The 72,089-nt window shown below is 41.9% G+C and overlaps 1 protein-coding gene, 1 long non-coding RNA gene and 1 pseudogene across 2 annotated transcripts in view; 2 read left to right on the top strand and 1 right to left on the bottom strand.

Annotated features, from left to right (window-relative positions):
* LOC129638828 (uncharacterized) overlaps nt 1–3,949 on the top strand; it is a 12,997-nt gene extending 9,048 nt beyond the window's left edge. Inside the window, exons 2-4 of the long non-coding RNA XR_008708045.1 lie at nt 1,324–1,511; nt 2,261–2,392; nt 3,634–3,949. This is a non-coding gene — a long non-coding RNA (uncharacterized LOC129638828). The remainder of the gene's footprint in view (nt 1–1,323; nt 1,512–2,260; nt 2,393–3,633) is intronic.
* A 26,400-nt stretch (nt 3,950–30,349) lies between these two features.
* On the bottom strand, nt 30,350–58,224 carry LOC129640241 (PI-PLC X domain-containing protein 1-like; annotated as a pseudogene).
* A 6,963-nt stretch (nt 58,225–65,187) lies between these two features.
* LOC129639732 (ARL14 effector protein-like) lies at nt 65,188–65,900 on the top strand. Its single transcript, XM_055564938.1, has one exon. The coding sequence runs from the start codon at nt 65,188–65,190 to the stop codon at nt 65,641–65,643; it is 456 nt and encodes a 151-aa protein (XP_055420913.1). The 3' UTR covers nt 65,644–65,900.
* Nucleotides 65,901–72,089: the final 6,189 nt, after the last annotated feature.

Raw genomic sequence — 72,089 nt, 5'->3', positions numbered from 1 at the left:
TTACTATGTGGAGGTAGCTTCCTTCTACGCCCATTTTTTGAAGAGTTTTCATCATAAATGGGTGCTGAATTCTGTCAAAGGCTTTTTCTGCATCTACTGAGATGATCATATGGTTTTTATCTTTCCATTGGTTAATATGGTGTACCACATTGATTGATTTGCATATATTGAAGAATCCTTGCATCCCTGGAATAAACCCAACTTGATTATGGTGTATAACCTTTTTCATGTGTTTTTGAATTCTGTTTACTAAAGGTTTGTTGAGGATTTTTGCATCTATGTTCATCAGTGATACTGGCCTCTAGTTTTCTTTTTTGGTGTTGTCTTGGTCTGGTTTTGGTATCAGGGTGATAGTGGCCTCTTAGAATGAGTTTGGAAGTATTCCTTCCTCTGCAATTTTTTGAAGGAGTTTTAGAGGCTAGGCATTAGCTCATCTCTAAATGTTTGATAGAATTAACCTGTGAAGTTATCTGCTCCTGGGCTTTTGTCTTTTGGGAGATTTTTGATCACAGCTTTGATTTAGAGCTTGTAGTTGGGTTGTTCGTAACTTCTATTTCTTCCTGGTTCAGTCTTGGAAGATTGAGCTTTTCTAAGAATCTGTCCATTTATTCCAGGTTATCCATTTTATTGCCATAGAGTTGTTCATAATAGTGTCTTATAATCCTATGTTTGCAACTTAGCATGCATGCATGCATTAGAGAAGGAAATGGCAACCCACTCCAGTGTTCTTGCCTGGAGAATCCCAGGGACAGGGGGGCCTGGTGGGCTGCCGTCTATGGGGTTGCACAGAGTTGGGCATGACTGACGCGACTTAGCAGCTGCAGCAACAGCTGTTGTAACCTCTCCTTTTTCATTTCTAATTTTGTTGGTTTGATTCTTCTTTTTATCTTTATGACACTAAAGGTTTGACAATTTTGCTTTTCTTCTCAAAGAACCAGCTTTTAGTTTTATTAATCTTTACTCATTTCTTTTTCTTTTACTTCTCCTCAGATCTTTAAGATTTCTTTCCTTCTACTAATTCTGGAGTATTTTGTTGTTGTTGTTGTTGTTTTCCAGTTGTTTTAGGTATAAAGTTAGGTTGTCTATTTGATGTTTTTCTTGTTTTCTGAGGTAGTATTGTATTACTATAAACTTCCCTCTTAGAAATGCTTTTGCTGCTTCCTATAGGTTTTGAGTTGTATTTTCATTGTCATTTGTTTCTAGAAAATTGTTTATTTCCCTTTTGATTTCTTCAGTAACCTGTTGATTATTTAGAAATGTGTTGTTTAATCTCCATGTGTTTGTGTTTCTTACAGTTTTTTTTTTCTTGTAATTGATATCTAGTCTCATGGTGTTTTGGTTGGAGAAGATGCCTGATACGATTTCAATTTTTAATTTTACTGAGGTTTGATTTGTGACCCAAGATGTGGTCTATCCTGGAGACTGTTCCATGTGCAATTGAGAAGAATATGTATTCTTCTGCATTTGGATGGCATGTTCTGAAGATATCAATGAGATCCATCTCATCTAAGGTATCATTTAAGACATGTTTCCTTATTAATTTTGTTTTGATGATCTGTCTGTTGGTGTGAGTGGGGTGTGAAAGTCTCCTACTATGATTGTGTTACTGTCAATTTCTCTTTTTATGTATCTTAGTGTTTGTTTTAGGTATTCAGGTGTTCCTACGTTGGGTGAAGATATTTACAATTTTTATGTCTTCCTCTTAGATTGATCCCTTGATCACTATGTAGTGTCCTTCTTTATCTCTTGCATTATTCTTATTTTTAAGGTCTATATTGTCTGATATGAGGATTGCAACTCCAGGTTTGTTTTTTCATCTTTTTCATCTCAATTTTTTGACTATTAGAAATAAGACTGCTATGAAAATTCAAGTTCAAGTCCTTGGGTAAACTTTTTTTTTCATTCTTCTTGGTATAAACCTAGGAGTGGGATTGCTGGGTCATGTGGTAACCCAATGTTTAACTTTTTAAGCAACTTCCAAAGTGGTTTCCACCGAGACTGTCCCATTTTGTATTGCTATAAGCAGTGCATGAAAGTTCAAACTTTTTCACATACTCATCCCATTTGTTATTCTCTGTTCTTTCATTAGAGCCATCATTTTGGTGTACTGTGTGTGCTTAGTTGCCCTCGGTATATATTTATTTGGTGAATTTCCTGTACAAATCCTTTGTCCATTCTTTATCTGCATTGTTGCCTTTCATATATTTTGTCAGATTCTTATGTTTTTCATAAGCCCAAAACTCATTCCCCTTTCCTCCAGAGCCAACCACCTCAATGAGAGACCTTGGGAACTAGATGGACAGGACATGATTACTCAGTGTTTCCTCCAAGAACATGGAAGCTTGTGGTAGCTATTCATGGAAATGAATTCCACCATGGTCTCGACTGTGAGGTAAGCTCCAATGGAGGTGCCAGCAGGGGAACAAGATGAGAAAAGGAATTTGTGAGGGCACGTGTTGAGAAGACCTTCGCACATGAGACTTACACACATCTGAGCAAGCTCCACCCCTTCCTGGGAATACTAATCAGTCACAGGTGGTCATTTCCTTCTTGGGATCACCCAGCACAACCTGAAGCATGCATTTATATGCCTCACCCCAAACTGTTAAAAAAGCAAGCCTCGGTAGTACACCAAGTGAGGTGACCATGAGTCCTAGACGTGAAACCAGACAGCTCCAAGTGGACCAAGGGCAAGTGTATTCAGTGCAGTCTCACAGAATGAAGACAGGGGGTTCAGACTGGAAACTAGAAAACTGAGGAGAGCTACGTGAACACTGAAAAAAGGAGGTGGGATGGAAAAGGTTTCTGGTAGGTGGCCCAGAATTAAATGGTTTTCAATTTGCTTTAAGGCCACCTTGTAGGAGGAAAGTGGATAATTCACATTTCCACAAAAACTTCAACATAGGCTAATTATCATGGAGGGATTTTAGGCAAGATATTAAAAATTACATAATTGTAAAAGATGAGAGATAACAGAATTAAAGTCTGAATAGTGTGGCTGTGAGGTAAGGTTTGGAGGAGACACACTCTCCCTGCCAAGTGACCCGTCAGAGTTGACGTAGAGAGATGACGATGGCAGGTGAGTTTGTAGGCTCTTAAGGGACATTACAAATGCCTTATTTCTCCCACCAAATCATCTGAATTGCTCCCCATCCTCCACTAGAGGTGTCAGGCTGGGGCTTTGTGATGTCAAGGCTCACCCAGGGCCACCATTGGCTGGGGAAGAGACTTGCTGACCTCATAAAGCATGAGGGTGTGTCTCCCTGGGGAGGGGTATATATAGCGGTGCTCAGGGGCTCTGAAGCAGACCACTGGGAGGCCTCAAAATGACTAAGGTGACTGGGAAGCCACAAGGCTCCAGAGTAGTCATGAAACACCTGCGTCCTGTTAGCCAGGACAAAAGGATGAAGACCTCCTTGCAATTGAGGTCCAAAACAAATGTCAAGGTGAGCTGAACCCACCCAAACTCCTCTTGCCCATTGACCCCACCCAATAAGACCCCCCTCCCCTGTCCTTGCCTGGCACATAACCCTTCTCTGCCCACACCCCTTCTCCTGAAGCTGTCGTTCCCGGCCACCTTCACCCTCTTCCCCAAACCAATGCCATTCTCTACCCCTCTCTTGTTTTCTCCAGGTAGCCAAGGTAAGTGTGAGAGTGAATAATCACCTTCAGGCAAAGCTGACCAAGAAAACTTCTCAGAAACTTCCCACCACAAGGAAACTTAAGCAAATCAGAGGCTCAAAGCTCTGTAGCCAGTGTTCCAAGGTGAATGAAGAGCTGAATCAGAATGGACCAGAGGAGGTCCCAGAGAGTGTGGAGACCCCTGTCATTCCAGTGGGGCCGATGGGTAGCCAGTGACTTCAGAGCGTGGCTTGAGACCTCAGAAATCTTCGGGGGTCTTGCTGCTGAGTACCGGCCAACAGTACAGACGTTGACTATTATACCAACTGCATACATCGAGAATGAAAATAAAATCAACCTGATGTGAAATTATGTTTGTCTCTGAGTTCTCCGAGAGTGGGAGGTAGAGAGGACAGGACAGGGATAAATGTATGAAGAGGGAGAGAGATGGGTCCTGTGGGGTTGGAGATGGGACCAGAAGGTCCAGTTTGCCAGAAAATGGTGGAGGGAAGAACTGGTTCCAGACTCAGCTTCAAAGATATACTTCCCATGGGAGAAGAGAAAGAGGACTTGGTGTTTCTCTGTGTGAGTCCAGAGATGGAAACTTAGCTGGGGAGCCATGTCATGTGTGCGGTGGCAGTGCCATTTGCTTAAAAGGCATAGAAAGAAGTTGCCCCATAAAAAGAATGGAATATTGACATTTGCAGCAACATGGAAGATATACTATTAAGTAAAATAACTCAGACAGAGATAGACAAATACTGTATGATATCACTTATAGAATCTAAAAACACCACAAAGTAGACAATATAACAAAAATGGAGGCTCACAGATAAACAGAACAATCTACTGGTTACCAGTGGGGAGGGGAAGAGGGAGGGGCAATACAGAGGTGGCAGAGTGGGAGGCACACCATGTTAGGTGTAAGATGAGCTCAAGGATGTATTGTACAACATGGCGAATAGAGCCAGTACTCTAATAACTATAAATGGGAAGCAAATTTTCACAATTGTATGGTAAGAAGAAAAGGAAAGAAAGAGGGGGGAAGAAGGAGGGAAGAAAAGGAAGGAAAATAATGGTGTTTTTGGAGGTCACAAAGCCAACATTGGTTAGGCCCTTTTTAGCAAAGGAATTTAGTTTATTTTTTTTATTTATTTTAATTGGAGGCTAATTAGTTTACAATGCTGTAGTGGTTTTTGCCATACTTGACATGAATCCACCATGGGTGTACATGTGTTCCCCATCCTGACCCCCCCTCCCACCTCCCTCCCCATCCCATCCCTCTAGGTCATCCCATTGCACTAGCCCTGAGTACTCTGTCCCATGCATTGAACATGGACTGGCGATCTGTTTCACATATGATAATCACATATGATATCACATATGATAATATACATATTTAAATGCTATTCTCTCAGATCATCCCACCCTCGCCTTCTCCCACAGAGTCCAAAAGACTGATCTGTACATCTGTGTCTCTTTTGTATCTCGCATACAGGGTTATCGTTACCATCTTTCTAAATTCCATATATATGCATTAGTATACTGTATTGGTGTTTTTCTTTCTGGCTTACTTCACTCTGTATAATAGGCTCCAGTTTCATCCACCTCATTAGAACTGCTTCAAATGCATTCTTTTTAATGGCTGGGTAATATTCCATTGTGTATATGTACCACTGCTTTCTTATCCATTCGTCTGCTGATGAATATCTAGGTTGCTTCCATGTCCCTGCTATTGTAAACAGTGCTGTGATGAACACAGGGGTACACGTGTCTCTTTCAGTTCTGGTTTCCTCAGTGTGTATGCCCAGCATTGGGATTGCTGGGTCGTATGGCAGTTCTATCTCCAGGTTTTTAAGGAATCTCCACACTGTTCTCCATAGTGGCTGTACTAGTTTGCATTCCCACCAACAGTCTAAGAGGGTTCCCTTTTCTCCACACCCTCTCCAGCATTTATTGTTTGTAGACTTTTGGATAGCAGCCATGCTGACCAGCGTGAGATAGTACCTCATTGTGGTTTTGATTTGCATTTCTCTGATAATGAGTGACATTGAGCATCTTTTCTTTTGATTGGGTAGTTTACCTTTCTGGTGTTGAGCTGCTTGTATATTTTTGAGATTCACTCTTTGTCAGTTGCTTCTTTTGCTATTATTTTCTCCAATTATGATGGCTGTCTTTCACCTTCCTTACTGTTTCCTTCGTTGTGCAGAAGCTTTTAAGTCTAATTAAGTCCCATTGGTTTATTTTTGTTTTTATTTCCATGACTCTGGGAGGTGGGTCATAGAGGGTCCTGCTGTGATTTATGTAAGAGAATGTTCTGCCTGTATTTTCCTCTAGAAGTTTTATAGTTTCTGGTCTTTCATTTAGAGCTTTAACCCATCTTGGAGATGGGACCAGAAGGTCCAGTTAGCCAGAAAGTTGGGGGGAGAACTGGGTCCAGCCTGAGCTGCAAAGATACACTTCTCACAGGAGAAGAGGAAAAGGACTTTGTGTTTCTGCGTGTGAGTGCAGAGGTGGGAATGTAGCTAGGGAGCCGTGTCCTGTGTGGGGTGTTAGTGCCATTTGCTAAAAAGGCATACAAGCTAGTTGCCCGTAGGGCACCTACTTCATAGTAGTGTTTATTACACCTCAAGATATGCTGTCAACAACTAAAAACCTCAGAGCTCAATCTTGCTTTCTAGACGGTAGTCCTTAGGAGTAAAATAGTGGTGGTTTTCAGTATGAAAATTTCTCAGAAAACTAAAAATGTAACAACACATGACCTAGCAATGCCATTCTTGGATATGTATTTTAAAAAGACTCATAATGTTAATTAAAGACGCACATATACCTCAATGTTCCTTGAGGTACACCATTCACCAAGACATGGAAGCAATGTAAATGTCCATTAGATGATAGACAGATGAATGGATAAAGATGTGGTATATATGTACTGTGGGACACTTGTTGTTCAGTCACTAAGTCGTGTCCCAGTCTTTGGAACCCATGGACTCTACCCCTCCAGACTCCTATGCTCATGGAAATTTCCAGGCAAGAATACTCCAGTGGGTTGCCATTTCCTTTTCCAAGGTATCTTCCTTACCTAGGGATTGAACCCACATTTCCTGATTGCCAGGCAGATTCTTTGCCACTGAGCCACCCAGAAGACCTGTGGAATACTACTCAGCCATGAAAAAAGAATGAAATATTGCCCTTGCAACAAAGAGGAAGGTATAGTACTAAGTAAAATAACTCAGAGATAGACAAATACTGTATGATATCATGTATAGAATCTAAAAATACCACAAAGTAGAGAATATAACAAAATGGAGGCTCACAGATATAGAAAACAATCTACTGGTTACCAGCGGGGAGGGGAAGAGAGAGGGGCAATACAGAGGTGGGGGAGTGGGAGGCACACCGTGTTAGGTGTAAGATGAGCTCAAGGATGTATTGTACAACATGGGGAATAGAGCCAGTACTCTGTAATAACTATAAATGGAAAGCAAACTGTCACAATTGTATAATAAGAAAGAAAAGGAAAGAAAGAGGGGGGAGGAAGGAGGGAAGAAAGGAAGGAAAATAATGGTGTTTTTGCAGGTCACAAAGCCAACATTGATTAGGCCCTTGTTAACGAAGGAATTTAGAATGGAGCAGTGGCCTCCCACAGGTGGGGCAGGAGTGGCCCACATCCCATGCAGGCAATACTGGGGGCCATTGCCCACAAAGAGTTTCATTACAAGAATAAAACCAAGTAAAAGTAGGTTCTCCTTTTATTACCATCTCCATACTCCAGTATTCTAAAATAAAGTCCCTAATTAAGCACTTTTCCTCTCCAAAACCAAATTTTGTTGGTTTAATTTTTAAAAGTTTCTTGTCATTAATGTCAGGTTTTAATATTTTATATATAATTTACAAGGTACAGAGTTTTAAAATATATATATACATACACACATATGTGTATATATGTGTATACATATATACATACAGTTTCATAGGGCCGCAGTTTTAGTACTTATCTTTAAAAATTCATGATCTTCTATGAGGGAGTTAATTAAGATAAGCCCCTAATAAACAGTTGGCACCAACACAGCCTGCAATGGTTACCACTGTTCCATTAAACAGAGCATACTTCATGGTTTGGAAGGCCTTGGTACCTCTTCCTGCACAGCCTGCAGTCCCTGAGGGAATGTATTAATACACACCCCACATTCAAACAGTTGATTCTAAATACACAGTGGTACCACAAAGATTGTTAAGGTAAAGACACGATGTGGTTAAATGTCTAAGTCAGTCAAACAAAATATTCATGCAAGGTACAGTCTTTTTTTAGCTTGAAAAGTACAAAATCTTCTTGTCTTGCAACATAAAATATCTTGCTGAATTTGAAAAATGTTTTAAAGTGAAATTCTTTCTTAATTGTCAGTTATTTTTAAAGTATGGACCAAAGAAAATTGCCTTAATTGAGGCAGCTTAAACTGTATCTTTTGCAGATGTTTTTTCTTAAAAATTCCCTTACACTTTTACAGTCATAATTAGATATAAATGAACAATAGATTTTATTCTGTTTATTTTCTGCACATTATTGTTTCCTTTAATTTATGAATGTAACTAGAAATTTGTTCTGGTGAGTGAGTATTAAAAATTACTCCTCTCTCCTGTGTTGAACACACTGTTTACACTACTGTTGAGAGACTCTTTATTGCCTAAAACCTTTTATAATTCAGCTCTACGGTCTAGGTTTTTTACAATTCAGCTCTACTGTCTAGGCTTTTTGTTTCGCTTTGTTTAGGCTCAGGATTTTCTCATCTATTTGTAGTATCTTCAGAGTTTCTCTTGGGAATGTGTGTCTGTTGTTGTTTAGTTGCTCAGTCGTGTCCAACTCGTTGCCACCCCATGGACTGTAAGCCCACCAGGCTCCTCTGTCTATGGGGATTCTCCAGGCAAGAATACTGGAGTGGGTTGCCAAGTTCTCCTCCAGGGGATCTTCCTGACCCAGAGATGGAACTCGCATCTGTTACGGCTCCTGCATTGCAGGCAGATACTTTACCGCTGACACCGAAATATATCTTATGTACAAGAAACCCACTTTAATTATGAAGGTTCATAATCAGTGAAAAGTAAAGATGGAGAAGCACAAACAGCATTTATCTTTTACCAATTAATAATGAGAAAAAACCTTCATTTTATTTGGCCTTCATTTATTTATGACACTCTTTCTTAACTCATAATTTGTCTTTAATATCATCTTATTTTGTGTAAATAACTACTTTTAACATTTCTTACAGACCAGATATCTGCTGAGAATGAATTCACCAATGTTTTGTTCATATGGGAATATCTACTACTCCTTTATACTTGAAGGATGATTTTCCTGGACATAGAAGTTAAGTTTAGTAGTTTTTTCAAGAAATTTTAAATTTACTGACATGTTGTTCATGTACCATGACTTTACCGTGCATAACCATAACCACAGCCTCATTCTAGAATATTTTCATCACTCCAGTGGGAAACACTCTCCAGTTGGCAGACATTTTCCATTTCCCCCCTCATCTGGGCCCTGGTATCCACTACTCTATTAGAGAATTACCTAATCTGGGACATATTCATTTACTTGAATGGAGTAATGCAATATATAGCCCTTTGTGCCTGGTTTCTTTTAATTAACATAATCATTTCAGAGCTATAGCATGTTATAGCTTATATTAGAATTCCATTCATTTGCTGGCTAAATAATATTGCATGTTTTATTTATTCTATCACCAGTTGATGGGCATTTGAGTCATTTCAACTTTTTTTTATTTTTTAAATTTATTTCTTTTTAATCTTTTTTAAATTTAATAATTTTAAATTTGTTAATTTAATGGCTTTTAAATAAAACATGAATAAATTTTTAATGTAATGGCTGTACAGAATTTTGTTGTTTTCTCTCAAACTTCAGCATGAATCAGCCGTAGGTATACATATATGTCTTCCCTCTTGAACCTCCCTGACATATCCCTGCCCATCCCACCCCCTTAGGTTGGTACAGAGCCCCTGTTTGAGTTTCCTGAGACATACAGCAAATTCCTGTTGGTTTTCTATTTTACATATGGTAATGTAAGTTTCCATGTTACTCTCTCCATACATCTCACCCTCTTCCTCCCCTCTCCCCATGTCCATTATTCTGTTCTCTATGTCTGTTTCTCACTTGCAGCCCTGCAAATAAATGCTTCGGTACCATCTTTCTAGATTCCTTATAAATGCATTAGTATACAATATATATCTTTTGCTTTCTGACTAACTTTACTTTGTAATAGGCTCTAGATTCATCCACCTCATTAGAACTGACTCAAATGTGTTCCTTTTTATGACTGAGTAATACTCTATTGAAAACTGACCTTTTCCTGTCCTGTGGTCAGTTTTTGTTCCAATCCCAAAGAAGGGCAATGCCAAAGAATGTTCAAACTTCTACACAACTGCACTCATCTCACACGCCAGCAGAGTAATGTTCAAAATTCTCCAAGCAAGGCTTCAACAGTATGTGAACCTGGAACTTCCAGATGTTCAAGCTGGATTTATAAAAGCTAGAAGAACCAGAGATCAAATTGCCAACATCCATTGGATCATAGAAAAAGCAAGGGAATTCCAGAAAAACATTTACTTCTGCTTTGTTGATTAGGCCAATGGCTTTGACTGTGCTCAGTTCAATCGCTCAGTCACGTCCAAGTCTTTTTCATCCCCTGGACTGCAACACACCAGGATCAGTGCAAACTGTGGAAAATTCTTCAAGAGATCTAATGCCTGATGATCTGAGGTGGAGCTGATGTCATAATAATAGAAATAATACTGCACAGTAAATGTAATGCATTTGAATCATCGCCCCCATGAAACCATGCCCGGCGCCACAAAGGTTGGTGACTATTGCTGTAAACATTTTCTTGGGGTGGAATGTTTTTTCCCTGTTTTTAAGTACTCTTACACCTTCACAGCTGTGGAGACTTATGGTGAATGAATCGCTTTACTGCCCACTGGGTATGAGTGTATTTTTTCTGCCGGAATTAATCCTCCGTTGTTTCACATATGTTAATGAAGTCTTTTTTTCTTTCAACAAATCAGGCTCATCTCTGTTGAACAGCCAGACATCATTTAAAGAAACAAAGGTTAAAGAAACACAGTGAGTAAAGGAAGCCTATCACACAGGAATGCCTACTGCATGATTTCTCTCTTGAAAATCAGGCAGAATGTTTAGGGAGGATGCATTCTGAGATGAGCAAATATAAAGATAGATAGGGAAGTGGAGATAATGTATGTAGTTCTTCACTGAGTGTGGGTATGGGCCTCTTGATAATTCCTTGAGCTCTCCAGTTGGATTATTACCTGCTCTTTACTATTAATGTGTATCTGATTCTTCGCAATACAGATAGCTTTCAAAACTCCTTAGCCCCTCTAACCCAGTTCAGAATGTCTCTTACTCTCTGAGCATCTAGACTTCCAGTTTTAGTCACATCCCTGATTACATTACACATACTGTTTCCTAATATGCTCTTAGTGTTTGACACATTGTGAGTATCTTCCTCTGGTTGGTCACATTTTCTTTCAATGGCAACTAGAATGGCCATAATCAAAAGACTAAACGGACCAAAGTGTTGGAGAAGATAGAAAGTGGAGCCTTCATACATGGCTGGTGAGGATGTAAAATGATACAGCCCTTTGGGGAAACAGTTTAGGACTTTCTACGAAGTGAAACATACATTTGCTGTATGACCCACTAAATCCCAGTCCTGAAAAAAATACGAGCTAAAAAAAGATGTGGAGGAGATAGGCTAAAATATTGTGTGCTCAGTCCCTCAGTCGTTTCTGATTCTTTTGCAACCCCATAGACTGTAGTCCACCAGGCTCCTCTCTCCATGGGATGCTCCAGGCAAGAATCCTGGAGTGGGTTACCATTTCTTTTGATCTTCCTGACCCAGTGATCTAACTCCTGACTCCTGCATTGGCAGGCGGGTTCTTTATCACTGAGCCACCGAGGAAGCCACAAAATATGAACTGTAGTGAAATTAAACATGGATTTTAGTTACTTTTTCACACTGCGTGCACTGACCAAGTTCTTTTCCCAATATCCACAGACTACATTTTCCATAATAAAAGTAGCATCACCTTCCCTCTGGCCCAAGGGAGACAGGCTTACTGGGCAGCATCATTGCCCTGCTTGTGCTTCCCTCCTCGTGACCTTGGCTTTGACCACGTGCTGGGGCTCCCTGAGTCCTCTAATCACAGCTCGAGAGACCTGTCCCTGTTGATTTCACAGGGCTGACCAAGCCTATGGCTGACTCGTGTTTGGAGTGCCAGGTCCAGCCCCACCCGTCCTGGCTTCATCTTGGCCCATCATGGCACTACCCACCTTCACTTACTCTTTTTTTTTTCTCTCTCTCTCTATATATATATATTTCAGTGTAAAGTAAATAGTTTATTGAAAAGTACATGTGGAAAGGCACACAGGTGAACTCAGAGTTACACCCCTTCCCTGCAATCTTTCAACCTACACCCTCTAGTTCCCTGGAGTTTTCCCTGTTATTTAAATTTCTTAATTTAAGTGATCTTTGTCCAATAGGTTAAAAAGGGGAAATTTACACTTTGTAGAAAAATTCCTGTGGGTAAATAAATAATAAACAAGGAATTACAAAATGACAACTGAGAAATATTTGGAAGATAGCTGACAAAGGATGCATTTACCTAATTTATGCAGAGCTCAAAAGTTAAGAAAAGATGAAAAACCCAAGAGAAGACAAACATGATGTAAACAAAGGGAACAAAGAAATGCAAATTACTCAGAAGAAAAATACAAAAAATTACCCCAAAAAACAGGAGGAAATGTTAAAACTAATTGATGATAAAAGAAATGCAAACCAAAACAATAATGGAATACAATTTCTCACCATGGAAATTGCCAAAAGTTCAATGAAAGCATTGAAGGATACCAAATATTTCCTCCAAATTGAGGATGAAAGGTTGAAAAATGAGTGTTCAAGCATTGTTGTGAAAGCATAGAGTGATGCGGCTTTCTGAAGGGCAAATTTGACAGTATCTAGTAAATTTATAAACGCATGGAGCCAATTAGTAAGACCTTGTTTGGAAGTTACATTGCAGAAGTATTTATGTAATTTCACAAAGATTATATATATGAAATTCACTGCAATATTTTTTTCCCATCATCCTAGAAAATCACTTGGGCCCCTTCCCCACACTGCGCTTCCCCAATGCAACCCCTGTTCTCAGTTCTATCGGTATACATTAGCTTTGCCTTGTCTAGAACTTTCTATAAATGGAGCCTAAGGTATGTACACATGTAGTTGCTTTACAGTGTTGTGTTACTTACTGCTGTACAGCAAAGTAAACCAGTTGCATGTATGCGTGTATTTGTATATATATGTATGCATCGTCCCTTTTCAGTTTCCTTCCCATTTAGGTCACCACATAGCACTGAGGACAGTTACCTGTGCTATACAGATAGTTCTCATTAGTTATCATGGCATTACTCTCCAAAATATACAAACAGCACATGTAGCCCAGGATTAAAAAAAAAAAAAACAATACTCAATAAATGGGCAGATCTAAATAGACATTTTTCCAAAGAAGACATACAGATGGTCAACAAACACTTGAAAAGATGCTCAACATCACTAGTCACCAGAGAAATGCAAATCAAAACTACAATGAGGTATTACTTCACACCAGTCCAAATAGCCCTCATCAAAAACTCTACAAACAATAATTTGGAGAGAGCGTTGAGAATAGGGAACCCTCTTGCATTGTCAGAGGGCATGTAAATTGGTACCACCGATATGGTGAACTCTATGGCAGCTCCTTAGAAAACAAAAAATACGATCACCATATGGCCTACTCCAGGGCATTTTCCTGGAGAAAACCTTAATTCAAAAAGATGCATGCACCCCAATGTTCACTGCATCACTATTTACCATAGCCATGACATGCCACATTTTTTTAATTATAGCAAAAATGGGAAAAACAAAACAACCTTGAAGCAGTCTCTAAACAGGGAGTCAAATTACTAGGTCTTTGTAAAAGCAGAGACTTAAAGATAATAAACAAAGCAAGAATCACGTATCAAAACCAAGTTCTATGTTAACATTCTAATAGCAGAAAAGATGATTTTATAATAAAAGAACTAGCACACCCTCATCTTTTTATCTTCCTGTCCCAGGAACTCAGAATTCTGAGCCAATGTTAAATGAGATCATGGGTGATTTTGTTCTTTCTTTGTACTTTTCTACCAACTTTATATTTTCTGTTATGAGCATATATTAATTTTTAACAAAGTTATACAGTATCATTTTCAACATGTAAAGATACATCTGGATTTTATAAATACATTTACAAGCATTCTTCTATCTCTCCGCGAGATGGCAGCATAAGCACAATAAATATTTATTCATACACACACAGAGAAGGCAATGGCAGCTCATTCCAGGACTCTTGCCTGGAAAATCCCATGGACTGCGGAGCCTGGTAGGCTCCGCAGTCCATGGGGTCGCAAAGAGTCAGACAGGGCTGAGCGACTTTACTTTCACTTTTCACTTTCATGCATTGGAGAAGGCAATGGCAACCCGCTCCAGTGTTCTTGCCTGGAGAATCCCAGGGAAGGGGGAGCCTGGTGGGCTGCCGTCTATGGGGTCATACAGAGTCGGACACGACTGAAGTGACACAGCAGCAGCAGCAGCAGCATACACACATATACATATGAGTGAATACATTTGGATTTTATAAATTACATTCATTAGCATATTTCTGTTTCTCCTCAAGAGGTCGTCATATGCACAGGAAATATTTATTTATACCCACATATACATATGAGCTATTTCAAATCCTGAAAGATGATACCGTGAAAGTGCTGCACTCAGTATGCCAGCAAATTTGGAAAACTCAGCAGTGGCCACAGGACTGGAAAAGGTCCATTTTCATTCCAATCCCAAAGAAAGGCAATACCAAAGAATGCTCAAACTACCTCACAGTTGCACTCATCTCACATGCTAGTAAAGTAATGCTCAAAATTCTCCAAGCCAGACTTAGCAATATGTGAACCGTGAACTTCCTGATGTTCAAGCTGGTTTTAGAAAAGGCAGAGGAACCAGAGATCAAATTGCCAACATCCGCTGGACCATGGAAAAAGCGAGAGAGTTCCAGAAAAACATCTATTTCTGCTTTATTGACTATGCCAAAGCCTTTGACTGTGTGGATCACAATAAACAGTGGAAAATTCTGGAAGAGATCGGAATCCCAGACCACCTGACCTGCCTCTTGAGAAACCTGTATGCAGGTCAGGAAGCAACTAGAACTGGACATGGAACAACAGACTGGTTCCAAATAGGAAAAGGAGTTTGTCAAGGCTGTATATTGTCATCCTGCTTATTTAACTTATATGCAGAGTACATCATGAGAAACGCTGGGCTGGAAGAAGCACAAGCTGGAGTCAAGATTGCAGGGAGAAATATCAATAACCTCAGATATGCAGATGACACCACCCTTATGGCAGAAAGTGAAGAGGAACTCAAAAGCCTCTTTTTTTTTTTTTTTTAATTTTATTTTATTTTTAAACTTTACATAACTGTATTAGATTTGCCAAATATCAAAATGAATCCGCCACAGGTATACATGTGTTCCCCATCCTGAACCCTCCTCCCTCCTCCCTCCCCATTCCATCCCTCTGGGTCGTCCCAGTGCACCAGCCCCAAGCATCCAGTATCGTGCATCGAACCTGGACTGGCAACTCATTTCATACATGATATTTACATGTTTCAATGCCATTCTCCCAAATCTTCCCACCCTCTCCCTCTCCCACAGAGTCCATAAGACTGTTCTATACGTCGGTGTCTCTTTTGCTGTCTCGTACACAGGGTTATTGTTACCATCTTTCTAAATTCCATATATATGTGTTAGTATACTGTATTGGTGTTTTTCTTTCTGGCTTACTTCACTCTGTATAATAGGCTCCAGTTTCATCCACCTCATTAGAACTGATTCAAATGTATTCTTTTTAATGGCTGAATAATACTCCATTGTGTATATGTACCACAGCTTTCTTATCCATTCATCTGCTGATGGACATCTAGGTTGCTTCCATGACCTGGCTATTATAAACAGTGCTGCGATGAACATTGGGGTACTCGTGTCTCTTTCCCTTCTGGTTTTCTCAGTGTGTATGCCCAGCAGTGGGATTGCTGGATCATAAGGCATGTCTATTTCCAGCTTTTTAAGGAATCTCCACACTGTTCTCCATAGTGGCTGCACTAGTTTGCATTCCCACCAACAGTGTAAGAGGGTTCCCTTTTCTCCACACCCTCTCCAGCATTTATTACTTGTAGACTTTTGGATTGCAGCCATTCTGACTGGTGTGAAATGGTACCTCATAGTGGTTTTGATTTGCATTTCTCTGATAATGAGTGATGTTGAGCATCTTTTCATGTGTTTGTTAGCCATCTTTATGTCTTCTTTGGAGAAATGTCTATTTAGTTCTTTGGCCCATTTTTTGATTGGGTCATTTATTTTTCTGGAGTTGAGCTGTAGGAGTTGCTTGTATATTCTCGAGATTAGTTGTTTGTCAGTTGCTTCATTTGCTATTATCTTCTCCCATTCTGAAGGCTGTCTTTTCACCTTGCTAATAGTTTCCTTTGATGTGCAGAAGCTTTTAAGGTTAATTAGGTCCCATTTGTTTATTTTTGCTTTTATTTCCAATATTCTGGGAGGTGGGTCATAGAGGATCCTGCTGTGATGTATGTCAGAGAGTGTTTTGCCTATGTTCTCCTCTAGGAGTTTTATAGTTTCTGGTCTTACGTTTAGATCTTTAATCCATTTTGAGTTTATTTTTGTGTATGGTGTTAGAAAGTGTTCTAGTTTCATTCTTTTACAAGTGGTTGACCAGAGTTCCCAGCACCACTTGTTAAAGAGATTGTCTTTAATCCATTGTATATTCTTGCCTCCTTTGTCGAAGATAAGGTGTCCATATGTGCGTGGATTTATCTCTGGGCTTTCTATTTTGTTCCATTGATCTATATTTCTGTCTTTGTGCCAGTACCATACTGTCTTGATAACTGTGGCTTTGTAGTAGAGCCTGAAGTCAGGTAGGTTGATTCCTCCAGTTCCATTCTTCTTTCTCAAGATCGCTTTGGCTATTCGAGGTTTTTTGTTTTTCCATACAAATTGTGAAATTATTTGTTCTAGCTCTGTGAAGAATGCTGTTGGTAGCTTGATAGGGATTGCATTGAATCTATAGATTGCTTTGGGTAGTATACTCATTTTCACTACATTGATTCTTCCAATCCATGAACATGGTATATTTCTCCATCTGTTAGTGTCCTCTTTGATTTCTTTCACCAGTGTTTTATAGTTTTCTATATATAGGTCTTTAGATTCTTTAGGTAGATATATTCCTAAGTATTTTATTCTTTCCGTTGCAATGGTGAATGGAATTGTTTCCTTAATTTCTCTTTCTGTTTTCTCATTATTAGTGTATAGGAATGCAAGGGATTTCTGTGTGTTGATTTTATATCCTGCAACTTTACTATAGTCATTGATTAGTTCTAGTAATTTTCTGGTGGAGTCTTTAGGGTTTTCTATGTAGAGGATCATGTCATCTGCAAACAGTGAGAGCTTTACTTCTTCTTTTCCAATTTGGATTCCTTTTATTTCTTTTTCTGCTCTGATTGCTGTGGCCAAAACTTCCAAAACTATGTTGAATAGTAATGGTGAAAGTGGGCACCCTTGTCTTGTTCCTGACTTTAGAGGAAATGCTTTCAATTTTTCACCATTGAGGATAATGTTTGCTGTGGGTTTGTCATATATAGCTTTGATTATGTTGAGGTAGGTTCCTTCTATTCCTGCTTTCTGGAGAGTTTTGATCATAAATGGATGTTGAATTTTGTCAAAGGCTTTCTCTGCATCTATTGAGATAATCATATGGTTTTTATTTTTCAATTTGTTAATGTGGTGTATTACATTGATTGATTTGGGGATATTGAAGAATCCTTGCATCCCTGGGATAAAGCCCACTTGGTCATGGTGTATGATCTTTTTAATGTGTTGTTGGATTCTGATTGCTAGAATTTTGTTAAGGATTTTTGCATCTATGTTCATCAGTGATATTGGCCTGTAGTTTTCTTTTTTTGTGGGATCTTTGTCAGGTTTTGGTATTAGGGTGATGGTGGCCTCATAGAATGAGTTTGGAAGTTTACCATCCTCTGCAATTTTCTGGAAGAGTTTGAGCAGGATAGGTGTTAGCTCTTCTCTAAATTTTTGGTAGAATTCAGCTGTGAAGCCGTCTGGACCTGGGCTTTTGTTTGCTGGAAGATTTTTGATTACAGTTTCAATTTCCGTGCTTGTGATGGGTCTGTTAAGATTTTCTATTTCTTCCTGATCGAGTTTTGGAAAGTTGTACTTTTCTAAGAATTTGTCCATTTCTTCCACGTTGTCCATTTTATTGGCATATAATTGTTGATAGTAGTCTCTTATGATCCTTTGTATTTCTGTGTTGTCTGTTGTGATCTCTCCATTTTCATTTCTAATTTTATTGATTTGATTTTTCTCCCTTTGTTTCTTGATGAGTCTGGCTAATGGTTTGTCAATTTTATTTATCCTTTCAAAGAACCAGCTTTTGGTTTTGTTGATTTTTGCTATGGTCTCTTTTGTTTCTTTTGCATTTATTTCTGCTCTAATTTTTAAGATTTCTTTCCTTCTACTAACCCTGGGGTTCTTCATTTCTTCCTTTTCTAGTTGCTTTAGGTGTAGAGTTAGGTTGTTTATTTGACTTTTTTCTTGTTTCTTGAGGTGTGCCTGTATTGCTATGAACTTTCCCCTTAGGACTGCTTTTACCGTGTCCCACAGGTTTTGGGTTGTTGTGTTTTCATTTTCATTCGTTTCTATGCAAATTTTGATTTCTTTTTTGATTTCTTCTGTGATTTGTTGGTTATTCAGCAGCGTGTTGTTCAGCCTCCATATGTTGGATTTTTTAATAGTTTTTCTCCTGTAATTGAGATCTAATCTTACTGCATTGTGGTCAGAAAAGATGCTTGGAATGATTTCTATTTTTTTGAATTTACCAAGGCTAGCTTTATGGCCCAGGATGTGATCTATCCTGGAGAAGGTTCCATGTGCACTTGAGAAGAAGGTGAAATTCATTGTTTTGGGATGAAATGTCCTATAGATATCAATTAGGTCTAACTGGTCTATTGTATCGTTTAAAGTTTGTGTTTCCTTGTTAATTTTCTGTTTAGTTGATCTATCCATAGGTGTGAGTGGGGTATTAAAGTCTCCCACTATTATTGTGTTATTGTTAATTTCTTCTTTCATACTTGTTAGCATTTGTCTTACATACTGCGGTGCTCCCGTGTTGGGTGCATATATATTTATAATTGTTATATCTTCTTCTTGGATTGATCCTTTGATCATTATGTAGTGACCATCTTTGTCTCTTTTCACAGTCTTTGTTTTAAAGTCTATTTTATCTGATATGAGTATTGCTACTCCTGCTTTCTTTTGGTCCCTATTCGCATGGAAAATCTTTTTCCAGCCCTTCACTTTCAGTCTGTATGTGTCCCCTGTTTTGAGGTGGGTCTCTTGTAGACAACATATGCAGGGGTCTTGTTTTTGTATCCATTCAGCCAGTCTTTGTCTTTTGGTTGGGGCATTCAACCCATTTACGTTTAAGGTAATTACTGATAAGTATGACCCCGTTGCCATTTACTTTATTGTTTTGGGTTCGAATTTATACACAATTTTTGTGTTTCCTGTCTAGAGAATATCCTTTAGTATTTGTTGGAGAGCTGGTTTGGTGGTGCAGAATTCTCTCAGCTTTTGCTTGTCTGAAAAGCTTTTGATTTCTCCTTCATACTTGAATGAGATCCTTGCTGGGTACAATAATCTTGGCTGTAGATTATTTTCTTTCATCATTTTAAGTATGTCTTGCCATTCCCTCCTGGCTTGAAGAGTTTCTATTGAAAGATCAGCTGTTATCCTTATGGGAATTCCCTTGTGTGTTATTTGTTGTTTTTCCCTTGCTGCTTTTAATATTTGTTCTTTGTGTTTGATCTTTGTTAATTTGATTACTATGTGTCTTGGGGTGTTTCGCCTTGGGTTTATCCTATTTGGGACTCTCTGGGTTTCTTGGACTTGGGTGATTATTTCCTTCCCCATTTTAGGGAAGTTTTCAACTATTATCTCCTCAAGTATTTTCTCATGGTCTTTCTTTTTGTCTTCTTCTTCTGGGACCCCTATGATTCGAATGTTGTAGCGTTTAATATTGTCCTGGAGGTCTCTGAGATTGTCCTCATTTCTTTTAATTCGTTTTTCTTTTATCCTCTCTGATTCATTTATTTCTACCATTCTATCTTCTAATTCACTAATCCTATCTTCTGCCTCTGTTATTCTACTATTTGTTGCCTCCAGAGTGTTTTTAATTTCACTTATTGCATTATTCATTATATATTGACTCTTTTTTATTTCTTCTAAGTCCTTGTTAAACCTTTCTTGCATCTTCTCAATCCTTGCCTCCAGGCTATTTATCTGTGATTCCATTTTAATTTCAAGATTTTGGATCAATTTCACTATCATTATTCGGAATTCTTTATCAGGTAGATTCCCTATCTCTTCCTCTTTGGTTTGGTTTGGTGGGCATTTATCCTGTTCCTTTATCTGCTGGCTATTCCTCTGTCTCTTCATCTTGTTTAAATTGCTGAGTTTGGGGTGTCCTTTCTGTATTCTGGCAGTTTGTGGAGTTCTCTTTATTGTGGCGTTTCCTCGCTGTGTGTGGGTTTGTACAGGTGGCTTGTCAAGGTTTCCTGGTTAGGGAAGCTTTTGTCGATGTTCTGGTGGATGGAGCTGTATTTCTTCTCTCTGGAGTGTAATGAAATGTCCAGTAATGAGTTATGAGATGTCTATGGTTTTGGGGTGACTTTGGGCAGCCTGTATCTTGAAGCTCAGGGCTGTGTTCCTTTGTTGCTGGAGAATTTGCTTGTTATGTCTTTCCCTGGAACTTGTTGGCCCTTGTGTGGTGCTTGGTTTCAGTGTCGGTATGGAGGCGTTTGATGAGCTCCTGTCAATTAATGTTCCTTGGAGTCAGGAGTTCCCTGGAGTCAGGGATTGGACTTAAGCCTCCTACTTCCAGTTATCGGTCTTAATTTTACAGTAGTTTCAAAACTTCTCCTTCTATACAGCACCACTGATAAAACATCTACGTTAAAGATGAAAAGTTTCTCTACTGTGAGGGTCACTCAGAGAGGTTCACAGCGTTACATGGAGAAGAGAAGAGGGAGGAGGGAGTTAGAGGTGACCCAAATGAGATGAGGTGGAATCAATAGTGGAGAGAGTGGGCTAGCCAGTAGTCACTTCCTTATGTGCACTCCACAACTGGACCACTCAGAGATGTTCACGGAGTTATACAGGGAAGAGAAGAAGGAGGCAGGAGACAGAGGTGGCCAGAAGGATAAAAGGGGGAAATGAAAAGGCGGGAGACAGATCCAGCCAGTAATCAGTTCCTTAAGTGTTCTCCACCGTCTGGAACACACAGAAATTCACAGAGTTGGGTAGAGTAGAGAGGGGTTAGGGAGGAGATACAGGTGACCTGGTGGAGAAAATGGAGAGTCCAAAGGGAGAGAGAGCAGTCAAGCCAGTAATCTCGTACACTAGTGAAAAATGGGTCCTGAAGATTGGGTTCTTAAAGGTACAAAATTGGTAACAAATACATAAAAACAAAAATTAGAAATTAGAGTAGAGTTTGGAATTTCAAAAATGCGATGTTAATGAAAAGGAGAAGGAAAAGAAAGAGAGAAAAAACGAACAAAGAAAAACAAACAAGGTCGTGAAAGTAATAAAGAAACTACAGGTACAAAATTGATAACTAATACCAAACAGCAAAAATTAAAAATCCAGAGTAGAGTTTGGAATTTCAAAAATACAACGTTAAAAAAAAAAAAAAAAAAGAAGAAGAAGAAGAAAAATAAAGAGAGAAAACAAACAAACCAACAAAAACAATGTCGCAAAAATTATAAAGAAAATACAGGTACAAAATTGATATCAAATACCAAAAAGCATAAATTAAAAATCTTGAGTAGAGTTTGGAATTGCAGATATACGATGTTATATAAAAGAAGAAGAGAAAGAAACAGAGGAAAAAAAAAAAAAAGTCACAGCAATTATGAAAAAAACTATAGGTACAAAATTGATAACATATATCAAAAGGCTAAAATTAAAAATCTAGAGTAGAGTTTGGAATTTCAAAAATGCAATGTTAAAGAAAAGAAGAAAAAGAAAAAAGAAAAAAGAAAAAAAAAAAAAAAAAAAACCACAGTCAAAAAATTATAAAATATATATATGAAGTTTGCTGAAGAAGAAAAAAAAAAAAAATAGGGTCTTTTTTTTTTTTTTGCAAAGTAATAGTTATAAAAGTGAAAATTAAAGGACAATAGAGGACTTAAAAAAATTTTTTTTTAATTAAAAAAAAAGAAAGAAAGATTGATCGTAAAAATAGTAAAAATATATCTAGGTCTTTCTCTGGTTTTGTTGTGAGTATTGTGGGTTCAGTTCATTTTTGGCAGTTCCTTAGTCCGACTTATATTTCTCAAGATCTATAGGCCCCTTCCTATGTAATCCGTAGTAACCACAGGGTTTTAATCTATGGCCTGTAGCTTCCAAGGCGTTTCCCTCTGTTAGAGCTTCTTCTGTTTGCTGGTCTCTTCAGTGTCTGGTTCCTGCCCTGACACAAAGGGGACGGTGGAGGACCCTATTTTTTTTTTTTTTTTTTTTTTTAATTTAGGCTCACTTGTTCAGCCGCGCTGTGGGGAGGGAGGGAGGGATGCTGCAAACAGATAACACTGGCGTGCGCTCGAAGTGCCTCGGCCACACTGGGTCTGCCCCCGCTCACGGCGCGTGTAGCCTCCCTGCCCACACTGCTCGGGCTCTAGGTTGTTCCGCCGGGAACAATCAGAGGCCGGCCCTGGACTGAGCTCCCAGGTCCAAGCCGCTCAGGTTCAGGCACTCGGGTAGTCCTCGGAGGCGCAGACTCGGTTGGGCCTGCGTTTTGTGTTCTTCCCAGGTCGAGCAGCTCAGGCGATGAGGTGCTTGGCGGGCGCCAATGCTGCGACTTATCGCCTCCCCGCCACTCGGTTATCTGGGTGTAAAACCGGCGCACCTTCTCAGGCAGATGTTGACCGTCCAGACCCCCAAGAAGTTTTAGTTAGCAAAGAAGCCTGCTTACAGTTTTATAGATAGTGTCTCTCTGGGGCTGCGATTGCCCCCTTCCGGCTCTGGTTGCCTGTCACCGGAGGGGGAGGTCTGCAGCCGGCTATCTCTGTTCAGTCCTTTGTTCTGTGCGCGGGCCTGGCGGTGTCTTAGGTTAGGGCTGGCTTTTCGCGTGGTAGATATCCCACAGTCTGGTTTGCTAGCCCAAATTATTTCGCTCAGTTAGCGCTCAGGACATTCGGCCCGATTCTTACTCTAAGGGACACAGCCCGCGCCGCACTTCCCTGCCCAGCCCCCGCTTGCTAATGCCGTGTGCAGGCGTCTGCGCTGCTTCTCCGCTGGGGGAGTTCCCGTAGGGCTCACAATCCGCGATTTTTAATTGTTTATTTTTTTTTTCCCCTCCCTTTTATGTTGCCCTCTGTGCTTCCAAAGCTCGGCACAGATTCGGCAGTGAGAGGGTTTCCTGGTGTTTGGAAACTTCTCTCTTTTTAAGACTCCCTTCCCGGGACGGAACTCCGTCCCTCCCTCTTTTGTCTCTTTTTTTGTCTTTTATATTTTTTCCTACCTCCTTTCGAAGAGTTGGGCTGCTTTTCTGGGTGCCTGATGTCCTCTGCCGGCATTCGGAAGTTGTTTTGTGGAATTTACTCGATGTTTAAATGCTCTTTTGATGAATTTGTGGGGGAGAAAGTGTTCTCCCCGTCCTACTCCTCCGCCATCTTGGCTCCTCCTCAAAAGCCTCTTGATGAAAGTGAAAGTGGAGAGTGAAAAAGTTGGCTTAAAGCTCAACATTCAGAAAATGAAGATCATGGCATCCGGGCCCATCACTTCATGGGAAATAGATGGGGAAACAGTGGAAACAGTGTCAGACTTTATTTTTTTGGGCTCCAAAATCACTGCAGATGGTGACTGTAGCCATGAAATTAAAAGACGCTTACTCCTTGGAAGGAAAGTTATGACCAACCTAGATAGCATATTGAAAAGCAGAGACATTACTTTGCCAACTAAGGTCCGTCTAGTCAAGGCTATGGTTTTTCCTGTGGTCATGTATGGATGTGAGAGCTGGACTGTGAAGAAGGCTGAGCGCCGAAGAATTTATGCTTTTGAACTGTGGTGTTGGAGAAGACTCTTGAGAGTCCCTTGGACTGCAAGGAGATCCAACCAGTCCATTCTGAAGGAGATCAGCCCTGGGATTTCTTTGGAAGGAATGATGCTAAAGCTGAAACTCCAGTACTTTGGCCACCTCATGCGAAGAGCTGACTCATTGGAAAAGACTCTGATGCTGGGAGAGATTGGGAGCAAGAGGAGAAGGGGACAACAGAGGATGAGATGGCTGGATGGCATCACTGATGTGAGTGGATGGACGTGAGTCTGAGTGAACTCCGGGAGTTGGTGATGGACAGGGAGGCCTGGCGTGCTGCAGTCTATGGGATCGCAAAGAGTCAGACACGACTGAGTAACTGAATTGAACTGATACATACGAGAGAATACATTCAGATTTTTTTTTATTTTATTTTATTTTTTAACTTTACAATATTGTATTGGTTTTGCCATATATCAAAATGAATCTGCCACAGGTATACATGTGTTCCCCATCCTGAACCCTCCTCCCTCCTCCCTCCCCATACCATCCCTCTGGGTCATCCCAGTGCACCAGCCCCAAGCATCCAGTATCGTGCATCGAACCTTGACTGGCGACTCGTTTCATATATGATATTATACATGTTTCAATGCCATTCTTCCAAATCATCCCATCCTCTCCCTCTCCCACAGATTCCAAAAGACTGTTCTATACATTCAGATTTTATGAAGTTAATTCATAAGCATCCTTCTATTTTTCAATGAGAGGGCAGCTAAAGTACAGTAAATATTTATTCATATCCACACACTTTTGCCACCTGATGTGAAGAACTGACTCATTGGAAAAGTCCCTGATGCTGGGAAAGATTGAACACCGGAGGAGAAGGGGATGACAGATGATGAGGTGGTTGGATGCCATCATGGACTCGACGGACATGAGTTTGAGTAAGCTCCGGGAGTTGGTGATGGACAGGAAAGCCTGGTGTGCTGTAGTCCATGGGGTCACAAAGAGACAGACATGACTGAGCAACTAACATATACGTATAAACTGACATATACATATGAGAGAACACATCTTGATTTTATAAATTACATTCATAAGCATTCTTCACAAAAGGGCAGCATAAACACCATAAATATTTATTCATACACACATATACATACGAGAGAATACATCTGGATTTTATAAATTACATTCATTAGCATTCTTCTATTTCTCCATGAGAGGGCAGCATAAGCACAACAAATATTGATTCATACACATATATACTCTGCAGAGTCCCTTGATCTGCAAGGAAATCAAACCAGTCAATCCTAAGGGAAATCAGTCTGAATATACATTGGACGGACTGATGCTGAAGCTGAAAATCCAATGCTTTGGCCACCTGATGCAAAGAACTGACTAGTTCTTTGACTGAATGCAAACTAGTACAGCCACTCCAGAGAACAGTGTGGAGAGTCCCAAAAAAAAACTGGAAATAGAATTGCCATACGACATAAACACCGAGGAAACTAGAATTGAAACAGACATGTGTACCTCGTTGTTAATCGAAGCACTGTTTACAATAGCCAGGACATGGAAGCAACCTAGATGTCCTTTGGCAGACAAATGGATAAGAAAGCTGAGGTACATATACACAATAAAATATTACTCAGCAATTAAAAAGAATGCATTTGAATTAGTTCTAATGAGGTGGATGAAACTGGAGCCTATTTTACAGAGTGAAGTAAGTCAGAAAGAAAAACACCAATAGAGTATATTAGCGCATATATATGGGAAAGATGGTAACGATGACCATATATGCGAGACAGCAAAACAGACACATAGAAACAGACTTTTGGACTCTGTGGGAGAAGGCCAGGGTGAGATGACTTGAGAGACTAGCACTGAAACATATATATTACGATATGTGAAATAGATCACCCATCCAACTTTGATGCATGACATAGGGCACTCAAAGCCAGTGCACTAGAAGAACCCTGAGGGATGGGATGGGGAGAGAAGTGGTCGGGGTTTCAATATGGGGAAGACATATACACCCATGGCTGATTCAACTCAATATATGGCAAAACCCACCACAATGCTGCAAAGTCAATAGCCTCCAATTAAAATAAATACATTAATTTAAAAGAAAAAGACCCATGTACATGCTGTCTACAAGAAACCCACTTCAGACCTAAAGACACATATAGACTGAAAGTGACAGGATGGAAAAATATATGCCATGCAAGTGGGAATCAAAAGAAAGATGGAATAGCAATCCTCATATCATACCTTAAACTAAAGAAGATTACAACAGATAAGGAAGGACACTACATAGTGATGAAGGGATCAATACAAGATGAAGACATAGCAATTGTAAACATCTATGCCCCCAACACAGGAGCACCTCAATACATAAGACAAACACTAACAGACATTAAAAGAGAAACTGACAGTAAAACAATCATAGTCGACTTTAACACCCCACTCACACCAATGGACAGATCATCAAAACAGAAAATTAATACAGAAACACATCTTTTAAATGACACATGAGATGAGATGAATCTCATTGATATCTTGAGGACATGCCATCCAAATGGAGAAGAATACACCTTCTTCTCAAGTGCACATGGAACATTCTCCAGGATAGACCACATCTTGGGTCCCAAATCAAACCTCAGTAAAATTAACAAAACTGAACTTGTATCAAGCATCTTCTCTGACCACAACACTATGAGACTAGGTATCAATTAGAAGGAAAAAAAAAACTGTAAGAAACACAAACACGTGGAGATTAAACAATATGTTTCTAAATAATCAACGGTTACTGAAGAAATAAAAATGGAAATCAAAAACTTTCTAGGAAAAAATGACAATGAAAACACGACAACTCAAAACCTATGGGATACAGGAAAGGCAGTTCTAAGAGGGAAGTTTGTAGCAATACAATCCTAACTCAAGAAATAAGAAAAGCATCGAATAGACAACCTCAGTTGACTCCTAAAACAACCGATAAAGAAGAACAACAAAAAAATAGCCAAAATTAGTACGTGGAAAGAAATCATAAAGATCTGAACAGAAATAAATGAAAAATAAATGAAAGAAACAATAGCAAAGATTAATAAACTAAAAGCTGGTTCTTTGAGAAGATAAACAAAATTGATAAACCTTTAGCCAGACTCATCAAGAACAATAGAGAGATGAATCAAATCAACAAACTTAGGAATGAAAAAGGAGAGGTTACAACAGAAAAATGCAGAAATACAAAGGATTATAAGAGACTATTATGAACAACTCTACAGCAATAAAATGGATAACCTGGAAGAAATGGACAGATGTTTAGAAAAGCTCAATCTTCCAAGACTGAACCAGGAAGAAATAGAAATTGTGAACTACCCAATTACAAGCTCCATATCGAAGCTGTGATCGAGAAATTCCCCAAAGCCAAAAGCCCAGGACCAGGTGGCTTCACAGGTGAATTCTATCAAACATTCAGAGATGAGCAAATGCCTATCCTTCTAAAACTCTTTCAAAAAACTGCAGAGGAAAGAACACTTCCAAACTCATTCTGCAAGGCTATCATCACCCTGATATCAAAACCAGACAAAGACAAGACCAAATAAGAAAACTACAGACCAATATCCCTGATGAACATGGATGTAAAAAATCCTCAGCAAAATTTTAGCAAACAGAATTCAACAACACATCAAAAACCATGATCAAGTTGGGTTTATTCCAGGGATGCAAGGATTCTTCAATATTTGCAAATCAATCAATGTGACAGACCATATTAACCAAAGGAAAGTTAAAAATCATATGATAACCTAAACAGATGCAGAAAAAGCCATTAAATTTAAAAATTTTAAATTATTAAATAAAAAATAAAGTTTAAAAAGAAATAAACTAAAAAAAGTTTAAAAAGTTGAAATAATTCAAATGTCCATCAACTGGTGATTGAATAAATAAAACATGCAATGCAAAATTATTTGGCCCCATCAAATGAATGGAGTTCTTATACAAGCTATTACATGCTAGCACTATGAAATGATTATGTTAATTAAAAGAAGCCAGGAACAAAAGGCTGTGTATTGCATTATACTGTTCATGTGAATGCATATGTCCCAGATTAGGTAATGCTCTAAAGACCGAAAACAGAGGAGTGAATAAAAAGGCCCAGATGAAGGGGCAAATGGAAAATGTCTGCCAACTGGAGAGTGTTTCCCAATGGAGGGATGAAAATATTCTAGAATGAGGCTGTGGTTATGGTTATTCAACCTATGAATAAGTTACAAATCAATGAATTATACAGCTTAATTAGTAAATCCATGGTACAGGTACAACATGTCAATAAATAAAACGCTTTAAAAAAGAAAAAAAAACTACTGAAATTAACTTCCATGTCCAGGAATATTATCCTTCAAAATCAAAGGAGAAGGAGATATTCTCATATCAACAAAAAATTGGGGAATTCATTCTCAGCAGATACCTTGTCTGTAAGAAATGTTAAAAGAAGTTATTGACACAGGATAAGATGATATTGAAGAGAAACTATGAGTTAAGAAAGATTGTTATGTTGAAGTTTGACAGAAAACAACAAAATTCTGGAAAGCAATCATCCTTCAATGAAAAGTTAATTGAAAAAATAAAGGAAGGCAAATTGAAATAAAGGAGTTTTTTCTTATTATTAATTGCTAAAAGATGAATGCTTGTTTGGGCTTTTACATCTTTGCTTTTCGCCAATTATGAGTCTTCATAATTAACGTGGGTTTCATGTATACATGATCTATTTTCACTCAGTAGTAAAGAATCCGCCTGCAATGCAGGAGCCGTAGCAGGTGCGAATTCCATCTCTGGGTCAGGAAGATCCCCTGAAGGAGAGCATGGCAACCCACTCCAGTATTCTTGCCTGGAGAATCCCCGTGAACAGAAGAGACTGGTGGGCTTACAGTCCATGGGGTGGCAAAGAGTTGGGACATGACTGTGCAAGGAAACAACAGCAGACACATATGCCAACAGAGACTCTGAAGATACTAAAAATAGATGAGAAAATTCTCAGCCTAAACAAAGCAAGACAAACAAACAAAAGCCTAGATTGTAGAGCTGAATTATGAAAGGTTTTAGGCAATAAAATGTCTCCCAACAGTAGTGTAAACAGTGTGTTCCACACAGGAGAGAGGAGTAATTTTTAATACTCACTTAATAGAAAAATATTGCGGTTATATTCATAAATTAAAGGAAATGAAAATGTCCAGAAAACAAACATAGTATAAAATCTACTGATCGTTTTATGTCTAATTAAGACTGTAAAAGTGTAAGGGAATTTTTAAGAAAAAAAATCTGTGAAAGTTTAAGCAGCCCCCAATGAGAAGAGTTGGACATGACTGAGCGACTCAACTGAACTGAAGCAGCCCCAATGAACATAATTTTATTTTCTTTTTTCCATAGTCTCAAAATAATTGACAATTAAGAAAGAATTTCACTTTAAAACATATTTTTCAATTTCAGCAGGATATTTCATATTCAAATATAAGATTTTTCATGATAAAAAAGTTTGTACTTTGCAGTGAATGTTTTGTTTTACTGATTTAGACATAAATAAAATCACATTGTATGTCTTTGCCTTGACCATCTTTGTGGCATCACTGTGCATTTAGAATCAACTGTTTGAATGTGTGGACTGTGAAGTTCTCGGGTCACATACTGTTGAAGCCTAGCTTGAAGGATTTTGAGCATTACCTTGCTAGCATGTGAAATGAGTGCAGTTGTGCAGTAGTTGGAACATTGTCTGGCATTGCCCTTCTTTGCAATTGAAATGAAAACTGACCTTTTCCAGTCCTGTGGCCACTGCCAAGTTTTCCAAACTGGCTGGCATATTGAGTGCAGCACTTTAACGGTACCACCGTTTAGGATTTGAAAGAGCTCAGCTACAATTTAATCACCTCCACTAGCTTTGCTCGTACTGCTGCTTCCCAAGGCCCATGTGTCTGCACTCCAGGATGTCTGGCTCTAGGTGAGTGATCACACCATCGTGGTTATCCAGGTTATTAAGATTTTTTAACAGTTCTTCTGTGTATTCTTGCTACCTCTTCTTAATCTCTTCTGCTTTAGTTAGGCCCATAACGTCTCTTTTATTGTGCCTGTCTTTGCATGAAATGTTCCCCTGGCATTTCTCATATTCTAGAAGAGATCTCTAGTCTTTATCACTCTATTGTTTTCCTCTGTTTCTTTGCTTTACTCAAATCCCTTGTGAGTATACTTTGGAAGTGACAAATAGACTCAAGGGTTAGATCTGGCACACAGAGTACCAGAAGACCTATGGATGGAGGTTCCTAACATTGTACAGGAGGTGGTGATCAAAACCATCCACGAGAAAAAGAAATGCAAAAAGGCAAAGTGGGTTTCTGAGGAGGCCTTACAAATAGATGAGAAGAGAAGAGAAAGGCAAAGGAGACACAGAAAGATACAGCCACCTGAAGGCAGAGTCCCAAAGACTAGCAAGGAGAGATAAGAAGGCCTTCTTAAGTGAGCCACCAGGGAAGCCCCTTATCTAATAAAAGGGATTTGTCAGTGGGATCGCTATCCACTCAGTCCCCTCCTATGGACACTATGTCATAGTGCCTCCTCCCCTCCCCAGCTGGGGGTCACTGTCTGCTAGTCTCAGTGCCCAGGGGGACGTGGCCACCCCAGCCTCTCCCATGGGGAAGCCACAGACCCGAGAACCAGGTGTGTCTCCCTGAGGATGTGATTGTACAAATCATGCACTCACCTTTAATCATCACCTCACACCCTGCATTCGCCGAGAGACACACGGAGGGCCGAGGAGACCATGGACTCTGCCACCTGGCCCCACCTCGGCAGTCACCCACATTCAGGGGATGCGCGGACGGATGACAAGCCCCACAAGATAGGGCTGAGAATAGCCTCGGCAATGCCCAGCTCCTCAACGTGCCCGACAGGCAGCCCCGAGGCGGCTTCTGGTTCAGGCTGGTGACATCACAGGACGTGACTGAGATGCAGCCTCCGCGATGCCCAGCTCCACACACGTGCCGTCCGTCAGCCCCGAAGCAGCTTCCAGCTCAACCCAATGATGTCGCCAACAAACCCGTCGGCCCAGATGAAGTCGCCTGTGACGGTGTTGGTACGGCCAGTGGCTGACCCCGGGCACTGGCCCCGCACCCATGCACAAAGGTAGGGGAGCCCCCACTGGATCAGCTTCTCCAGGGACCAGTTCGGGTGGACGCGGACAAACTCCAGGTTCTCTGTGAGGTTGATGCTGGCCACCCACAGCCTGCCTGGGACAAGAGAGGGGCTGCTGTTCATGGTGCAGGCTGTGGGGTCAGCTGCCCAGGCGTGCGGCCACTAACCCACGGAGTCATGTGGCCAACCAAACCGTGTGGGCACCGACTCACTTGGTCACCCACCCATGGGGTCACTACTCCATGCAGTGATCTCTCCACTGGCCACCAACCCCCGTGGGCACCCACCCATGGGGTCACTACCCTGCGAGGTCATGTGCTCACCTGTCCGCTCACACCATCACCCGCCCATGTGGTCACCCACTCACCAGGTCAGCAACTCACATGGTAACCCACCCTGCACTCAGCAACTCAAACCGGTCACCCACCCACACAGTCACCCACCCACTCGGTGTCCAACCAACATGGTCTTCCCGCCCATGTGACCAGTAACCCATGGGGTCACCCACCCACGCAGTCACCCACCCATGCGACCCCTAACCCATGAGGTCACCTGCCCACGCAGTCACCAAGCTGTGCCATCACTCACCCAGACTCTGGCCTCCACAGAGGTCAGAGATTCAGATGTCCGACAGAGACCAAAGTTCAGACAGCAGGGGCTCACAGGGGTGTTGACTCATGAATTTCTCCTGTTACAGAGGGCAGGCGGGCTGGACAGTGACCCCAAAGATGTCCATGTCCTGGCCCCGTGTGGTGGACACAATAATGTCCACACGGATGTCCACATCCTGTCTACATCCTGACCCCCTGTGGTGGACACAGTAACGTCCTCAAGGATGTCCACGCTCTGGTCCCCATGTGCTGAACAGAATAACGTCCCCTAATACGTCCTGTTCCATTTCTCCACTTGAACCCAAAGCCAGCCCCATGCGCTAGGACATGCATGTGGCCAGGTGTCCCTGTTTGAAGGCAGCACTCCCCTGGGTGGCCGCAGCTCTTCATGAGCTCCAGGTAGTGGATGAGGCCTTGGGGCTTCACCTGGTTCCCCCACCAGTAGGGGATACTGGGCCACAGTTCTGCATGCTGACTCATGGATGCCTCGTCCTTGTATGACAGGATGACCTGCTGGCCCTGAGACCACAGCTGGTGCAGAGTCAGCACCTCCTAGGGGGAGAATCATCTGGGTGCCCGTGAGACATGTGCACAGGGGTTATTGGGGTGCCTTGTGACAGAATGTGTCAGTTATTGGGGGTGTCCGAGAAGCTACAGTGATGTGTGGATTATTAGGGTGTCTATGAGCAGTGATGGGCTGGTTATTGGGTTCTCTGTGAGAAGAGACAGTCATGGGTGGGTTATTGGCATGTGTGAGAAGAGACACAAGTGGGTCGATTACTGGGGTGTCTGAGTGGAGATGGTGATGGGTGGGTTATTGGGGTGTCTTGAGCAGTGATTGGTAGATTTTGGGGGTGTTTGAGTGGAGACAGTGGTGGGTAGATTTCTTGGGTGTCTTGAGCAGTGATGGGTCGATTACTGGGGTGCCTGAGTGGAAACAGAGGTGGATGGATTATTGGGGTTTTTGATAGAAAACGGCTGGTGGACTACTGGTGCTTTGTGAGGCATGATTGATGGATTTTGGGGGTATCTGAATAGAGACCAGGCAGGGTGGATTATTGGGGGTGCCTGTGACCAGTGATGGGCTGGTCATTGGGGTGTTTGAGTGGAGACAGTGGTGGGTGGATTACTGGAGTTCCATGAGCAGCATCACCTGGTGCCTGAATCAGCCTCAGGCAGCGAGCGGAAAGTCTGATTACAGTGAGGCCTAGTGCTCCCACCACCCGCGCTTCCAAGAGCATGGGGAGCCTGTGGCCCCTGCTCACATCCCACAGGGACACAGCATGTACCCAAAGATGTTCTTGATGTAGCCCATCAGGTACTCGTGCAGGTCCTCCATCATGCCCTCGAAGTTCCTGCATGTCAGGATAACCACCTCCTGGGGGTGGTTCTCCAGCCACTCTGAAATCTCCATGAGCATGTCCTGGGTGGGGGTGGGGTGAAGGGCCTTGTAGTGAGAGACAGAGGGTCATGGGTGGGGAATTCCCCCAACACAGCCACTCTACAGACGGGTTGGGGTGTCCTGACACACAAAGACATAAAGCATGGCGCCTGCTCCCAAGGGACCCAGCCTCTCTTGAGTGGCAGTGGGGAGCCGTGGCATTGCTCTGGTGTGCTGGTGTGTGTGTGTGTGTGTGTGTGTGTGTGTATGTACACACTCCAGTAGGTACAGGTGCACACACAGGTGTGCATGTGTTCAGGGTCTGTGTGTACACGGATATGCATGTGTGTGTGCATGCACAGCAGCACAGAGCAGTGCTTATAATATTGTGTGAAGTCTGTACTCCAGGGAGTGTGCGAGGCCAGCAGGGTACATGTACACTGAGGCCCAGGACAGAACCTCCAGACCCCAAGGGTCATTAGGTTCTGTGGTGGGGGCACTGGGGGCCGAGGCCAGTGTGAGACTTTAAGTGACTTGGCCAGCAGCCAAGAGAATGGACTGGACAGGCCAAAACTGGACACAGGAAAAGACGTGTCAGGGACCTGGTATAGTCAAACTCTGGGAGACACCCCAGAGGCCAGGGGTGCAGGTGTGAGTTCAGAAACGCATGTTGGTTGGGAATTCTGAGTGACTGATGCCAGAGGTCAGCCCTCTCATGCCTGGAGAGGACATGTGTCCGTCCCATTACAGGTCAGTGTCTTCTAATGGGAGTGGACCTGTGTTGTCCCCTTAGAGGTCAGCCTGTCCTGCCTGGAGTGACCATATGTCCATCTGAGTGGATGTGTGTCCATCTGAGTGGACATGTGTCTGTCCCATTAGAGGTCAGTGTCCTCTAATGGGAGTGGACCTGTGTTGTCCCCTTAGAGGTCAGCCTCTCCTGCCTGGAGTGACTGTGTGTCCATCTGAGTGGACGTGTGTCCGTCTGAGTGGACGTGTGTCTGTCCCATTAGAGGTCAGTGTCCTCTAATGGGAGTGGACCTGTGTTGTCCCCTTAGAGGTCAGCCTCTCCTGCCTGGAGTGACCATATGTCCATCTGAGTGGACGTGTGCCCATCCCCTCAGAGGCCCTCCCCCTCCTGCCTGGACCAGACATAGGTGTCCCTGACTGGCGGAACCCCCCGTCCGTACCCCTGCCCCCACCCCCACCTCCATGAGGGCCGTCATGTACACCATGTGGCCAGAGTGCAGGTTCCTCTCGGTGCCCTCTTCCATGTGCGCCATCTGCAGGTCCTCATGCCAGCATCCAGGTGCTTCGTGATGCTCAGCACCTGCACACAGAGGTTGGTCATCTGTGCTGGGCACAGAGGGCGGCCCCCCACTGAGGGGCTGGGCATGCACTGAGGATGCCCAACTGAGGGCCACATCGGCCACTGTGAAATCAACCGTGTTGGTGCTGCTGGGGTTGAGGCACTGCTTCTGGAAACAGGGTACCCAGGGTCACTGGTCATGTGGAGCACAGAGTCCGAGTCAAGATTGTGGCCTTCAGGGGGTGTTCCTGCAGAGTCCAGCCTCACGCTCCTTCAGGCAGTCCCTGGGTGGAAGCTCCCTGGAGTTCAATGCCAAGGCTCCATGACACCCAAGCTGGACCCTTGGACATGAGGACACACTAGACCCACAGAGGTCTGTGCCCACCCCCACAAACAGCACTAGGAAAGGCAAGAAGGAATCAAGGGAAGAGAACGAAAGGACGAAACATCTGTCCACCACACAAGTAAGAAAGGAAAAAGCAAAAAATAACTTTAACGTACATTGAAAAGTGAAAGTTGCTCAGTTGTTTCCAAGTCATTTTGATCCGGTGGACTGTAGCCCACCAGACCCCTCTGTCCATGGAATTATCCAGGCAAGATTACCAGAATGGGTTGCCTTTCCCTTCTCCACATCTTCCCAACCCAGGATCGAACCCACATCACCCTCATTGCAAGCACATTCTTTACCAACTAGCCACCAGGGAAGCCCTAATATAAATTTGTAGCAGAAAATGTACTGTGTTCTCTACAAGGAGTCATAATGGAAAAAGAAAAAAACATAAGGATAAAAAAATGGGGAAGAAAATAATAAATTCTCTCTATCCAAAATAAAAGAAAAAGCAAAAACTAATATTATCATAAACTAGTCGCAGAAAATGCTACTGTGTTCTCTACACAGAGTCACAATGGAAAAAGAAAAAGATATAAGGATAAAAAATGGGAAAAGATGTCACAGCCCCCCCCCCCCAATCCAAATTAAAAGAAAAAACAAAGACTCATATGAATATTGTCAGCTACTGTCAGGCACTTGCCATCCACTACAAGGATTAAATGAAGTGCTGCTGCAGCCGCTGATCTTAAACACCCCCTGAAAGACCACCACCTGTGCCCCCCCCCCCGCACACACCCAGGTCTCTTTGGGAGCCATACCACTTGAGACCATGGCACCGAGGTCCCCCAGTATGGAGGGGACCCTGCCCTGGAGGGATGCAGAAGAAAGGGACCCAGCACCAAGGGACCCTCTGAGCAGAGGGACCCCAGTCCTGCAGGACTCCTGGGCTCTGGTGGACCCCCTGCTGCTCGCTCCCTCCTCTGGGTGTGAGCTCTTAAGGCCAGGCTGTAGGCAGCTGATGCAAGCAAGAATGTAGTTTTTCCACATTCCAGCCCTGGCTCCCTGCCAATCAGAACCCCTGAGGAGGATTCCAGCAACCAGGGACCTCCCAGGAGGAAGCAATTACACAGGTAAGAGCTGTGCTTGACAGCCTCTTGTCCTCTTGGGAGGACCAGCCTGGGAGCAGAAAAACCAGGAATATGAGTGCCCCTCAAGTGAGGGTACAGGAAGGCGGGGACCATCTGTCCCATCCAGGTGGGCCCCTACTCCTGCGGGCACCTGGGCCCAGGTGGGTTTCTACCCCGTCCTGCATCCATCCCCTGGGTAACGTGTGTGCCAGTGACAGGACCATTGTCAATTGGGTGCCCCCTCCCCACAGACAGGGCCCCCGCCATTGACTCCTCTTCATCCTCCACAATGACTGCCTCCCACCCCGGCTTCTCTGCACCCCATAAAACCCCCGATCCACCCTGGAGAAGCACTACAGGGGAGGGGTGGGAGTTCGTGCATGTGTTCTCAGTCACTTCAGTCGTCTTGACTCTCTGTGACCCCACGGACTCTAGCCTGCTGGGCTCCTCTGTCTATGGGACTTCCCATGTGAGAATACTACAGCGGGGTGCCATTTTCTCCTCCATGGGGTCTTCCTGATCCAGGGATCAAACCCGGGTCCCATGCATTGCAGGCTGATTCTTTCCCGTCTGCGCCACCAAGGAAGTCTCCCTGGAGGGGGTGCTGGGGTGCAAAAGTAAACCCACCTCAGAGGACATGGGAACTCAGCTATTGCTTATCTGGGACCAGGAAGGAGCTCTGGTGTCAGCTCAGCTGCACAAAGGGCGGGACTCAGCCTCCCCCTTCCCCTCCCAGCTCCCCCAGCCTCTGTGACTTCAGACGGTGATGCTGTTAGTCCGTGGGTCCCCGTTCTGGCTTCAGGCTGGTTCCACAGTAAAGCTGTGTCCTTTCCTACCTTTCTGGGAGGCTCTCTGGGTGGGGAAGATCTCCTGGAGGAGGGCATGGCAACCCACTCCAGTATTCTTGCCTGCAGAATCCCATGGACAGAGGAGCCATGGGGTCGCAGTGAGTCAGATATGAGTGCGTGACTAAATAGCAATTCTGCTTTACAGCAGGTTTGTTCTCAATCCCGTTTCCCCAAGTGGGATAAGCACACCGCCCCCTGTGGGTGACACTAGCGGCTGGAGCTGGGTCCAGGGCCCGGGCGTGCCCGCAGACCCTCACCTGGGTGGTGGACCTCTTGAGCACCACCGGCAGGGTGTCACATGGCAGCACTTGCCCAGAAGCCGCAGCAGCCTCGACTCCTTGTGAGAGACGGGTGACTTCTTGCTCAGGCACTAGGTCATCGTGCTGTGGCTCCCTGCAGGCAAACCAGACGGGGCACACGTCACCCCCTGAGCTTGTCTTCCATGCCCCCAAGCTGCCCTAAGGATGCACAGCTATAGCACCGCGGGGTATGGGGGAGTCCCAAAAGTCATATCCACTGATTCCTGGAAACTGAATCTTGTCTCGAAATGGGGTCTCTGCAGATGTGAGAAAGTGAAAGTCAATTTATTTAAGGAACCCCGTTTTTGGACAGGAAAGGCTTAAGATGGCTTTTGATTTTATGGTTTGTTGTTTCCCAGGTGGTGCTCGTTGCAAAGAGCCTGCTTGCCAAAGCAGGAGGCATAAAAGATGCAGAGGTGATCCCTGGGTTGGGAAGATCCCCTGGGAAGGGAATGACAACCTACTCATTATTCTTGCCCGGAGAATCCCATGGACAGAGGAGCCTGGCGGGTACAGTCCATGGGGCTGCAAAGAGTCGGACACAACTGAGCACAGACAGACCCTCTCTAGTTACAAGTACTTTGAAGTTATTCATAGTATTTTCAGGCTCTTTATGATGCCAATGTTGTGGCCACTGATGTGTGGTTTCACTTATTCTTTTCCCTTTTAAACCTGTGTGATCTGTTTCAGAGACAGTGTGGAGAGGTTCACACTTTAGCAGTCATAATATAATTTGATTTGATGATGTTATGGAAGAGTGGATGGATGGGTGGATAGATAAGTGGATGGATGGATGAATGGATGGTGAGTGGGTGGATGGATCGATTGGTATATGGGTGGATGATGGATTGGTTGGTGGATAGATGGATGGATGAATGGATGATGGATGGGTGGATTTATGGATGGATGGGTGGGTGGATGGCTGTGTGGTTAGATGGATGGATGAGTGGATGGATAGGTGAGGGGGTGGATGGACAGAGAGATGAGTGGATGGGTGGGTTTGTGGGTGGATGGATGGATGGGTGGGTCAGCAGCATGTGGTCCATGCACACAGTGGTGTATGAGTCACCATGAAAAGGAGTGAAGTTCTGACACAGGCTACATCGTGGATGGACCTTGAATACACGATGGTCAGTGAGAAAAGCAGACAGAGAAGGACACATTTTACCTGTCCATTTATAAGAGATGTCCAGAACAGGCAAATTTACAAAGACAGAAGCAGATGAGTGGTGCCTGGGCTTGGGGGAGAAGCATCACGAGTTATTTTTAAGGGGTACGGGAAGGAGAGCGGCCAAGTGCCCCTCTGTGGTCCTGAAGACTCGGAAGCCTCCCTCTTGTGGGACCCCCACAGCTTTCCCCACGGGGAAGCACCTGGAAGGGCCGAAACTAAGATTCCTTAAGTTCTTAGCCAGTTTAGAAATATTAATACAATTGAAATTTATCAGAGGCCTGTCACTAACAAAAGGTCCTTCCTATGAATCTTCTTGAAGGTGAAGCACTTTGCAAAAGCATCAGATAAAACAATAACTGTCTATAAAAGACAAAAGATGTAAAAGGACAAGCCTAAGCACCTGATTACAATGTAAGCAATAAAGAAACTTGGCTACAATAACTAGAATTATGACCAATGACATTGTACAGGAGACAGGGATCAAGACCATCCCCAAGAAAAAGAAATGCAAAAAAAAGCAAAATGGCTGTCTAAGGAGGCCTTACAAATAGCTATGAAAAGAAGAGAAGTGAAAAGCAAAGGAGAAAAGGAAAGATATACCCATTTGAATGCAGAGTTCCAAAGAATAGCAAGGAGAGGTAAGATAAGCTTTCCTCAGTGATCAATGCAAAGAAAAAGAGGAAAACAATAGAATGGGAAAGGCTAGAGATCTCTTCAAGAAAATGAGAGATACCAAGGGAACATTTCATGTAAAGATGGGCTCAATAAAGGACAGAAATGCTTCCTAACAGAAGCAGACGATATTAAGAAGAGGTGGCGAGAATACACAGAAGAACTGTCCAAAAAAGATCTTCATGACACAGATAATCATGATGGTGTGATCCCTCACCTAGAACCAGACATCCTGGACTGTGAAGTCAAGTGGGCCTTAGGAAGCAACGCTATGAACAAAGCTAGTGGAGGTGATAGAATTCCAGTTGAGCTATTTCAAATCCTGAAAGATGATGCTGTGAAAGGGCTGCACTCAATATACCAGCAAATGTGCAAAACTCAGCAGTGGTCACAGGACTGGAAAAGGTTAGTTTTCATTCCAATTCCCAAAGAAAGGCAATGCCAAAGAATGCTCGAACTACCACAGAATTGCAGTCATCTCACACGCTAGTAAAGTAATGCTCAAAATTCTCCAAGCCAGGCTTCAGGAATACATGAACCATGAACTTCCATATGTTCAAGCTGGTTTTAGAAAAGGGAGAGGAACCAGAAATCAAACTGCCAACATCCACGGGATCATCAAAAAAGCAAGAGAGTTCCAGAAAAACATCTATTTGGGCTTTATTGACTATACCAAAGCCTTTGACTGTGTGGATCTGAATAAACTGTGGAAAATTCTGAAAGAGATGGGAATACCATAACACCTGACCTGCCTCTTGAGAAACCCATATGCAGGTCAGGAAGCAACAGTTAGAACTGGGCATGGAACAACAGACTGCTTCCAAATAGGAAAAGGAGTACATCCTATTAGAACATTATAGGTATATTTTCACCCTGCTTATTTAACTTATATGCAGAGTACATCATGAGAAACGCTGGGGTGGATGAAGCATAACCTGGAATCAAGATTGCCAGGAGAAATATCAATAACCTCAGATATGCAGATGACACCACCCTTATGGCAGAAAGTGAAGAAGAACTCAAGAGCCTCTTGATGAAAGTGAAAGAGAGGAGTGAAAAAGTTGGCTTAAAGCTCAACATTCAGAAAACCAAGATCATGGCATCCGGTCCCATCACTTCATGACAAGCAGATGGGCAAACAGTGGAAACAGTGGCTGGCTTTACTTTTGGGGGGCTCCAAAATCACAGCAGATGGTGACTGCAGCCATGAAATTAAAAGATGCTTGTTCCTTAGAAGAAACGTTATGACCAACCTAGACAGCATATTCAGAAGCAGAGACATTACTTTGCCAAAAAGGTCCGTCTAGTCAAGGGGAATTCCAGGAAAACATCTACTTCTGCTTCACTGACTATGCCAAAGCCTTTGACTATGTGGATCACAACAAACTGTGGAAAATTTAAGAGATGGGAATACAAGACTACTGACCTGCCTCCTGAGAAACCTGTATGCTGGTCAAAAAGCAACAGTTAGAACTTGCCGGTGCCAGCCGGTAAAGTTGATCAGGTCCTGAGAATGTGCACGGCGCGGCTGAGAAAGAAAACTAAAGCAAAAGAAATCTACAACAAAGATGGGGTCGAGAGGATCAGACACGTCTCCACGAAGGGACGCAGTCTGACCACGACTTTATTCAGCATCTTATATTTATACAGGAGAGCGTGAGAAAGACAAGACAGTTAGCATTTTTCTTGGTCGACCTATACATCTTACAAAAAGTCACAAGAAATCTTGAGAGCATGGGAATGGCACCCTGTTATTATTTCTTACACCAGATAACATTTCTCTGTGCGTGAGAAGTTTGTCCAGAACTCCAGGTGTCTGCAGTAAATAATCGCCTAATCTCTGGGGTGGCGGGACAGAGAGCTATGTTTGCAAGCAAACCCTCAAGGACTGAGGCAGCTCCCAGAGCTGTGTCCTTTAGATAAAGGACCCTGTTCTCACGGGCAGCTCCCTGCAAGAACTGGACATGGAACAACAGACTTGTTCCAAATTGAGAAAGGAGTACATCAAGGCTGTATATTGTCACCCTGCTTTGTTAACTTATATGCAGTGCACATGCTGTGAAATGCCGGGCTGGATGAAGCACAAGCTGGAATCAAGATTGCCAGGAGAAATATCAATAACCTCAGATATGCAGATGACACCACCCTTATGGCAGAAAGTGAAGAAGAACGAAAGAGCCTCTTGATGAAAGTGAAAGAGGAGAGTGACAAAGCTGGCTTAAAAGTCAACATTCAAAAAACTAAGATCATGGCATCTGGTCCCATCACCTCATGGCAAATAGATGGGGAAACAATGGAAATAGTGACAGACATTATTTTCTTGGGCTCCAAAATCACTGTAGATGATGAAGTAGCCATGAGATTAAAGATATTTGCTCCTTGGAAGAAAAGCTATGACCAATCTAGAAACCATATTAAAAAGCAAACACATTACTTTGCTGACAAAGGTCCATCTAGTCAAAGCTATGGTTTTTCCAGTAGTCATGTATGAATGTGAGAGTTGGACCAGAAAGAAAGCCAAGCACCGAGAATTGATGCTTTTGAACTGTGGTGTTGGAGAAGACTCTTGAGAGTCCCTTGACTGCAAGGAGGTCCAACCAGTCCATCCTAAAGGAGATCAGTCTTGGGTGTTCATCGGAAGGACTGATGCTAAAGCTGAAACTCCAGCACTTTGGCCACCTCATGCAAAGAGTTGACTCATTGGAAAAGACCCTGATTCTGGGAGGGATTGGGGGCAAGAGGAGAAGGGGATGACAGAGGATGAGATGGCTGGATGGCATCACCAACTCGATGGACATGAGTTTCTGTGAACTCCGGGAGTTGGTGATGGACAGGGAGACCTGGCGTGCTGTGATTTATGGGGTCGCAAAGAGTCGGACACGACTGGGCAACTGAACTGAACTGAACTGATAGACAGACAAATGATCACTTGAATATGATGCTAGAATAAAAATACTTTTAGATCTGTTAAAGTGAAAGTTGCTCAGTCACGTCCATCTTTTTGTGACCCCATGGACTATACAGTCCATGGAAATCTCCAGGCCAGAATACTGGAGTGGGTAGCCTTTCCTGTCTGCAGGGGATCTTCCTGACCCAGGAATTGAGCCCGGGTCTCCAGCATTGCAGGCGGATTCTTTACCAACTGAGTTATCAGAAAAACCCCACTTTTACATAGGCGAGCTATAAAAAGACTTGACTTTCAGAGTTTACCTGTTCAAGAAACTACTGCAGGATGTGTTTCATCAAAAGGAGGGATGAAACCATGAAGAAGATGTAGGATCCAGAAATAAGAAATCCAACACAGGCCAGAGGAGGTGAAGAAGGGTCCTGAGGGCAGCCCTCAGGGCCCAGGGAACAAATAGTAAAGATTGGAAGGATGCCTCCTAGTGAAAATGGAACTGGTGCGCTATTTAATGTGTTAAAACACATTGAAAAGATTTTGAAACTTTTCTTAGAGAGCTTAGAGATGAACTGATGAGAGACACATTCCAGATGTACAAGCTGGATTTAGAAAAGGCAGAGAGGAACCAGATATCACATTGCCAACATCATAGAAAAAGCAAGGGAATTGCAGAGAAACGTCTACTTCTGCTTCATTGACAACACTAAAGCTTTTGACTGTGTGGATCACAACAAACTATGGAAATTTCTTCAAGAGATGGAAATACCAGACCACCTTACCCACTTCCTGAGAAACCAGTATGCAGGCCAGGAAGCAATAGTTAGAACTGGACATAGAACAACAGACTGGTTCAAAATGGGGAAAGGAGTACAACAAGGCTGTATATTGTCATCCTGCTTATTTAACTTCGACACAGAATACATCATGCGAAATGCCAGGCTAGATGATTCACAAGCTGGATTCAAGATTGCCAGGAGAAATATCAGCAACCTCAGATATGGAGATAATACCGCTCTAATGGCAGAAAGTGAAGAGGAACTAAAGAGCCTCTTGATGAGGATGAAAGAGGAGAGTGAAAAAGTTGGCTTCAAACTCAACCTTAAAAAAACAAAGATCATGGCATCTGGTCCCATCACTTCGTGGCAAATAAATGGGGGAAAAGTGGAACAGTGACAGATTTTTTATTTCCTTGGGCTCCCAAAAAGTCACTATGGATGGTGACCGCAGCCATGAAATTAAGAGAGGCTTGCCCCTTGGAAGGAAAGCTATGACAAACCTAGACACCCAGACAGTCTTAAAAAGCAAAGGCATCACTTTGCCAACAAAGGTCCATACAGTCAAAGCTATGGTTTTTCCAGGAGTCATGTACAGATGTTGAGAGTTGAACCATAAAGAGGGCTGAGCACAGAAGAATTGATGCTTTTGAACTGTGGTGCTGGAGAAGACTCTTGAGAGTCCCTTGGACTGCAAGATCAAACCAGTCAACCCTAAAGGAAATCAACTCTATTCATTGGAAGGACTCATGCTGAAGGTCCAATACTTTGGCCACTCCATGGGAAGAGCCAACTCATTGAAAAAGACCCTGATGCTGGGAAAGATTGAAAGACAGAGGAGAAGGGGACGGCAGAGGATAAGATGGTTGGATGGTATCACCGACTCAATGTTCATGAATTGAACAAACTCTGGGAGATAACGAAGGATGGGGAAGCCTAGAGTGCTGCAGTCCATGAGGTCACAAAGGGTCAGACGTGACTTAGTGATGGAACAACAACAACAACAATATTTTAAAAGCAACCAAAAAAACAGGTGATTAGTAACTAGGAAAAAAACAAAGTTTCGATATAGAAAGTAATCATATCACTGTCTACTATGAACAATATTTACATAGTTGAAATAATATAAACACTGCATATTAATTTAACCAAATACATGCTATAAATATATCGGGGGTGGAGGGAAGAAAAAGTATATGTTTAAGGAATTGTTTGAGGTAGCTAAATCCTATTCTTCCAAAGTAGCTAACCAAGAGATAATTCTAAAATTGAAAAGTTACAATTATAATAGAAGTAACAACATTATATACAGGGATATAGAAAGAATTCCCAGAAGTAGGTAAAAGATTTGAAAGTAGTTGCCTTTGAGAAGCAGAAAGAGGAGATTGAGAGGAAGGGGCAGGTGACTGTGGTCTCTCAATTTAACTAGTCATGCTATCACATTTTTGAGAACAACATATTTATAATAAAAATTAAATAAAAAAACAAATGCTACATTATCTGCTTTGATAGGATTTTGGATTAACCAGTTGTGTGTAGCTGTCAAAACTCAATGAATGCATACTTTAAGATTTACATATTTGATTGCATATATATTTTACATCAAAAGAAAAACTGATAAACAAAGCCTAAAATTCTAATGACATGCATAAGGACATCTGTAATTTACTTCAAAATCCTTCCCAAAAAAAAGATGGATCAATGAATGGATAGAACAATGGATAAATATATAATAAAACAAGTACAGTAAAATGTTGACAGTAGATCCTAGGAGGTAGGTATATAGAGGTTTACTGTAAAATTCTTTCCATTTTGCTGTGTGTTTGAAAAGTTTTATAATAAAAGTTTGGGACAAATAAAAACAAATTGAGCACTAAAATTAAGAGAGAATGTTCTGTCTGGTGTACCAGCTAGGTAAGCTTTAATTTTAAAATGCCACTTGCTTTCCAGAAGCATCCTGTAGCCATTTGACCCACAGATGACTGATCAAATCAAAGAGGGCAGTGACACGTGAAGCCGAGGGCAGACTGATATTTCTTGTTGGCACTTTTACCAGTTTCTCTACAGGGTACGTATGTTGTGCAACAATGAATATTAAATTCCTCTTAACAATATTTGTCCTCTGGTTATAAATACCCCTGTTGTCACATGCTCACCTATTTCTTAGCTCCAATTGAATTGTAAACTCATCCAAGCTATAGTTTATAACCTCCAGGATCACACACCCAGTGGTTCATTGATATCAGTTTTACTTTAATATACCACAGAGAAAAAGTAGCTCCCTGGAATAACAGGTTAAGGAACAAATAAGCTAGAATGTCTGGGGAATAGAGTCATACAATTTTCATTACAATGACTCTTAGGGCTTGGATCCAGTCTCGTTGTGGAGAAACTAAGTGTAAGAGAGATTAAGTGACATATCCAGAGTGATATAGCTATTTAGTGTGATTATCTTTGGGTATTTTCTTCTTTATGTCCATTTAAACTATTAAATAAGTCTATGGGATACGACACACATATACTTGAATAAACAGCCACCCTTTCCCCAAAGAGCACTTGATTAAAAAAAAAAAAAAAAGAACAAAACTATGGGACAGGACTTAAGAGATGATTACTGAGCCAAACTTGGGTTTGCTTGCCTGCCTTGCAGCAAAATCAATTTACTGACATGGGGTTGGGTGAAGGAAAGGACAGTGTTTATTGCAGGGCCAAGCAAGGAGAATGGGTAGCTCATGCTCAAAAGACATGAACCCCCTGATGGCTTTCAGAGAAGGGTTTTCTAAGGCAACATTATTATGTTTGAAGGTTGTAGGGTGCATGATCAGTTCGGGGACATTCTTCGAATTCGTTGTGGTGAGGTCACTGAGTGGTATATTGGAAGTTAACATCATCAACCTTCTGGTTCCTACCAGTCTGGGGTCTACATGTTTGTGGTCAGCATGCAGTTACTTTCTTACACTTGGTAGGGTTTTAGTATCCTCAAAAACAATTCAAGGTATGGCTCAGGATATTATCTATAACCCTTAAGGAGGAACTAAAGGTCTTCGATTTTATTTTATTGTTAAACTACTGTAATTTTGTCTTGCTTGACTGCTATTGTTGTTGTTTCTGTATTTTCTCACTTCTCTGATTAAATATACTCTTTGGAACGTGGGGAAGGTCTAAGAGGCTAAATCCTTTTTACAAACAAGAGGTAGGAGACATGGAGGGTATGTTGCCAGGAAGGCCCCACAGAGTCTGGCTCAGTTTCAAGACCACAAGTTCCTATCCAGTCTGTTTGTAAGGTGAAGTGGGAGCAGGAGGATGTTGAGTGAAAAGTGTCTGCGGTCAAAGTAGTGATACACACTACCTTATGGATGAAGCCCGAGCATATTACACTGAGAAGCCAAACACAAAAAGGTCACATATTGTATGATTCCACTTATATGAAATATCCAAAACAGGCAAATCCATAGAGACAGAAAGCAGACTCATGGTTGCCAGGGGCTGAGCAGAAGGCAAATGAGGAGTAACTGCTTACTGGATATGGGTTTTATTTTGAGGTAATTAAAATGCTTTGGACCTAAATGTAAATGAGTATATTATGAATGTACCAAATGCTACTGAATTGTTCCCTTCAGAATGGTTAATTTTATATAGTACATTTCACCTCAATAAAGAAAATACACGTTGAATGAGAGCAAAAGCAAACACAGCAAAATGTTAACAACTGGTGGATCTAGGTACCGGCCATCAGGAATTCATCGTACTTACGCTAGCAACATTTCTGTTAGGTTTAAAATTTTTCAAAAGAAAAAGTTAATAAAATATCTCTAGAACACAAAGAAATCATTTACTGATATTGCAAAATTGAGGTCACCAGTTGCAATCTAAAATTCATACAGTTTCATATCTATCATTTGATCACTGGCATGTCAAAAATAGGAACAACTCTTACTTCATTGGCTGGTAAGGTTTCGAACAATGAAAATTACTTTCCAGGGGAGTCACAAGCCAACACTCTTTGCCGGGGTCCAGCCCCAGCTGATCCAGGGTATTCGAAGGAGAGACGGCTAGGCGAGGGTCAGGGAACAACTGCTTAATTAAACGTTAATTAAGGAATAGAATAAGGATAGCTCAGTAGGAAAATTCAGTGGAGAAAAGAGGCTGAGTAGCTTGGTTTACGCGGGGGACCAATAAAACTTCAAGACAAGAAGCTTGCACCACTTACGTAGGCCGCAGGCGTCCTTCCATTCTCCCGAAGGAGAGGAGACACTGAGGCCTCCCCGGTTGGATCTTAGAAGCCCAGGCATAATTAGTAAGCATGGTGGGTTCCGCGCTCCAGATGGAGACTCAACCAGAGTGAGAGAGAGAGAGAGACATGGGGAGACCAGTCTTTCGAGGAACTGATCCCCATTCTTTATTTTCCATGGTCTACTTTTATACACTGAGGTGTTATGCAAAAGTCACGCGGGGTCAGCAGTCCTGACTTTTATCAAAGTCAGGTGCTTCATACAAATGTATACAGAGGTCTTAGGGGTGTTACATCATCTTCTGGCCGGGGGGCCTGCTGACAATTTACGACCCTCTCCTTGTGACAGCGGTCAGTCAACCAGGACACTTATTTCTCCAGGGGTGATTATTCTTAAAACAGACGCCACCCAAATAAAGTTACATTCCTATAGGGTGAGGGTGTAGTGGGTTTTAGTTAAGGAAAGAATTTACTTAGCCTAAGGTCTAACGTGATTAATATCAAAGGTTAATACTTATGTCTTCTATATATTCATTAATGTGTATAAGGGCAGGGGATGTGGAGACTTAGCAGTAAACATTGGCTCAACAAATGAAAAACCCTTCACCAATACGATTTCTAATCAGCCCATTACACTTATACTAATAATTTTCTAACTTTTCTAAAGAACCTGTTTTTAGAAGGTTTAAAGCATCTCGTGCCTCTCACAGTTGGGAGGCTGTGAGCAATCACATGTGGCCGGACAAGCCTGTCCAGGCAGGCTAGAGGATTTCCAAAGGAGTTTGTAGGTTAAACACTGTCACACCTAGGAATTATTAACTGGAGCTGTAAGTTAACTCCTTCTCCGAAAGAGGTGGTGGGGGACAGCCCCCCGTAAAGTCAGAGGTGTAGGTGAAAGCACAAAGCAGAAAGTAGGCAGACTCTGGTTTTGGGGGTAGATGCTCGAGAATTTCCAGGGGGACTCCTGAGGCTCGATCCCGCCTTTGCGTATGCCGAGCCTCCTTCCTCATGACCTTTGTCATGGGCGGAGTGCCTCACGCTGGCTCCAGGCAGTGATAGAATTCCAGTTGAGCTATTACAGATCCTCACTCAATATGCAATATGCCGGCTCCCGGCAACTCTTTAACTTCAGAACCTATTAACATGCAGATTTCTGAACATCAGCACCTAAAAATGCATTTATTGGGTCCTTTTGAACTGTTGGTAGTAAGACGTGGTTTAGCTGAAGGGTCTGAGCTTTGGAAATTACATGTGTATATTCTGGCTTTGTCACCCGCAGATGAGTCTTACCAATCCACTGATGGATAAAAGCAAAACGGTGCAAGCTGTCTGAGAGTTTCACAGCAGTAACACTAGGGGCACAAGTGACCATTTTGACCCTTGCACAGAGTGTCCTGAAACTTAAGCAGTGATATAATAAAGATAATACCCCATCCTGTCACCTCATAACAACCAAAAAATGGCATGTCTGCCTCTAATGCACAGTGGGTCCAACGGAGTTAATGCCTCCCTGGTTTCTTACAGGTCCAACACCTAATTCTAAATTCCCCATTCAACCATGTCTGAGGCCTGAGGCAACAGATCAAGCCTGTCTACACAGGGCGAGAGGCTACTTGCTTCTCTGACCAAGATGTACACACACAAAAAAGTACATAAGGATGCAAAAGGTTATATCGTAATGTGATCATGCTTAACACTACTGAAGCTGTACATTTAAAAATAGTTAAGATGGTGGACTTAATGTTACGTGTTTTCTACCACAATAATTTAAAAATACATAAGTCCCAAGTTTCAGTTTTCACACAGCAGACATGAGAATGGCTTCCTTTGTGTCCAAAATGAAGGTACACTGCCAATCTGTAAAGCCTGATGCAACTTAACACACTTCAAATGAAATACAATCTGTTCCTATGGAGGAAAAAAAAATAACCTAGAAAAACACTCAAGCCTCTGCACAAATCTATGTTCAGTAAGAAAAATGGATGTAAGAACAGGTTATGGCAGAAGGACATTAAAAATAGAAAAGAACTATTGAGTTGAAGGTGTTACCTCAAGAGATAAGTACCAATAAATACTGTAGAGTAGCTGTCTCCATATATCAGATGATGACATGAACGGATCCATTCCTGTTTAAGGTTTACTCATTGCTTCTGAGATGCAATTTATTGTTTATCTTGACACTGCTTTGGGATTTACCAAATCACTAAAGGGAATGGGAAGTTCAGTTCATAAATATAACCTTTGTAGGATGACAAATACAAGGATGTTCCACTTCAATAACTGAGTTCTTTTTCATTTTTTCTTGCAAAATTTTAAATTTTCCCAGAATTTTGATCATGCCTATAAGAACAAATCTATGTTCAACCAACAGGGCCTCTTCATTCACACTTTAACACCCAAGGGGTAATAGTTTCAAAAGACTAAAATGCTATTCTTCTCTATGTGTTATCTATATCGCAGTGAGTGTTGTCTTAAGATTTGGTAGAAGCCTTCACTGGAGGGATTTCAAGTATGGAAACAGATGAAGGAGGAAATATCTGGAGTGGTGGATCCTACCAGGTAAGTAGGGGTCAGCTCTGACTTTCATTCTATTTCTCTTTTTTCCTTCCTTTCACCTTATGCCCAGAAGTTTGTATAAGTAGACCTTTTCTTGTGATAAAAAACAGTGCCTTAATTTTGGACCTAATAACACTTCAGAATAAATGCAGGGAGTCCCCTGGTGGTTCAGTAGTTAGAACTCCAAGCTCTCACTGCCAAAGGCCTGTGTTTGATCCTGCTCAGGGAACTAAAATCCCACAGGTGACACAGTGCAGACAAAAAGCAAAGAAGAATCCAAATTTTTGCAGAAGTGAGAATTTGGGAGAGCATGTTTTCCAAACATGCGTACATAGGCATTATTTTTTCATTCATCAGTTCAGGGCTCACCTTGTTGTGGATGTCTGAAAAGATGGCCACAAATTCTCTGACACTCCTTCCATAAATTGGCAGGGTCTAATTCTCCCCTTCTACTGCCTTGAACCTGGGCTGGCCTTATTTGGAAGAAATACAATTTAGGAGAAGTGATGCTACATGACTTCCAAAGCCTGGCAGCTTCTGCTTAGTTCTCTCTGAATACCCGCTCTCTGGATAGCTCTCTCCTGGGACCCAGCCACCATGCTCTGAGAGGCCCAGGACACATGCAGAGGACAGGTGTAGGTACTCCAGTGGACAACCCAAACTGCAGTCCTACCTGACAGCCGGGATCAGCTGCCAGGCTTGTGCAAGCCATCATGGATATCCACCGCAGCTGAGATTCTGATGACTGTAGGCACAGCGGACACTTGACTGCAACTGTGTGAGAGACCCCAGTGAGAACTGCTCAGCTGAAACTTCCTTGAATGTCTGACCCACACAGTGGTGAGCAAGGTTAAATTTTAGTATATATAAAATTACCCTGAATTTGGGGGTAATTCATTATACAGCAATAGATAGCTAAGCAAAGGAAAATAACAGAATATGAAACTATATAGCAACAGAAATTGTCAAGCAAGAAAATAAAATTAAGAATTTGGCCATGAAACGGTCCATTTGTTTTTGTTTTTGTTTTTTTCCCATTTAAACATGAGCATTTACAAGTTAAGAGATGTGTGTTTTTATGTTGCTCAGAGTAGAAAGACATAGATTCAGAAATGTAATTTTAACAATTAAAAGTATAGATGTTTTCATGTAATCAAAATATATTGTCAGATACTGTACTAGAGATCAGCACAAATTCTGTCCTCAAAGAACAAACAGTCTAGTGCGATACATGGCATGTTAAAAAACATTTCAATGAGTTTCATGTGCATAAAATCCTTACAATATTTCCAGGCACATCCTAAGTGTCATGTACCTGCAAACAAAGTAAATAAATATACATTCACTTATTTAGTCAACAAATACTTATTTATCATCTTCTCCATGGCAGGCCCCACGTGAGGTGCTCAACATTCAGAAAACTCAACATTCAGAAAACTAAGATCATGGCAGCTGATCACATCACTTCATGGCAAATGGATGGGGAAAGAGTGACAGACTTCTTTTTTGGGGGGGGGCCTCCAAAATCACTGCAGATGGTAACTGCAGCCATGAAATTAAAGATGCTTGATTCTTAGAAGAAAGTTATGACCAATCTAGGCAGTGTATTAAAAAGCAGAGACATTACTTTCCTAACAAAGGTCCGTCTAGTCAAAGCTACGGTTTTTCCACTAGTCATGTATGGATGTGAGAGTTGGACTGTAAAGAAAGCTGAGCCCCGAAGAATTGATGTTTTTGAACTGTGGTGTTGGAGAGGACTCTTGAGAGTCCCTTGGACTGCAAGGAGATCCAACCAGTCCATCCTAAAGGAAATCAGTCCTGAATATGCAGTCCTGAATAAGGACTGATGCTGAAACTGAAACTCCAATACTTTGGCCACCTGATGCAAAGAACTGACTCATTGGAAAAGACCCTGATGCTGGGTAAGATTGAAGGTGGGAGGAGAAGCGGACAACAGAGGATGAGATGGTTGGATTGCATCACTGGCTCGATGGACAGGAGTTTCAGTAAATTCTGGGAGTTGGTGATGGACAGGGAGGCCTGGCATGCTGCAGCTCATGGGGTCACAAAGAGTCGGACTTGACTGAGCTACTGAACTGAACCAAACATGGAGGGGCCCGTGTGAATTGCTACAGTGAGTGCTGAATAAAGAGTTTACATTCAGAGGACAGGACAGATACTGAACATTCAACAAGCACGGGTATCCTGGAAGCATTCCTGGGATGCTTGGGAAGCCAGAGAAGGCTGCTGATCCCAGGAAGGCTAAACAAAGGCTAGGCTAGACCAGGCCAAGCCTAGAGAGATTTAGCAGCATGTCTGATAGCCAAATAACAAGAAAAGTAGTTTACCCCAAGCCCAAATGGAAATCTAATATGTAAAGTCAAATTTGGGAGAGGCCTGAAGGCCAGTGAGGCAATCAAGATCTGTTCCACAAATTCCACACTGGATCAGAAGGAAAGTCCAAGTGCAGAGACAAGCACTGGACTGCATGCATTGGACCACACATGAGAGCTGAAGAAGACAATGTTGTTGGAATAGAAGACTGGGAGCAGTGCTCAAGCCTCTGGTACTTTGGCACTAGAAATAGAGTAGAACACCCATTGCACAAACAGGTCTGGACCAAGATATGTTGCAGCTGAGGAAAACTAAGATTTAGATATGTGCTTCTGATGCTGTCCTTCCAATCTTAATGCAACAGTTTCTTACTGAGGGAGTAGAACTGGCACCAGGATTATTTTTGTCATTTCTACTGTCTACTTCACTAAAGTAGGACTGATTTGTATGTTGATGATTATAGAAGTAGTCACACATGTAGATCTGAGTTAAATGGTACCATATTTCTGATTTCCATTGGAAATGCTATTACCTTTACAGATTGGTGCTCAAAACCATTATGCATTTGGTCTGTCTTTTAACTTGGCTCTCAGCCTGAAGGATCCCAGAATACGAGTGTCTGCTAATTGCCCTGGTGTGAATGGCTAAGGGCTGGTGTGTGTGTAGGTGTATGTGCATATAAATAAAAGTGTATCTCTGTGTTATTGTTTGTATGTATGTGTGCATGTGTGTGTGTGTGTGCATGCATGTGTCCCTCCTCCTGAACAAGGTGGATTCTACCAGGGTTAGAAGTATGTCAGTAGTATTGAATCATCTAAATTTTATCACTTGAGAGTTCAGAACTCAACACTTTTTATATAGCCTTTTCCCTTTTTCTTCAAACCCCAGAGCTTGGATTCAGGAGTCTGCAAGCATGGAGTCCACCCAAAGATGGGCACAATAAAGGATAAAAATGGTAGAGACCTAGTAGATGCTGAAGAGATCAAGAAGAGATGGAAAGAATACACGGAAGAATGGTAATGAACCGGATCACTACAATGGTGTGGTTAGTCACCCAAACCCAGACATTCTGGAGTGAGAAGCCAAGCGGGCCTTAAGAAGCACTGCTGTTAATAAAGCTAGTGGATGCGATGTAATTCCAAAAGAACTATTCAAATCTCTAAAGGAGGATGCCATCAAAATGTTGCATTCATTATGTCAACAAATCTGGAAGACCCAGCAGTGGCCACAGGACTGGAAAAGGTCAATCCTCAACCCAATTCCCAAGAAAGGTGGTACTAAAGAATGTTCTAACCATCAGACAATTGCACTCATTTCCCATGCTAGTAAGGTCATGCTTAAAATGTTGAATACTAGGCTTCAGAATTAGGTGAATCACGAACTTCCAGATGTCCACGCTGGGTTTAGAAAAAGAAGAGGAACTAGAGATCAAATTGCCAACAGTTGCTGGAGTATAGAAAATGCAAGGGAATTTCAGAAAAACAGCTATCTCTGTTTCATCGACTACACGAAAGCCTTTGACTGTATAGATCATGACAAACTGTGGAAAGCTCTCAGAAAGATGGGAATACCAGACCATCTTACCTGTCTCTTGAGAAACCTGTATGCAGGTCAAGAAGCAACAGTTAAAACCCTGTATGGAACAACTGACTGGTTTAAGATCGAGAAAGGAGTATGACAGGGCTGTCTGCTGTCACTCTGTCTAACCTATATGCAGAGCACATGGGGAGAAATGCCAGGCTGGATGAGTTGCAAGTCTGAATCAAGATAGGCAGGAGAAACATCAACAGCCTCAGATATGCAGATGATATCACTCTAATGGCAGAAAGCAAAGAGGAACTAAAGAGCCTCTTGATGAGGGTGAGGGAGGAGAGTCAAAGAGCGGGCTTAAAACTAAATATTCAAAACACTAAGGTCATGCCTTCTAGCCCGATTACTGCATGGCCAATAGAGGGGGAAAAGGTGGAAGTAGTGACAGATTTCCTCTTCTCGGGCTCCAAAATCACTGAAGATAGTGACTGCAGCCATGAATTCAGAAGACAGTTGCTTCTTGGCAGGAAAGCAATAACAAACCTAGACAGTGTGTTGAAAAGCAGAGACGTTACTCTGCCAACAGAGGTCCATATAGTCAAGGCTATGGTTTTCCCAGCCATCATGTATGGCTGTGAGATCGGAACACCAAAGAATTAATGCCTTCGAACTGTGGTGCTGGAGAAGACTCCTGAAAATCCCTTGGACCTCAAGGGGTCGAACCAGTCAAACTTTTTTTTTTTACTTTACAATATTGTATTGGTTTTGCCATACATCAACATGAATCCGCCATGGGTGTACATGTGTTTCTCATCCTGAACCCCCTCCCACCTCCCCCCCATACCATCCCTCTGGGTCATCGTGGTGCACCAGCCCTGAGCATCCTGTATCATGCATCGAACCTGGACTGGCGATTCATTTCACATATGATATTATACATGTTTCAATGCCATTCTCCCAAATCATCCCACCCTCACACTCTCCCACAGAGTCCAAAAGACTGTTCTATACATCTGTGTCTCTTTTGCTGTCTTGCATACAGGGTTATCATTACCATCTTTCTAAATTCCATATATATGTGTTAGTATACTGTATACTATCCAGTAAATCTTAAGGGAGATTAAGCCTGAATATTCACTGGAAGGATTGATGCTGAAGCTGAAGCTCCAGTACTTTGGTCATCTGATGCAAACAGAAAACTCATTAGAAAAGTCCCTGATGCTGGGAAAGATTGAGGGCAGGCAAAGAGGGTGTCAGAGGATGAGATGGCTGAACGGCATCACTGATGCAATAAACGTGAACTTGGGCAAACTCCGGAAGATGGTGAGGGACAGGGAGACCTGGCGTGCTGCAGTCCATGGGGTCACAAAGAGTGGGATATGACTGGGCAACTGAACTACAAACATGGTAAAGCCATGCCTGTGATCCTTAATGGCTGTAAGACCCTGGCTTTAAACCCCATTAAATGGTAGTTTCCTGAGCTTTAAAATGGGGATAATAATATTTCGCTCCTAAGATTGCTGTGAAGAAAAAACAGCATACTGAAAGCATTGAATGTGATTCCTGGATCATCATAAATACTAAGTAGAAGCTCTTATGGTTAGAATTATAGGTACTAAACAAGGGCTACAAACATCTAGATACCACCCAAACTAGGGTTTATACTCATTTCCCAACGTTACAGCATGCCTTATAAATAGTTAAAATACTAAATAAACTGTAGACATAACTAAAGCAACCCAATTAAAATGGTTCATCACTTGCCAATTTACAAGGTACTCAAAAGCTAGTCAATTCTCTTCTAGACAAACAGATGGCCTTTCCTCATCTTAATATACGTAGAATGATTTTGTGAACACAAGCTGATCTGTCTTAAACCCTAAGCATTCTTTTATCTCTACATAAATTAGTAATTCAAAACAAAATTTTTAAAGAACAAACTTCCATTTTGCTAAAAACGAGAGTTCATTAACGGATGCCTTTAAACTTAGCAAGCTCTCCAGCCGTCTTATCGGTGGGTTTCTGTTGTCTCCCTCAAATGCACACTGATGGCCAGGCCTCAGCAGTATCAGATGGAATGAGATGCAGCTAGCCAACAGTCCAGGACCACCTTCTTCCTGGGCTAGATTTTAACACTTCTATGCTGCTGCTGCTAAGTCACTTCAGTCGTGTCCAACTCTGTGCGACCCCATAGACAGCAGCCCACCAGGCTCCCCCATCCCTGGGATTCTCCACGCAAGAACACTGGGGTGGGTTGCCACTTCCTTCTCCAATGCAGGAAAGTGAAAAATGAAAGTGAAGTCGCTCAGTCATGTCCGACTCTTAGCGACCCCATGGATTGCAGCCTAGCAGGCTCCTCCACCCATGGGATTTTCCAGGCAAGAGTACTGGAGTGGGGTGCCATTGCCTTCTCCATAACACTGCTATAGTGGACATTTAATCCATTAATTAATGATGAAAAAGAAGGGATAAGAGTGCTATATTCGGACATCAATAGTTTCAAACAGCCTAATGAGACTGGAAGGCATACTAGGATGCCTTCCAAAATTGATTAGCCCTACCATTGATGAGAGTAACTGAAGAAAACATTCAGCACAGTTTGATTCAACAGTTCTTTTCTGAACTGCCCAGGAATCCTGAAACTGAAGTTCATTTGGAGTTTTTTTATACCATGTTTACAGAGATCCTGAACCATGAAAAAGAACAGCTCCTTATCACCAACTGCTCCATCTGTTCATCTATTCATCCATCACTCTATCCATCCATTCATCCATTACCCATCCACCCATCCAGCTGCCTCACAAATACTTACTGAATGCTTTTCCTCTCATGGAGCTTACCAAGAATGATGAGATATAATAGCAGCTATTATTCTAGAAATAACAATAAATAAAATAAATGAGGGGTGAAGGAATACAGTGCAGTATATGTGTGCAAATTTAAATAGGAGAGAAGGGATGGTCTCAGTAAGTAGGTAATATTTGGGCAACGACCTGAAGGAGGTGAGGGAATAAACCATGCATATGTCTGAAAGAAGAATGTTCCATATAGAGAAACAGCATGTGCAAAGCTGAGTGTGTACTTTGTGAGATGGAGAAATACCAAGGAGGCCTAACATAGCACAATTCCACTGGTCTATGAGACCAGAAAGCCCTGGTATTTTCCCACACTGTGTTATCCTGGGTTCCCTGGAAAACAGAGCCTGAAGAAAGGTTTAAATGCTAAAGCTTTCATGGGAGGTATAATCCATGGCAGCTAAAGTGAGGAGAAAAGAGGGAGATTCAAATACAAGGTGAGGGACTTCCCTGGTGGTCCAGTGGCTAAGACTCCACACTCCCAAAGCAGGGGGCCTGGGTTCAGTCCCTGGTCTGGGAACTAGATCCTACATGCCGCAAAGAAGAGTTCACACGCCACAACTAAAGATCCCACGTGCCACAACGAAGACTCCGAGCAGCCAAATAAATAAATAAATATTCAAAAATAAGATGATGTCCTGTGATACTGGTCACTACTTCCCAACAAACTTTCCATCAAACTCTATGAGAGAAACAGCTGCTTCTCTCAGGTGTGTCCACCAGGTACCAAGATGAAAAGAAAGAACTGTGCCCCATTACAATCCATCAGAGAGGAAACGCATAGGGAACTTAGCTGCTGACTCTCTGCTGTCTCCTGTCTCTACACTGATCAGAGTTTGTCCCACGGGCATTAACTTCCCTGCACATCTACACAGAAAATCATAAGACCTGTGCACTTTATTCTCTGTAAAACTAAAGATAAATTTCTCTTGAATACTAACAAATGAAAAATAGTCAGTTGCTTCAGCCTAGGTCCCAAAGAGAAGATGATGTGTGGCAGGACTAGTAAAATAAACCTTTGCTGATATAAGCCACTGAAATTTTAGAGTCAATTTTTGTTGCAGCATAACCTAGCATATCCTTATTGACACAAGGATTCACTGCCCCATTAGCACATTAATGACAAGAGTTTTTCAGTAAAGACTTCTACTTAATGTTATTTAATCCAGTATTCCCAAACTGTTTTGATTAGTGAATATTCTTTCCACAGAGCACCTTAATATAATGGAAGTAGTTTGACAAAACACCATCTGTATAATCTTCTGCAAGGAGATTGGGCAACACACCCTACTGTGCAATAATTAAAATATTCACAGATCTTAGCAGTTTGGGTATGAATGATGTCACATTTTTATGCCCAAACTGGACTTCCCGGGTGACGTAGTGGAAAAGAATCCATCTGCCAATGCAGGTACACTGGTTCAATCCCTCCCTGTCCGTATGCCCTGGAGCAACTAAGCCGGTGAACCACAACTACTCAGCCCACGTGCCCTAGAACCAGTGCTCCGCAAGAGAAGCCACTGCAATGAGAAGCCCCAGTTCTCCCCAACTAGAGAAAGCCCCTGAGCAGCAACAAAAATCCAGCACAACCAAATATTAACTAAATAAAAATTAAAAAACACACATTTATGCCCAAATTAAGGATTCCTAGCCCAAGACTACTGTTCTGCTGCATCCCACAGGCCAGCAAGGCCTCACTTGCCCAGTTTCACGACCAAAGAAAGGGCCCTAAGTCAGCGACAGAGATGAAGACATCATGGTTTACCTGATGGAGGACCCTGCCTGTCTCCAGCAAGGTCCTGGAACATCCCATCGTGTGCAACGCAGGAGCAAGCAGGCAGGACGGACACGTTGGCAGGTTTCACTGCTGGGGGCTGGGGGAAGCCAGGATTACCAATTGTATGGGAATTGACCTCAGGTGATCCCTGCCAGGCAGATGCCCTGGAGAAGGAAATGGCTATGCTCGGCTGGAGAATGCCTGGCAGGCTACACTCAAAGACTGGGACATGGCTGAATATGCATGTGTGCAGTCATGCAGGCACCCACGCACACAGGCGCCCATGCACACACGCACTCAGGCACCCGCTTATGCACGCAGGCGGCCAAGCACGCAGCCACGCACCCACACACGCAAGCACATACGTACCCACGCACCCATGCTCGCGCTCAGGCACCCGCACATGCTTGCGGACGACCTCACAAGCATGCATGCGCACAACACACGCCAGGATATGGAAGCAACCTAGATGTCCATCAGCAGATGAATGGATAAGAAAGCTATGGTACATATACACAATGGAGTATTATTCAGCCATTAAAAAGAATACATTTGAATCAGTTCTAATGAGGTGGATGAAACTGGAGCCTATTATACAGAGTGAAGTAAGCCAGAAAGAAAAACACCAATACAGTATACTAACACATATATATGGAATTTAGAAAGATGGTAACAATAAACCTGTGTACGAGACAGCAAAAGAGACGCTGATGTATAGAATAGTCTTATGGACTCTGTGAGAGAGGGAGAGGGTGGGAAGATTTGGGAGAATGGCATTGAAACATGTAAAATATCATGTATGAAACGAGTTGCCAGTCCAGGTTCGATGCATGATACTGGATGCTTGGGGCTGGTGCACTGGGACGACCCAGAGGGATGGAATGGAGAGGGAGGAGGGAGGGGGGTTCGGGATGGGGAACACATGTATACCTGTGGTGGATTCATTTTGATATTTGGCAAAACTAATACAGTTATGTAAAGTCTAAAAATAAAATAAAATTTAAAAAAAAAAAAAAATAAAGCACGATATTTTCCGAACTGAAGACTTACCATTTCAAATCTCATGGGCTATGATTCAATCTAGAGCAGAACTACACAGAACTTAAGTATCCCAATTAGGAATTGGATTGAAAAAAGACCCAGGAAAGTGCCCTTCATAAAAGAGTGAACTTGTGCTTTATGTGGTGGTTGTTGCTATCACCTGTGGTTTCAACTGCAGGAAAAATAGGAAAAAGCCATGGAACAATCATTGTATTGGGTTGGCCAAAAAGTTCATTCTGGTTTTTCCATGAAATGTCACCCAAAATGAAACCCAAATGAACTTTTTGGCCAATGCAATATTTGAGTGTGGGTACACGTGAATTTGAGTTTCTGGCTCAGCCTCTTGTTAGCTATGAGTCCTTGCCTTCTCTGAGCAGATGTTTCATGAAAGATGGAAGCATTAGCAGATCTCAGAAGGAAATTTTGTAGATTTAAAGGAGCTAATGTTAGTGGTGCTTGGCAAGGAGTGAGTCTCAAGTAAATGGCTGTTACCCTCGTGTGTTATTCCTCTAAAGCTATGATGCTTCTGCATAGCAAACACCCCACCCCTAAATCTTAGTGGTTGACTAAGATACCACTGATGTTCTTACTCATGTGTCTGTGGGTCACTTATGGCAGCTCTGCTTAAGGCTATGAATCAGACTGAGGTCTGTTCATATGTGTCTCATTTTGCAGTCAGCAGCTTCCTGGGGTATGCACTTCTCATGGCAGATGACAGAAATACAAGAAGAACTTGGCAGAAATTTGCAATGCCCTTTAATATCTCAGCGCAGAACTCATTAATGATCACTTGTGCCCATTTTCCCTTAGCCCAAGCAAGTCATATGGCGAATTTCAAGGTCAATGGGATGGAGAAGTGTGATTTACCTAGTGAAACTATGGCACAATACAGAGAATAGAAGGAAAAATTGTGAACAAATAATACATTCTTCTACACTTCCCTTCTGCAGAGTGTCAACAGAGGAGAAAAGAAGGGTGGGTAAGGAGGGAAGAAAGAAAGAGTTGGATCCCTTAGGAACTCTACCTTGTGCCTTATTTGTAAGCGCTTGTCTGGCCTCCTTTGTAGAACTGGTCCAGCATTCCTTGCAGGCACAGAAAAGCAATTCTGTGGGCATGGCAGCTTTCTGGATCCTCCCCCACTCCAGGTATTTGTGATGAGGGACACATTTCTCAGAGACAATCTAGAATTCACCAGAAGCCTTCTTAAATTCTGCTTGCAGGAACACATCTAATTTTATTTAGGAAGACAAACAGAAGCAAGAGCTGGTGAAATTCAGCAAAAACAGACTATACTATATACCAGTTGTCAAAATAACCAGATCTTTGTCTAAATTCAACCCCTTCTCTTTACCCTTTCAACAACTTTTTAATGTATGGGCACTGTCTCTTATGATTTGCTCCAAATGACATCATCTCTTCTCCAGTATATAATAAAGTGTCTGACTCTTTGCGACCCCGTGGACTGAAGCCCACCAGGCTCCTCTGTCCATGGGATTCTCCAGTCAGGAGTAATGGAGTGGGTTGCCATTTCCTTCTCCAGGGGATCTTCCTGACCCAGGGACCGAACCTGGGTCTCCCGCACTGCAGGCAGATGCTTTAACCTCTGAGCCACCAGGGAAGCCCAATATTTCTTTGAGCCCCTTTTTTGGGTGGGGGGCGGGGGAGGCAAGAATACTGGAGTGGGTTGCCATTCCCTTCTCCAGGAGATCTCCCCAACCCAGGGATTGAACCCGGGTCTCCCGCATTGTAGGCAGACGCTTTACCGTCTGAACCACCAGGGAAGTCTTGAGTGTGCCATAGCTGAACATAAAATAGCCACATTTGTTCAGCTGCCTGGTGATTTTACTTGTAGTCCAGCAAATTGAGCTATTACAGTGCTCCTGCAGTAAAAGGTCTCATTGTAACCTGATTCTATTTTCTTTTATTGAGAATCAGTTTTGTGTTTGGTTCACAGCTATTCATAACTAAACTTTGAGTTTCTCCACCAGTCTTGATGCCTGTTTCTAAAACAAATACTGTGCCTTACAATTGGCCTACACAGATATTTTGCTTAATTGAAGAGTGAAAGATTTTTACCCCAATTTATTCATTTTTGTTTCTGTATTGTTTTAATGTATCTGACATGTGTGATGTTATGAGTATATACACCATAACTATCCCCACAATCCTCAGGCATGTCACATCTTCAGACTTCTACCAATGTGCTTGGCATATTTCCAGGCCAAGGTGAAATCTGAATTTGCATACTCAAGACTTCCCAGAAACTCTCAGCTACTCTGATGTCCTGACTTTTTTACCCCCACCTCTGTATCGCTCTGGGTATCATTGGGTCCATGAAGTTATCTGCATTTGATTAACTGAGTGGAAGCGGAGATAGGCCTCTGAAGGAGGATCTCAAATACATGAAGTTCATCTCTATTCTTTGTATTTCAGATGCATATTTGTAAGTCACTTATTTCTAGTTGCACATCTGATAGAAGCTTTGCTTCCTCCATATACCAAACACATTGTCATATATTATATCATGATGATAGAAATAATTGCAAAGGTAAAGTAAATGATGGCAGTGGTTACATTGTAAACAACTTAGTTAGAGCAGGTCTTTGTTACGAGAGAATATGTAAGGAAAGGGTTTATTGAAGTATGAGAGAGAGTCGTATCAAAATCAGGGCAACCATTCCATGTAAGAAGACCAGGTATGTATGCACAAAGGCATAAGTGGTTTCAACCTATTCATACTGAGGATAATTTTGGGGTATAGGAATGAAAAAGCAGGATAGATGGTGAATCATACAAGTATCTTTGTAGAAAATGTCTCAGATCATCCTTTCGTTTGGTAAAATTAAATAATAGAAATCATTACACACATAAAGATGGAATTTGTCATGTGATATGAATGAGTAAAGTACTTAAAATTATCACAAAATGTTCTTTTCACCAGGCCATCAAGCTCTTTCCCTTGTTTTTTCACATTTTCTTTTGTGTCCTTCAGTAACTTGGTTTTGGACTGTACTTGATTTATATCCTGTTAGTATCATGTATGGAGAAGGCAATGGCACCCCACTCCAGTACTCTTGCCTGGAGAATCCCAGGGATGGAGGAGCCTGGTAGGCTGCAGTCCATGGGGTCGCGAAGGGTCAGACACGACTGAGCAACTTCACTTTCACTTTTCACTTGCATTCATTGGAGAAGGAAATGGCAATCCACTCCAGTGTTTTAGCCTGGAGAATCCCAGGGATGGCAAAGCCTAGTGGGCTGCCGTCTATGGGGTCACACAGAGTCAGACACGACTGAAGCAACTTAGCAGCAGTAGCATTCATTTCTGTAAAGGCCACTGCTTGAAGGACTCTGGACTTGTGTGTGCAATTGTGACTATAATAAATAGGGCACAATTCCTAGCATATATGATAGACTCCAGATCAATATTTGTTGAATGAATGGAAAAAAATAGTGGCTTTAGACTGAATTATGGTGGCAAATTTGCACATGCATACACACACACACTTTTTTTTTTTTTTTTTACCATTATGGGGATGAACCAGCATTCTTTAAGATGTAAAGCTTAGTTCTGGAGAAGGGAATGGCAACCCACTCCAATATTCTTGCCTGGAAAATGGACAGAGGAGCCTAGAGGGCTATAGTCCATGGGGTTGCAAACAGTTGGACACAACTGAGTGACTGAGCACCTCACTAAACTGGGGGGGGGTGCAGAAAAAATATAAAAACCTTAGTTCTAAATAGGAATGCCTCTATTGATATTTGATTATTACGAACCCCACCCCCACCCCCACCCCCCATAGGGTTCTCCGAATCTGAACTGGAGCACCTTTCCCTGTCCTTGCAGTGAGCTGCAGACACTTGATCTCTCCAGTGGAGATTGACAACCTTTGCCGGCAGAAACCTGGTCTTATATCATCTTTGAAGTTCTCACTGCACCTAATTTAGAGCATACCCATAGAGAAGGTACTATTAGTACCCCCATTTTCAGATGAGGAAACTGAGGTTAAGCAACTGAAGTCATCTTAAGTTAAAGTCAGATAGTTAGTGGTGAAGACAGTGCTAGTGTCTGATCCCTGGCAGTGTGATGCCTGAGGCTCCTCTGCCTAGGGTAATGTATCAGAAAGGTAGCTGCTACCCTTCCCCGCCCCCAAAGTAAGGTAAATAGTCAACTATGAAATTAAAACTCAAAGAATAAGAGTAACGAAACAACTAAATGTTCTAGACCTGCCAAGACATTGGAGTAACTTAGAAATTATGAAACTGGATTATTTCTGTCCTGGGTATTTACTCAAAAAGATCCTGGCAAATAAATCCAATTCAAGAGAGAGATTCAGGGGAATCATTTGCTTTTCCCTCTCTGTAGACACTACATCGTTCAAGTGACGAGGAAGACCTAAAAGGGAACCTGTGTGGAGATTCCTTAAAAAACTGGAAATAGACCTGCCTTATGATCCAGCAATCCCACTGCTGGGCATACACACTGAGGAAACCAGAAGGGAAAGAGACACGAGTACCCCAATGTTCATCGCAGCACTGTTTATAATAGCCAGGACATGGAAGCAACCTAGATGTCCATCAGCAGATGAATGGATAAGAAACCTGTGGTACATATACACAATGGAGTATTATTCAGCCATTAAAAGAATACATTTGAATCAGTTCTAATGAGGTGGATGAAACTGGAGCCTATTATACAGAGTGAAGTAAGCCAGAAAGAAAAACACCAATAGAGTATACTAACGCATATATATGGAATTTAGAAAGATGGTAACAATAACCCTGTGTACGAGACAGCAAAAGAGACACTGATGTATAGAACAGTCTTATGGACTCTGTGGGAGAGGGAGAGGGTGGGAAGATTTGGGAGAATGGCATTGAAACATGTAAAATATCATGTATGAAATGAGTTGCCAGTCCAGGTTCGATGCATGATACTGGATGCTTGGGGCTGGTGCACTGGGACGACCCAGAGGGATGGAATGGGGAGGGAGGATGGAGGAGGGTTCAGGATGGGGGACACATGTATACCTGTGGCAGATTCATTTTGATATTTGGCAAAACTAATACAGTTATGTAAAGTTTAAAAATAAAATAAAATTAAAAAAAAAAAAAAGGGAACCTGTTGTGTGAAATTAGTAGTATGGATCAAACAGAGTGTGGCCAGTCCTCTGGAACTGCCTGAAACTCTCCAGTGAGAAGCAAAGGGAATTTTTCTCTAGTATGGTGATCCTCTCACAGCTGATGCCCCATCCTCTCTCTTCCTTTTGGCCAGTTTGCTTCTTGAAGCTAGGTAGAACATCCTTAAAGAAATGGGCATCCTCTGCCTCTCTACTTTCAATTATCAGTAGTTTGGGAAGCTTTGTGGAGTCTGTAGGACATGGGCCAATTAGGAGAGAAACAGAGGGATGGGGGCAGTGGTGAGGGAAGAGCCTACAGACGGAGACAGTGAGACATGGAGAGAGGTGAAACGACACTGAAAGTCCTTGAGAATGTACTGACTTAAGAAAGCCTTTTAAAAACCAATCACTAAGTAGCTTGTGAGTGTTTCCTGAGGAGAATTGGAGGTCACTTCAAGCGAAATAAATAAACCACAGCTAATGTGCTGATGCTTTAAAGAGAAAAGGCAATTGCTAAAAATGCCCATCCAATTTCCATGACTTACTACACTCATTAGAAACAAGGACTACGTTTATTGATCTGAAGTGGTTCAAACAGTATTTTCTTTGTTCAAACCAATTTAGCTGGAGGAAAAGTCAAGAGTTTGCCTTGTGTGGGGGCGGTGGGGCGAGGGGGGGGGACTGTGGAGAGAAAGAGATTCTTTACATAAAACCCTGTTGTTTTTCTATCCTAGGGCCACTCACCTAAGAAGAATAACTGGGTTTCTATTAAAGCAAAGCAATTTTTGCCCCTGATCACTATTGGTTCAGCTCTAGGCCCTTGAGACTCAAAGCAGGTTTGGAATTAGCAATATCAGTATAATCTGGGCATACATTAGAAAGGTAGACTCTCTGGCCCCACCCCAGTCCTAACTGAATCATAATCTAGTTAATCATAATCATAATACGATTCATATGCACATTAATGCTTGAGAAGTACTAGTCTAGACAAACATGGTTAAACATTTTATAGAAAAAAGAGATGGTTAAATAAAGAAGGAAATACTATCTGATAAAAGCACTTTGGTCCAAAGATTTGTTGGTGTTGATAAACTTGCTCCTATCCACTTAAGCCAGGTTTGAAGTAAAAACTTAATAGGCCCATTCTGAAATGGCTTTTACCAGCTCCAGCGTCCTCATGGTTGACTGAGCTCCCACAAATGGTTGCTGACTTTGTTTGTGTCCCCAGGTGAGCAGAAATGAGTGAACAAGCAGAAAAGAGCAGTTCCATGCAAGAGAGACCTGCACGTCAAAGTTCTCCTGAGAAACCAAGTGAGATGGAACTGAAGCAAATGAAACAGGTGGATCGGCAGTTAAAACGGTTGTCATTTCAAAATCCTGGGCCTCAGGTAGCCACCTTTAATCCTGAAGTAAGGCAGCAGATCAAGAAAGGGCAAATGGCAAAGAAGAATGAGTTTGTTTCTGTAAAACGCAAAGTCAACAAGTATGACAAAAAGGGCAGGCTCACCTTCAATGAGGCTGACCTGTGTGACTGCCTTGATGAAGACTGCCTGAGTTGCTTCTACCCGTGCCCCAAGTGTAACTCCACCAAGTGCGGGCCCACTTGCCGCTGCAACCGCCGCTGGGCCTACGACACCATAGTCAATGAGAATGGGGAGGTCATCAGCAAGATGCCATTCGACCTCTCCGACTAGGTGCAGCCCTCCAGGCTGATCAATTTTCTCTGCTTTGCAGTTAAACCAGCCTCTTTCTCCTGGGTGAATTTTAGGACTGGGGGAAAAAAGTTTTAAAAATATAGTTTAGACTAGTGTTCTCTGAAGCCATAGAACTCTGTGTAATACACTGTCCTTTAACCTTCCTGCTGTGATGACTCAGATTCCTCCTCTGGTAACCAGCAACTCCATTGCTACTCTGCTCTCAGATTAAAAATCCCTTTCCTCCTTGCTGGTACCCTAGGAGATGGAGTTTTAGGATTTTTAGAATTCTGTAGCTGAGAGCTTGTCTTGACACAGAACATATGTTTATAATAGCTAGTTACCGTTAGGATCTTACACATTATCAATTCTAAATCAGAATTGCTATTTGGATTGACTTGGCACTGCATACTCATAGTCTCATTTTTTAGTGTTACTGTTTTAACAATATTAAAATGAAATTTGGTTTTAAAAAAAAAAAAAATCCATGGCCCCGTGGCCCAACATATGAGCACAAAAGCAGAGATTCAATTTAAGTGATATCCAAAATGCCAACTGGAAGCAGACTTCAAAGGACAAATTTTAATCTAAATGCTACATAGAAATGATTTAAAAGCATTTTTTTTTTTTTTTTTGGTGGCTAAGGTTACCAGCCACACAGAACTGGCCAAGATGGTACAAAATTCCTAAGGCCTAAGTTGCATTTGGTCTTGGAGGTACAGGATTTAAGGAAATTCAGCTAGAGTTTCTGCTGACCTCAGTGAAGATACCATCTCAGAAGACTGATGTGGAACATCTGGGACAGGTTTGGCAGCTATTGTGCAAAACTGTTTTTAGGGAAAATCTCTATGAAAATGTTCACACCCACAGCGTCATTGGGAAAGTTTCTCTTCAGTCATCTTTGATACCGAGTTTTATTCAAATGATCTGTAAGGAGAAAATTGCTTTTTCCACTTTTCCATGTTTACTTCTCATGAACATTTAATTGCTTCTTTTGAAGCTTTGGATTCAGCACAAAGAGACTTTCCACTGAACACAGTTGTGCAGGCACTGGCTGAGGCTGCAGATGTAATGGGCTAAAAATAGACAAAAGGCCCCTATCTCCATCCCACCAAATGGCTATGTATGTTTACCCACTAGAAAATATTCACCTGAGACCACTTTTGCCTCTGACTAACTCACCCAATATCTCTGTGTGGCAAATTCATGAATAAAAAGCATTTAATTTTCCTTACTTTGATTTTTGTGTGTGTCAGAAGTGTGTATGTTTTGGACCCAAGAGAAAAAAAAAAACTTTTCCACCCTTCCCTGAACCAAATCCATGTTTTGTTGTTTGGCAAACACCAATCACTTTCCATCAGAAATTCCTGATAATAGTGATATTAGGTTGGCGCAAAAGTTTTGCCTCATCCGCCCTATTCACCTGACCTCTTGGCAACTGCCCACCACTTCTTCAAGCATCTTGACAACGTTTTGTGGGGGAAAGGCTTCCACAACCAGCAGGAGGCAGAAATTGCTTTCCAAGAATTTAATCAAATCCTGAAGCACAGATTTTTTTAAAATTATTCATTGATTTTTAAAATTTATTTTTTAATTGAAGAATAATTGCTTTACAGAATTTGTTGTTTTCTTTCAAACCTCAACGTGAATCAGCCATAAGTATACATATGTCCCCTCCCTCTTGACCCTCCCTCTCATCTCCTTCCCAGTCCCACCCCTCTAGGTTGGTACAGAGACCCTGTTTGAGATCCCTGAGATACTCAGCAAACTCTCTTTGGCTATCTGTTTTACATATGGTAATGTAAGTTTCCATGTTACTCTCGCCATACATCTCACCCTCTCCTGCCTTCTCCCCGTGTCCATGAGTCTGTTTCTCCATTGCTGCCCTGCAAAGAAATTCTGTGGTACCATCTTTCTAGATTCCATATATATGTGTTAATATATGATCTTTATCTTTCTCTTTCTGACTTACTTCACTCTGTATAATAGGCTCTAGGTTCATCCACCTCATTGGAACTGACTCAGATGTGTTCCTTTTTATGGCTGAGTAATATTCCATTGTGTATATGTACCACAACTTCTTTATCCATTCATCTGTTGATGGACATCTAGGTTGCTTCCATGTCCTAGCTATTGTAAATAGTGCTGCAGTGAACATTGAGGTACATGTGTCTTTTTCAATTTTGGTTTCCTCAGGGTATATGCCTAGCAGTGGGATTACTGGGTTATACGGTGGTTTTATTGCTAGTTTTTTAAGGAATCTCCATACCGGCTTCCATAGTGACTGTATCAACTTACATTCCCACCAACAGTGCAAGTGTTTATCCACACCCTCTCCTGTGTGTAGACATTTTGATGAGGGCCATTCTGACCGGTGTGAGGTGATACTTCATTGTAGTTTGGATTTGCATTTCTCTCATAATGAGCAATATTGAGCATCTATTCATGTCTTTGTTAGCCATCTGTGTGTCTCCTTTGGAGAAATGTCTGTTTAGATCCTTTTCCCACTTTTTAATTGGGTTGTTTTTCTGGTATTGAGTTGTATGAGCTGCTTGTATATTTTGGAAATTAATCCTTTGTCAGTTGTTTTATTTGCTATTATTTTCTCCTGTTCTGAGGGTTGTCTTTTCACCTTTCTTATAGTTTCATTTGCTGTGCAAAAGCTTTTAAATTTAATCAGATCCCACTTGTTTACATTTGTTTTTATTTCCATTACTCTAGGAGGTGGGTCATAAAGGATCTTGCTTTGATTTATGATATCGACTGTTCTGCCTGTGTTTTCCTCTAAGAGTTTTATAGTTCCTGGTCTTACATTTAGATCTTTAATACATTTTGAGTTTCTCTTTGTGTGTGGTGTTAAGAAGTTTTCTAATTTCATTCTTTTACATGTAGCTGTCAAGTTTTCCTATCACCTCTTGTTGAAGAGGTTGGCTTTGCCCCATTGTATATTCTTACCTCCTGTCTTGTTCCATTGGTCTATATTTCTGTTTTTGTGAAGCACAGATTTTTATGCTACAGGAATAAACAAACTTATTTCTCGTTGGCAAAAATCTGTTGATTGTAATGGTTCCTATTTTGATTCATAAAGATGTGTTTGAGTCTAGTTATAATGATTTAAAATTTGTGGCTTGAAACCACAATTACGTTTGCAGCAACCTCATACTTTGCTTGTTTTTACAGGTCATCTTAGACCAAGAGTTTAAATAAAATGGGCTATCAGAATTAGTAGTTTTTCTTTTTAATGTTCAAACTGGTCTATCTAGCTTTGCTGAATTGGTGAAGATGGGCTTGAGAAATACAAACTGAGCTTGCATTCTAGTCAAAGAACAATCTTGTGCTTCAAAGATAGGAACCCAGGGACTTCCCTGGCAGTCCAGTGGTTAAGACTCTGTGCTTCCAGCACAGGGGATGTGGGTTCAATCCCTGGTTACAGAACTAAGGTTCCACATGCTGTGCAGCCAAAAAAAAGTGTTTTTTTTTTAATTAAAAAAAAGATGGGAACCAAAACTTGCTTAAAGCAATTCGTCTGAACCTACCTGGAATCTTTGCAGTGCAAAAGTAGTTGTTATCACTGTCCATTTACCTGCTGAAGTGCCCTTTGCATTTGAAAAGCAGAGAGGTAATAGTGTTACCATGTTCGCAAAACTACAAGAGAAAGGTTGATAAACAATTTATAACCACTTTCACAGCAAAGAACACATTTGTCTGAGCATTTGGAGGCTGCTATTTGCAGTCAGTTAACAATTCCCAAGGTGTGGTAGGTAACCCTCCAGGATGGTCCCCAGTGATCCTCTGATATTTTGTAATGCTTTTCCCTGAAGTGGTGGCTGAACTTAGTGACTTGGTTCTAATGAACAGAATAAGGCCCAAGTGATGGTGATTGGAGACTTGGTCATAAAGGGCAATGTGGCCTTTCTTTTGCATCATCATGATCATCTGCTCTAGAGCAGGCCAGCTGCCCTGTGTGAGCAGCCCTATGAGGAAGCCAACATGAGAAAGAATTGGCAACTCTGGCCAACAACCTCGTGAGTATTTTTGGAAGGGGGTCTTCTTGCCTCATCAAGCTTTGAATGACTGTAGTCCTAGCTGACACCTCGATTGCAACCTTGTGCGAGACCTTGAGCCAGAACCACCCAGCCACGCTGCTTCCTGACTTTTTCCCTCACAGAAACTGAGAGATAAGAAATGATCACACAATGCACGATACTGGATGCTTGGGACTAGTGCACTGGGACGACCCAGAGGGATGCTATGGGGAGGGAGGAGGGAGGAGGGTTCAGGATGGGGAACACATGTATACCTGTGGCGGATTCATTTAGATATTTGGCAAAACTAATACAATTTTGTAAAGTTTAAAAATAAAATAAAATTTAAAAAAAAAAAGAAATGATCATTGTTTTAAGATGCTAATGTCTGGGGTAATTTGCTATGCAGCAATGGCTAGCTAATACAGAGGGGTATTATGCTTCTAGATTTATGCCTTTATTTATTCAGCAGGTATTTATTGAGAAACTACCACATGTCAGGCATTGGGTTTATGGGATTCTCCAGACAGGAGTCTTGGAGTGGGTTGCCATTCCCTTCTCAAACGCAATATGTATGCAGAGGTTAATCATCTACTGAACATAAGAAACATATTTAAGGGGCCCCTGGTTTCTGGGCACTATATACATAGCATACAGAAAAAAAATTTACCCTTGGAAAACTGTGGTGGTTATCTTTGGAAATACCATCTACCATCTAGGGTTACTACTGTATATTTGCTATTTATATATTAATGGCCCAATAAATATTTATAGATTGAATACTTCTCTGTGAATTGTGCTCACCTGTTGAAACTAGAGATGACACTACAAACCTCTGTCCCTACTATGTCCCCTGAAAATTTGTGTATTGAAACTTAACTCCCAAGGTGATGGTAGTAGGAGGTGGGAACTTAGGGAGGTGATTAGGTCATTAGGGTAAAACCCTAATGAATGAGTCTCTTATAGAAGAGACCCAAGAGAGCTCCCTTACTTCTGTGAGGACTGTTAGGCCAGTATAATCTTTCTAGCATGCTATATATATATATATATATATATATATATACACACACACACACACACACACCAAATACCAGTCTTTTCGGCAATGAAAAAGTATCTCTAACATATTTATTAACATCCTCTGGGTATAGATTTAGATAATGTCATTTGTAGTGCTTAAACTTCTCTGGAATGTGGGTTCAAATGCTAACTAACCACCTCTAAGGATTAATCTAAGGATTAATTAATCTAAGGATTAGCTTTAAGGAGTAAAGTTCATTCATACATGTTTACACATTTACACCACACTGTTTATACCATACAGACAATATGTGGGCATGGATTGTCTAAACCCTAACGTTCTGAGTACAAGCTGCCCCAGTCCTTGTCTTCCAGTGCTCCAGGGGCAGGCTCTGTCCCTGGATGCTGGGTGGGTGGATCAGTTTAATTCTGATTGGGAAGCTCCCTTGTTGGCATATGAAACTGAAAAAAAATGAAAGTCGCACAGTTGTGTCCCGACTCTTTGCAATTCCATGGACTGCAGCCTGTCCTCGTCTATCCATGAAATTCTTCAGGCAAGAGTATTGGAGTGGGTTGCCATTTCTTTCTCCCAGGGATCTTCCCAAGCTGGGGATCCAACCCAGGTCTCCTACATTGCAGGCAGATTCTTTACCAACTCAGCCACTATGTTCTCCAGTATCAGCTCTCAAGGGTGAAGTTAACATTTTTCTCTTTACCTGCCAACTTCTTTGTTTTGTCTTTGTAAGTTATTCACATTTCAGGTTGGCCAGAGTTATCTATTGGGTACTTTCAAACACCCCAGCTGCAAACTGGCACTGTCCCGGCCCTTCTGAGAGGTCTTCCAAGAATCCTCTTGACAGACCTTGGAACTCTTGCCTGTTGACCTTCTCCCACTTACACCATGCTTCAAAGCAGCCTTTGACTCCACATCTCTGTATCCCCAGCATCTAACACACAACCTGGTACATGCTAGGTGCTCAGTGAATGTTTGTTTAATGATGAGTCATTGATAGCAGGACATGCTTTTTGAGGGGCTTTTTAGGAGTGTTGGTCAATAGCTCATTAAAAACCTGCTTGAAATGACTGAGATAAGCAACCTTAGATGACTCGAACAAACACAAAGAATTTCCTAGAAACAATGCCTCTTTTTTCTTTTAACATATGTTCCTGTTTTTGTCTTTTCCATTACTCATTGAAAATAGCAACTACCCTTTGCTGTCCACCTGAAACTATCACAACATTGTTAAGTGGCTATACTCCAATACAAAATAAAGTGTAATTTTAAAAAAAGTGGAAAAAAATAGAACTAAAAAAAGGAAAGTAGCAACTATAGAATTCCCTGGTGGTCCAGTGGTTAAGATTCAAGAACATGTGTTCATATATATATATATATGTGTGTGT

This window comes from Bubalus kerabau, chromosome X (assembly GCF_029407905.1).
Source record: "Bubalus kerabau isolate K-KA32 ecotype Philippines breed swamp buffalo chromosome X, PCC_UOA_SB_1v2, whole genome shotgun sequence".
Lineage (NCBI taxonomy): Eukaryota > Metazoa > Chordata > Mammalia > Artiodactyla > Bovidae > Bubalus > Bubalus kerabau.
The sequence above is the reverse complement of the archived record's forward strand: the minus strand, read 5'-3'. Positions and strand labels throughout refer to the sequence as shown.

Excerpts from the sequence above, each read along its gene's own strand:
- LOC129639732 (XM_055564938.1), top strand. The coding sequence starts at position 65,188 with ATGAGTGAACAAGCAGAAAAGAGCAGTTCCATGCAAGAGAGACCTGCA.